The sequence below is a fragment of the Stomoxys calcitrans genome, chromosome 1 (genome assembly GCF_963082655.1).
Source record: "Stomoxys calcitrans chromosome 1, idStoCalc2.1, whole genome shotgun sequence".
Taxonomy (NCBI): Eukaryota; Metazoa; Arthropoda; class Insecta; order Diptera; family Muscidae; genus Stomoxys; species Stomoxys calcitrans.
This window is the reverse complement of record NC_081552.1, coordinates 103837642-103909730: the sequence shown is the minus strand read 5'-3', so window position 1 is coordinate 103909730 and position 72089 is coordinate 103837642.

The window sequence follows — 72089 nt, the reverse complement described above, 5'->3', positions numbered from 1 at the left end:
TTGTACGATGGATCCTCTCATTACCATCAACAAACGTGTTTATTATGGTCTCAATCGGTCTATAGCCAGATATAGATCCCATATAAATCGTTCTCTCTATTTTACTTCGTGAGCCCCAATGGGCCCAATTCTTATACGAATTGGCTGAAATTTTACACAGGTCTCCAACATATAATTTAATTGTGGTCCGAACCGGACCATATCTTGATATCGTTTTAATAGCAGAGCAACTCTTTTCTAATATCCTTTTTTGCCTAAGAAGAGATGCCGGGAAAAGAACTCGACAAATGCGATCCATGGTGGAGGGTATATAAGATTCGGCCCGGCCGAACTTAGCACGCTTTTACTTGTTTTTAATTAACACCGTTTTAGTGTTCGTCTTCCGAAAACTCATGTAGTCACTCGGTAGTTTTGTCATCACTGAAATCTGTCGCTTCCGTCATGAAAGTATACAAAATAGTAACAAGAATAAAAATAAATATTTTACCATTTTGGTACGATATTTCATTAAACAAGTAAAAGCGTGCTAAGTTCAGCCGGGCCGAATTTTATATACCCTCCACCATGGATCGCATATGTCGAGTTCTTTTCCCGGCATCTCTTCTTAGGCAAAAAAAAAGGATATAAGAGAAGATTTGCTCTGCTATTTGAGTGATATTAAGATATGGTCCGGTTTGGACCACAATTAAATTATATTTATGTTGGAGACCGGTGTAAAATGTCAGCCAATTCGAATAAGAATTGCGCTCTTTGTGGGCTCAAGAAGCAAAATAGAGAGATCGATTTATATGGGAGCTGTATCGGGCTATAGACCGAGGAGGCTCAAGAAGTCAAGACCCAAGATCGGTTTATATGACAGCTATATCAGGTTATAAACCGATTTGAACCATACATGGCACAATTGGTGGATATAATAACAAAACATGTCGTGCAAAATCTCATTCCAATCGGATAAGAATTACGCACTCTAGAGGCTCAAGAAGTCAAGACCCCAGATCGGTTTATATGACAGCTATATCAGGTTATGAACCGATTTGAACCATACATGGCACAATTGTTGGACATCATAACAAAACACGTAGTGCAAAATTTCATCCCAATCGGATAAGAATTGCGCACTCTAGAGGCTCCAGATCTCAAGACCCAAGATCGGTTTATATGGCAGCTATATCAAAACATGGACCGATATGGCCCATTTACAATACCAACCGATCTACACTAATAAGATGTATTTGTGCAAAATTTCAAGCGGCTAGCTTTACTAGCGTGCTTTCGACAGACAGACGGACGGACAGACGGACGGACATGGCTATATCGACATAAAATTTCACGACGATCAAGAATATATACTTTATGGGGTCTAAGACGAAGATTTCGAGTAGTTACAATCAGAATGACGAAATTAGTATACCCCCCATCTTATGGTGGAGGGTATAAAAATGTTTTAATGCCCAATGTTCACAGTTTTCGCTCAACCAGTCAAGAAAACACCATATTGTACTTTTAAGAACCTAACTTTACGAATTATGAAACAAAATCATCTACAATAGAACTGTCAAGATTTTATTTTTCATCGAACCCTTCTCCCATTTTTCAGATCTTTAGTTCAACCCGTAAAAAAGTGCCGTTTCGTACTATTTGGTACTTTTTACAATGAATTTTTTATGACCACCAACGTAGGATGGGGCTACACTAATCAAGTCATTCCGTTTGTAACACCTCGAAATATTGATCTAAGATCCCATAAGATATTTATGTTCTTGATCGCCTCGACATTCTGAGTCAATCTAGCCATGTCCGTCCGTCCGTCTGTCGAAATCACAATAGAGGTCGAACGCGTAAAGCTAGCCGCTTGAAATTTATACAGATACTAACCATTGAGGATTGCAAATGGGTTATATCGGCTCAGATTTAGAAATAGCCCCCATATGAACCGATCTCCCGATTTGACTTCTTGAGCCCATGGAAGCCGCAATTTTTTTCCGATTTGGTTAAAATCTTGCAGTTGGTGTTCTTTTATGACTTCTAACTTTTGCAAGTAGTGTTCTGTTGAGACTTCCACCAACTGTGCACATTTTTGGCCGATTTGGATAATATTTTGCATATAATATTCTGTTATGACTTCCATCAACTGTGCCAAGTACAGTTTAAATCGGTCTCTAACCCAACATAGCTCCTATATAAACCGAGCTCTAGATTTGACTTCTTGAGCCCCCAGAAGCAGCAATTTTTGCCCGTGGGTTTGGTGGGTTTCCAAGATTCGGCCCGGCCGCAATTAGCACACTTTTATATGTTTTACTATTATTAGTAAAAATTTGAGAAAAATCTTTCAGCCTTGGAATATGTACTAGTAACTGTATCGCAATTTGTCAAGGTATTGGGGCATGCATGGCAGCCATATGTAAATCTGGACCAACCTGGGCCAAATTGAAGAAAGATGTAGAAGCGCCTAACACAACGCACTGTCTCAAATTTCAGCGAAATAGGATAATAAATGCGCTTTTTATGGGCCCAAGACATTGAATCGAGAGAATTGAAAAATAATTATCAAGATATAGTCCGATGTAGCCCATCATCGAACTTACTGCCTATGGACAAAGAATGAACCTTTGCAAAGGTTCAGCTCAGTATCCCCATTTTAAAGAGTGTGGCGTGATTCCAACAGACAGACGGACGGACGAACATGGTTAGATTGTTTTAAATTTTTACGGCGATCAAAAATATATATACTTCATAGGGCCGGAAATGGATATTTTTATGAGTTGCAAATGGAATGACAAAATATTTATACCCCCATCCTATATATAAAATTATATAAAAACATATAAATATGTATGTCTCGTATGTATTTATTGTAATTTAGATCCTATTCTTTATATGGCAAAGCCAATAGCAGCCAGTCCTAATAATCCCCTTTATTTTTTGTAAATTAATGTTTGATAAATATGTTAATAAGTTAAGTTCGGCCGGGCCGAATCTTGGAAATCCACCACCATGGATACTTCTAGAAATTTATCCAAAATAAATTTGGTTGAAGGGCATAATTTTAAGCTGCATACCAAACTTCAGCCAAACTAGCAAAACTTAAAGCTTCTAGGAACCGAACAAGGATGATAGAGAAACCGGCTTACATGGGAGCTATACCAAGGTATAGAACGATTTGTCCGTCCGTCTGTCTGTTATAATCACGCTACAGTCTCTAAAACAGAGATATTGAGCTGAAACTTTGCACAAGATTCTTTTTATACCCTCCACCATGGGGGTTATACTAATATCGTCATTCTGTTTGTAACTACTTGAAAAATTCGTCTGAGACCCTATATAGTATATATATTCTTGATCGTCGTGACATTTTATGTCGATCTAGCCATGTCCGTCCGACTGTCCGTCCGTCCGTCCGTCTGTCTGTCAAAAGCACGCGAATTTCCAAAGGAGTAAAGCAAGCCGCTTGAAATTTTGCACAAATACTTCTTATTAGAGTAGGTCGGTTGGTATTGTAAATGGGCCGCAATGAGTGCGCAATTCTTATCCGATTGCACGACGTGTTTTGTTATGATATCCAACAACTGTGACAACTATGGTTCGAATCGGTCCATAACCCGATATAGATGCCATAGAAACCGATCTTGGGTCTTGACTTCTTGAGCCTCTAGAGTACGCAATTCTTATCTGATTGGAATGAAATTTTGCACGAAGTTTTTTGTTGTGATATCCAACTGCGCCAAGTATGGTTCAAATCGGTTCATAACCTGATATAGCTGTCATATAAACAGATATGGGGACTTGACTTCTTGAGCTTCTAGAGGGCGCCATTCCTATCCGATTTGGCTGAAATTTTGCATGACGTATTTCATTTTTAGTTTCAACTACTGTGTTTAATAAGGTTCAAACCGGTTCATAACCTGATATAGCTGTCATATAAACCGATCTGGGATCTTGACTTCTTGAGCCTCTAGAGGTTATTATTATTATCCGATTTGACTGAAATTTTGTTTGACGGATTCTTTTATGACCATCAACATAAGTGTTTATTATGGTCTGAATCGGTCTATGGCCCGATACAGCTCCCATATAAATCGATCTCTCTATTTTACTTATTGAGTCCCCAAAAGGCGCAATTCTAATTCGAATTGGCTGACATTTTACACAGGTCTCCAAAATATAATTTAATTGTGGTCCAAACTGGACCATGTCTTGATATCGCTCTAATAGCAGAGCAAATCTTTTCATACAATATATCCTGTTTTGCCTAAGAAGAGATGCCGGGAAAAGAACTCGACAAATGCGATCCATGGTGGAGGGTATATAAGATTCGGCCCGGCCGAACTTAGCACTCTTTTACTTGTTTGTCAATAAGCGGGTGAAGTTCGAAGATGGGCTATATCGGACTATGGCTTGAAATAGCCTTAATATAGACCGATCCGCCGATTTAGGGTCTTAGGCCCATAAAATCCACATTTATTATCCGATCTTGCTGAAATTTGAGGCATTGAGTTGCGTTAGGCCCTTCGACATCATTCATCAATTTCGCCCAAATCGGTTCAGATTTGTATATAGCTGCTATATAGACCGATCCTCCGATTTAGGGCCTTGGGCCCATAAAAGCCACATTTATTATCCGATTTTGCTGATTTAGGGTTTTAGGCTCATAAAATCCACATTTATTATCCGATTTTGCTGAAATTTGGGACATTGAGTTACGTTAGGCCCTCAACATCCTTCGTTAATTTGGCCTAGATTGGTCCAGATTTGATTATAGCTGCCATATAGACCGATCTCTCGGTTTTAGGTTTTGGGCCCTTGAAAAGCTCATTTATTGTCCAAAATCGCTGAAATTTGGGACAGCGAGTTGTGTTAGGCTCTTCGACGTCCTTCCTCAATTTGGCCCAGATCGGTCAAGATTTGAATATAGCTCTTCGACAATTTTCTACAACTTGACCAAAATCGGTCCAGATTTGGATATAGCTGCCATAGACCGATCTCTCGATTTAAAGTCTTGGCCCCATAAAAGGCGCATTTATTATCCGATTTCACTGAAATTTGACACTGACTTATATCAGGCTTTTCGACATCCGTGTCGTATATGGTTCAGATCGGTTTATTTTTAGATATAGCTACTAAAAAGACCAATATTCTGTTATATACAATTGAACAATAACTTGTACTTATTAGTATTTGGTCCAAATCGGAGCATAATTCGATATAACTGCTATGGGACATAACGTATGCAATTTTCACCGGATTTTGATGAAAGGTGGTTTACATATACACCCGAGGTGGTGGGTATCCAAAGGTTGGCCCGGCCGAACTTAACGCCTTTTTAATTGTTTATACCTTACACCACTACTATGGTTCAGGGTACTATAACTTAGTGAATTTGTTTGTAACACCCAGAAGGAATAGGAATAGAGATAGACCCATTGATAAGCATACATACTGATCGACCCAGATTCACGTTCTGAGCCGATTTAGCTATGTCCGTCTGTCCATCCATGTTAGTTTATTTAAATTGGTTCAGATTCCAGATTTTTTTCAGTTCCCATATATATGTTTGTCCGATTTGGACTAATGTTGCAATAATGTGGTCATTTGCTGTACGAGTAGTTTTTCCTTATAAATCCTGACATTGTTGTTGTGTTTTAAATAAATCGGTTCAGATTTAGATATAGCTAAGCAAATTTAAATTTCGAAGACTTAGCCTATATTGCATACCCCATGTTGTGGTGTGTGGTATCAAAAGGTCGTTTTTGCCCGACCTTAGACCATCCATACTCGTTTTTACTACTTTTCAAGAGTTTCCAAAAGTTCCACGGTGATTTTTATACCCTCCACCATAAGATGGGGGGTATACTAATTTCGTCATTCTGTTTGTAACTACTCGAAATATTCGTCTGAGACCCCATAAAGTATATATATTCTTGATCGTCGTGACATTTTATGTCGATCTAGCCATGTCCGTCCGTCTGTCCGTCCGTCCGTCCGTCCGTCTGTCTGTCGAAAGCACGCTAACTTCCGAAGGAGTAAAGCTAGCCGCTTGAAATTTTGCACAAATACTTCTTATTAGTGTAGGTCGGTTGGTATTGTAAATGGGCCATATCGGTCCATGTTTTGATATAGCTGCCATATAAACCGATCTTGGGTCTTGACTTCTTGAGCCTGTAGAGTGCGCAATTCTTATCCGATTGGAACGAAATTTTGCATGACGTGTTTTGCTTTGATATCCAACAACTGTGCCAAGTATGGTTCAAATCGGTCTATAACCTGATATAGCTGCCATATAAACCGATCTTGGGTCTTGACTTCTTGAGCCTCTAGCGTGCGCAATTCTTATCCGATCAGAATGCAATTTTGCACAACGTGTTTTGTTATGATATCCAACAACTGTGCCAAGTATGGTTCAAATCGGTCCATAACCTGATATAGCTGCCATATAAACCGATCTTGGGTCTTGACTTCTTGAGCCTCTAGAGTGCGCAATTCTTATCCGATTGGAATGAAATTTTGCACGACGTGTTTTCTTATTATGTCCAACAACAGTGCCAAGTATGGTTCAAATCGGTCTATAACCTGATATAGCTACCATATAAACCGATCTTGGGTCTTGACTTCTTGAGCCTCTAGAGTGCGCAATTCTTATCCGATTGGAATGGAATTTCGCACGACGTGTTTTGTTATGATACCCAACAACTGTGCCAAGTATGGTTCAAATCGGTCCATAACCTGATATAGCTGTCATATAAACCGATCTTGGGTCTTGACTTCTTGACCCTCTAGAGGGCACAATTCTTATCCGATTTGAATGAATTTTTGCACGAAGTATTTCGTTATGATATCCAACAACTGTGCCAAGTATTGTTCAAATCGGTTCATAAACTGATATAGCTGTCATATAAACAGATCTGGGGATTTGATTTCTTGAGCTTCTAGAGGCCGCAATTCCTATCCGATTTGGCTGAAATTTTGCATGACGTATTTTATTTTTTCTTTCAACAACTGGGTCAAATAAGGTTCAAATCGGTTCATAACCTGATATAGCTGCCATATAAACCGATCTGGGATCTTGACTTCTTGACCCCTAGAGGTCGCAATTATTATCCGATATGCCTGAAATTTTGTACGATGGATCCTCTCATGACCATCAACAAACATGTTTATTATGGTCTGAATCGGTCTATAGCCCGATACAGATCCCATATAAATCGTTCTCTCTATTTTACTTCGTGAGCCCCAATGGGCGCAATTCTTAAACGAATTGGCTGAAATTTTACATAGGCCTCCAACATATAATTTAATTGTGGTCCGAACCGGACCATATCTTGATATCGTTTTAATAGCAGAGTAACTCTTTTCTTATATCCTTTTTTGCCTAAGAAGAGATGCCGGGAAAAGAACTTGACAAATGCGATCCATGGTGGAGGGTATATAAGATTCGGCCCGGCCGAACTTAGCACGCTTTTACTTGTTTTATTTTAACTTGAATGTTAATATGTTTCCAACAATTTAAGAAATGTCTCGTCATAACCCAGCAATAAATGAGGTCGTGGTAGCCAAAATATGTTATAAATAAATTGTCACTGCTACAATAAAAACCAAGTACTATGTCACATTTTATTGCACATAAAGGGTGATTTTTTAAGAGCAAAAAAAAAACAGGTAAAAAAGCGTTAAGTTCGGTTAACTTAGGACAGAGCCTAAATTTCAGCAAAATCGGATAATAAATGCGGCTTTTATTGGCCTAAATCGGCGGATAGGTCTATATGGCAGCTATATCCATATCTGGACCGATCTGGGTCAAATTGAAGAAGGATGTTGAAGTGCCCAACACAACTCACTGTCCCAAATTTCAGCGAAATCGTATAATAAATGGGGCTTTTATTGGCCTTAATCGGCGGATCGGTCTATATGGCAGCTATATCCAAATCGGATCCGATCTGGACCAAATTGACGAAGGATGTCGAAGGGCCTAGCGCAACTCACTGTTCCCAATTTCAGCAAAATCGGATTATAAATGTGGCTTTTATGGGCCAAAGACCCAAAATCGGCGGGTCGGTCTATATGGGGGTTATACCAAGATATAGTCCGATATAGCCCATTTTCGAACTTAAACTTCTTATGGACAAAAAGAGAATCTGTGCAAAGTTTCAGCTCAAGATCTCAATTTTTGAAGACTGTAGCGTGATTTCAACAGACAGACGGACGGACATATCTAGATCGTCTTAGATTTTTACGCTGATCAAGAATATATATACTGTATAGGGTCGGAAATGGATATTTCGATGTGTTGCAAACGGAATGACAAAATAAATATACCCCATCCTTCGGCGGTGGGTATAAAAACATAAAATTCAGAAATATTCTTGAAATCTTTATTTGAATCGATAGTACGATCCATATAATTTAATATTTGAAGATTATTTCATGTAAATGTCGCCCATTACTCCAATTTTGGCCTACTCTTTCCAACACTGCGGCCGGTATCTCACAAATAAATGCTTCCATAATGCCTTCCATTGCGTCAATTGAAGCGGGCTTTTCTGTATAGACATGAGCTCTAACATAGCCCCGCAAAAAATAGTCTAAAAGTGTAAAATAGCACGATATAGGCGGCCAGTTGACCGGTCCTGAATGTGAAATAAAATGTTCACCGAATCGACTCTCAATAAGTCCATTGCTACGCCTGCTGTGTGGCAGGTGGCACCGTCTTGTTGAAACCACACGTCATGCAAGTCAAGCTCTTATATTTTGGGTAAAAAATGTTAGATATCGTCTCACGGTAGCGCTCACTTTTCACATGTACGTTACGATTCGCATTATCTTTCCAGAAGTACGATCCAATGATGCAACCAGCCCATAAACCGCACCAAATTGTGAATTTTTCTGCATGTATCGGTAGCTCTTGCAATGCTTCTGGCTGATCGTCACTCCAAAATCGACAATTCTGCTTATGAACATTTTTAACAGATAACTCTTTTTTGATAATAAAATTAAATAATTTGCAAGCGGATAAAAATTGCGCACTCTAGAGGCTCAAGAAGTCAAGACCCAAGATCGGTTTATATGACAGCTATATTAGGTTATGGACCGATTTGAGCCATACTTGGCACAGTTGTTGGATATCATAACAAAACACGTCTTGCCAAAATTCATTCAAATCGGATAAGAATTGCGCCCTCTAGCAGCTCAAGAAATCAAGACCCAAGATCGGTTTATATGACAGCTATATATAGATTTAAACCATACTTAGCGCAGTTGTGGGAGTGATAACAAAACACGTCGTGCAAAATTTCAGTCAAATCGGACCAGAATTGCGCCTTCTTGAGACTCAAGAAGTCAAGAGATAAGATCGGTTTATATGGCAGCTATATCAAAATATGTACCGATATGACCCATTTACCATCCCAACCGACCTACACTAATACAAAGTATTTGTGCAAAATTTCAAGCGGCTTGCTTTACTACTTCGAAAGTTAGGGTGCTTTCAACAGATAGACGGACGGACGGCATTGGTAGATCGATATAAAATGTCACGGCGATCAAGAATACATATACTTTATGGGGTCTCAGACGAATATTTCGAGTAGTTACAAACAGAATGACAAAATTAGTATACCCCCATCCTACGGTGGAGGGTATAAAAATCAATTTGTGTTTGTTTGTAGGTTTATTTGTATGTTTGTGTGTTCCTTATAGACTCCGAGACGGCTGAACCGATTTTCTTGAAATTTTCACAGATGATGCATAATGATCCCGTGGTGAAAACAGGGTTTTACATTTTTTGATATCTGAAGGGGGGTGGACCTTCCACTTACCCTAATTTTCAGAAACGCCACATCTCGGATGGGTGGTGCGATTTAAGCGAAATTTTGAGGCTCTCATATAGTACCCTAAAAATAAAAGTACCCTGATTGGTCTAAACATTTAGACCAATCACGACAATATGGGACTCAAATGTGAGGTATTTACGATAAAGAAACGTATCTTATGTCCATTTGTCGGACCAAGTGTTAGGGGGACCACCCCAACCCCCAAAACACCCCTTAAATCGGACATATTTACCGACCATGTCAATATGGAACTCAAGTGAAAGATATTTGCGAGTAGAATACGAATCTAATATCCAAATGTTTCCGAGGGGCCCACCCCTTCCCCAAAACACTCACCAAACAGGACTTATTTACTGGCCATGAGAATATGGGGCTTAAATAAAAGGTATTTGAATGTAGAATACGAATCTGATATCCAAATATGGGACCAAGTGTTTGGGGGACGCCTCTCACCAGAAACATCCCCCAAAGGAGAAAAATTTTTGACCACAGGAATATGGGCTCAAATGAAATGTCTTTGGGAGTAGAATACGAATTTGATATCAATATTCGGGAAAAGTGTCTACGGGGCTACGCCACCCAAATAGTAAGTATTTTCTGACTATTGTAATATAAGGCTCAAATAAGAGTGTTTTTAAAGTGGAACACGAATCCGATATATATTTTCAAGACCAACTCACTGAGTTGCCGCCCATCCCCCAAAACACCCCCCAAGCCGGTCATGTTTGCCGACTATGGAAATATGGGGCTCAAATTAAAGGAGTAGACCACGTATCTGATATCAACATTAGGGGCCAACTGTCTAGCGGACGTCCCATCACCATAACTACCCCCAAATAGGACGTATTTGCTCACCCGGACAATTTGGGTTTTAAAGAGAGGGGAACTTAATATTCATAGTTTTTAGGGCCAATACCCCAAACCGGACATATTAGATGGCTTTTGCAATAAGGAATTTAAATGAGATTAGAAAACGAATTTGATATCCAATTTTGAGGGCAATGGCAATATGGCGTTCAAATAAATAATATATAGATAAATGAGAATAGAGAGCGTTGCTGATATATTTTCCAAGCTTAGTGTTTGGGGTACCACCCCAATCCCCAAAACACCCCTAAATCGGGCATTTTTACCGACCATGTCAATGTGGAGCTTAAATGAAAGGTATTGGCGGTTAGTGCAAGAATTGATACCCATTTTCGGGACCAATTTTCTGGGAGTCTACCCCTTTCCCAAAATTCCCCATAAACAAAAATTTTTTACTGACCATAGCAATATGTGATAACCTATTTTGGGGCCATGTGTTTGGCAATATGTGGTTTAAATAAATGGTATTTGAGAAAAGAGCGCGATGCTGATATTTTTTCAGGGCCAAGTATCTGGGGGACCGGAGGGAGCAAAAGGCTATGTAGTTTGTTGATGTTTGAAGGGGGCGGACCCTGCCCCGTTACCACAAAAACGCCACCCAAAATCAAAAGTGGACCGATAGGGACAATATTGATATCAAATGAAAGGCATAGAAGAGTAGAATACGAATGTGGTATTAAAACTTGGGTTCAAGTATCCAAGGGGTCGCCCAACCCCAAAAACTGCTCTAAATAGACAAATTGGACGTATATATCAATATAGGACTCAAGATATTCGGGAGTAGACTACGAATATGACATAAGAAACGAGGTCCACGTAATTGATAGTCGCCCCATCCCCGATAAGCTCCCCAAATGGGAATATTAGTCCTTCATAGCTTGATGAAACTCAAATGAAAGGCATTTGAGAGCAGATTACGGATATGACATTAAACTTTGTGTCCAAGAATGCAGGTGGTGATTTACCTCCTAAAATCGCCTCCAATAGGTTATTTGACCTATTAAAATAATGGAGAATCATGTGATAGATTTTGTTGAGTAGAGTGCGTCATTCAAATTTGTGCTCAAGTGGCAGATGGGATGTGGCGCACAACCGTCATATAGACGCCCTCCACCAAACGGCTGTATACACCAACCATGACATCATGGGCTTAAAGTAAAGGTATTAAAGGTTGTGAATTGCGAATCTGATATCATTTTCTTATACCCCCCACCATAGGATGGGGGGTATACTAATTTCGTCATTCTGTTTGTAACTACTCAAAGTATTTGTCTGAGACCACATAAAGTATATATATTCTTGATCGTCGCGACATTTTCTGTCCGTCCGTCTGTCTGTCGACCCTCCACCATGGATCGCATTTGCCGAGTTCTATGCTCGGTATCTCTTTTTAGGCAAACAATAAATATTAAATAAGAACTGTTATGCTATTGAAGATATATCAAGTTATAGTCCGATTCGAACCATAAATGAATGCTGAACATTGTAGAAGTCACTGTGCAATATTTCAGTTCATTTGAATAAGAATTGCGCCTTGCGGGGCTCAAGAAGCAAAATCGAGAGATGGGTTTATACGTGAGCTGTATCAAGCTATTAATCGATTCAGACCATATTAGACACGTATGTTGAAGGTCATAAGAGAAGCCGTTGTACAAAATTTCTGCCAAATCGGATGAGAATTGTGCCCTCTAGAGGTTCAAGAAGTCAAGATCGCAAGTCGGTTTATATGACAGCTATATCAGGTTATGTTCCGAGTTAAATCATACCTAACATAATTGTTGGAAGTGATACCAAAACACTGCGTATCACTTATCCAGCATGTATCTTTATCCTTTGAATAAACAACAAGTAAAAGCGTGCTAAGTTCGGCCGGGCCGAATCTTATATACCCTCCACCATGGATCGCATTTGTCGAGTTCTTTTCCCGGCATCTCTTCTTAGGCAAAAAAGGATATAAGAAAAGAGTTGCTCTGCTATTAAAACGATTTCAAGATATGGTCCGGTTCGGACCACAATTAAATTATATGTTGGAGACCTGTGTAAAATTTCAGCCAATTCGTATAAGAATTGCGCCCATTGGGGCTCACGAAGTAAAATAGAGCGAACGATTTATATGGGATCTGTATCGGGCTATAGACCGATTCAGAACATAATAACACGTTGGTTGATGGTCATGAGAAGATCCGTCGTACAAAATTTCAGCCAAATCGGATAGGAATTGCGCCCTCTAGAAGCTCAAGAAGTCAAATCCCCAGATCTGTTTATATGACAGCTATATCAGGTTATAAACCGATTTCAACCATACTTGGCACAGTTGTTGGGTATCATAACAAAACACGTCGTGCGAAATTCCATTCCAATCGGATAAGAATTGCGCCCTCCAGAGGGTCAAGAAGTCAAGACCCAAGATCGGTTTATATGGCAGCTATATCAGGTTATAGACCGATTTGAACTATACTTGGCACTGTTGTTGGATATAATAACAAAACACGTCGTGTAAAATTTCATTTCAATCGGATAAGAATTGAGCACTCTAGAGGCTCAAGAATTCAAGACCCAAGATCGGTTTATATGGCAACTATATCAGGTTATGAACCGATTTGAACCATACTTGGCACTGTTGTTGGATATAATAACAAAACACGTCGTGTAAAATTTCATTTCAATCGGATAAGAATTGAGCACTCTAGAGGCTCAAGAATTCAAGACCCAAGATCGGTTTATATGGCAACTATATCAGGTTATGAACCGATTTGAACCATACTTGGCACAGTTGTTGGATATCGTAACAAAACACGTCATGCAAAATTTCATTCTGATCGGATAAGAATTGCGCACGCTAGAGGCTCAAGAAGTCAAGACCCACGATCGGTTTATATGGCAGCTATATCAGGTTATGGACCGATTTGAACTATACTTGGCACAGTTGTTGGATATCATAGCAGAACACGTCATGCAAAATTTCATCCCAATAGGATAAGAATTGTGCCCTCTAGAGGCTCAAGAAGTCAAGACCCCCGATCGGTTTATATGGCAGCTATATCAAAACATGGACCGATATGGCCCATTTACAATACCAACCGACCTACACTAATAAGAAGTATTTGTGCAAAATTTCAAGCGGCTAGCTTTACTCCTTCGGAAGTTAGCGTGCTTTCGACAGACAGACGGACGGACGGACGGACGGACGGACAGACGGACGGACATGGCTAGATCGACATAAAATGTCACGACGATCAAGTATATATATACTTTATGGGGTCTCAGACGAATATTTCGAGTAGTTACAAACAGAATGACGAAATTAGTATACCCCCCATCTTATGGTGGAGGGTATAAAAATAAAATATAGGAATTTCGTTGCGGTTATTTGCGGTATTATTTTTTAACTTTTCCACCCAAGACGGTGTTTAAGGTAGTTTAATTGCCAATCTTTGCAATAGAGAACAAGTAAAAGCGTGCTAAGTTCGGCCGGGCCGAATCTTATATACCCTCCACCATGGTCGCATTTGTCGAGTTCTTTTTCCGGATTTGATCTGCTATTAGAGCGCTATCAAGATATGGTCCGGTTTGGACCACAATTAAATTATATGTTGGAGACCTGTGTAAAATGTCAGCCAATTCGAATAAGAATTGCGCCCTTGGGGGCTCAAGAAGTAAAATAGAGAGATCGATTTATATGGGAGCTGTATCGGGCTATAGACCGATTCAGACCATAACAAACACGTATGTTAATGGTCATAAGAGAATCCGTCGTACAAAATTTCAGGCAAATCGGATAAGAATTGCGCACTCTAGAGGCTCAAGAAGTCAAGACCCAAGATCGGTTTATATGGCAGCTATATCAGGTTATGAGCCGATTTGAACCATACTTGGCACAGTTGTTGGATATCATAACAAAACACGTCGTGCAAAATTTCATTCCAATCGGATAAGAATTGCGCACTCTAGAGGCTCAAGAAGTCAAGACCCAAGATCGGTTTATATGGCAGCTATATCAAAACATGGACCGATATGGCCCATTTACAATACCAACCGACCTACACTAATAAGAAGTATTTGTGCAAAATTTCAAGCGGCTAGCTTTACTCCTTCGGAAGTTAGCGTGCTTTCGACAGACAGACGGACGGACGGACGGACGGACGGACGGACGGACGGACGGACAGACGGACGGACATGGCTAGATCGACATAAAATTTCACGACGATCAAGAATATATATACTTTATGGGGTCTCAGACGAATATTTCGAGTAGTTACAAACAGAATGACGAAATTAGTACACCCCCCATCTTATGGTGGAGGGTATAAAAATAGATATAAAGAAAAAAAAATTCTTTAGAAAAAAAAAATTTTGCAGAAAAGTCTTATTAGTTAAAATGTTCTCAAAATTTTAGAGTAAGATGCGGGTCGGGCTCAGCTATCTATCTATTGTATATATATAATGAATTTGTGTTTGTTAGTTGATTTCTTTCTTTCAAAAAACGACTGAACTGATTTTCTTGAAATTTTCACATATGGTGCATTATGGACCCGTGGTGAAAATAGGGAACGTAATTTTTTGTTATGTGACGATGGGGGACCCTCCCTCTTACCCTAATTTTCAAAGTCGCCAGATCTCGGAGATGGGTTGTAATTGTTTGTAAATTTTGTTTGCACACTTACAGCGACCCAAAAACAAAAAAATTTGTATCAAAATCTGGGGTGGGATACCTACGAGGGCCGCCAACCCAGCAAATTTAGAGAACTCCTCTCCAACATAGCATAATCGGGCGCAGCAGAGCGGGCCGGGCTCAGCTAGTCTCTTATATATAAAAATCAATTTGTGTTTGTTTGTTTGCATGTTTTTTGTGTGTTCCTTATAGACTCAAAAGCGGCTGAATCGTTTTTCTTGAAATTTTCACAGATGGTGCATAATGATCTCGTAGTGAAAATAGGGTACTACATTTTTTGATATTTGAAGGGGGGCCGGACCCTCCCCCTTACACTAATTTTTAGAAACGCCTGATCTCGCTAATGGGAGATACGATTTAAGCCTAATTTTGTGTGCTTTCTTATAGTAACCTAAAAATAACAAGTTCGGCCGGGCCGAATCATACATACCCTTCACCATGGATCGCATTTGTCGAGTTCTTTTCCCGGCATCTCTTCTCCGGCAAAAAAGGATATAAGAAAAGATTTGCTTCGCTTTTAGAGCGATATCAATATATGGTCCGGTTTGGACCACAATTAAATTATATGTTGGAGACCTGAAATAGTGGCTGAAGAAGTCAAGATCCCAAATCGGTTTATATGGCAGCTATACCAGGTTATCAATCGATTTGAACCATACTTGGCACAGTTGTTGCATATTATTACAAAACACGTCGTGAAAAATTTCATTCCTATCGGATAAGAATTGCGCCCTCTAGAGGCTCAAAAAGTCAAGACCCAAGATCGGTTTATATGGCAGCTATATCAGGTTATGGACCGATTTAAACCATACTTGGCACAGTAGTTGGATATCATAACAAAACACGTCGCGCAAAATTTCATTCCAATCAGATAAGAATTGCGCACTCTAGAGGCTCAAGAAGTCAAGACCCAAGATCGGTTTATATGGCAGCTATATCAATACATGGACCGATATGGCCCATTTACAATACCAACCGACCTACACTAATAAGAAATATTTCTGCAAAATTTCAACCGGCTAGCTTTACTCCTTCGGAAGTTAGCGTGCTTTCGACAGACAGACGGACGGACAGACGGACGGACATGGCTAGATCGACATAAAATGTCGCGACGATCAAGAATATATATACTTTATGGGGTCTCAGACGAATATTTCGAGTAGTTACAAACAGAATGACGCAATTAGTATACCCCCCATCCTATGGTGGAGGGTATACAAATTTGGTATCCAAATTTCGGATTGGGTACCTAGGGGGCAGCTCCACCCCCCAAAACCTACCAAATATATATACAGACCAACTATGACAATATGGGACTCAAATGAGTGGTATTTAAGATTAGAAAACGTATATGATATCCAATTGCCGGACGAAGTGTTGGGGAACCACTTCAACTCCCAAAACACCCCTTAATCGGTCATATTTACCGACCTTTGCAATATGGGACTCAAGGGCCAAGTATCTGAGGGTGCACCCCTTCCGCAACCACCTCCCAAGCAGGACTTATTTACTGATCATTGTAATATGGGGCTCAAATATATATGTAGAATATGAACCTGATATCGATGTGGCACCAAGTGGGACCTTCCAAAAACAACACCAACAACAAAGAGGAAAAATTTACTACAATATCAATATGGGGCTCAAATGAGAGGTCTTTGGGAGTAAAGTACGATTCTGATATCAATGGGGCCACCCCACCCCCATAACACCACCCCTATAGGATGTACTTGCTGACCATTCTATAATATGGGGCTGTAATAAGAAGTATTTTAGAGTAGAACACGAATCTGATATATATTTCCAGGACGAATTCACCAAAACACCCCCCAAAACGATCATTTTGCCGGCTATGAAAAAATGGGTCTCAAATGAAAGGTATTTGGGTGTAGACCATGAATTTGATGTCAATATTCGAGACAAACTGTCTAGGTGACGTCACACCACCATAAAAACTCCCAAATAGGACAGTGGACAGTCAAGTCAGTGGAGATCGATATTCGAAATTTTTAGGCCCCATACCCCAAACCGGACATATTTGCTGGCTTTGCAATAAGGGGTTTAAATGAAAAGTATTTGAGATTAGAAAACGAATTTGATATCCAATTTTGAGGCTAATGGCAATATAGTGTTCAAGTAAATAATATTTCGGTATATGAGAATAGAGCAGTTGCTGATATACTTTCCGGGCTTAGTGTTTGGGGACCACCCCACCCAAACCACCCCTAAAACGGTCATAATATATACTGGTCATGACAATGGGGGGCTTTAGTGAAAGGTATTGGAGGGTAGAGCAAGAATTGATACCGACTTTCGGGACCAATTTTCTTTGGGAAAAGGGGTAGACCACTTTGCCCAAAATACCCCACAGTCAGCAATTTTTTACTGACAATCGCAATATGGGGCTCAAATAAAAAGTATTGGGTATTCCCCAAAACACCACCCATAGGGTAAAAATTTTTCGACCGTGTCAGTATGTGCCTTAAATGAAAGGTATTTGAGATTAGAAAACGAATTTGATAACCAATTTTATGTGTTTGGGGATGCCTCATCCTGTAAACTCCCCTTAAACCAATGACAATATGGGGTTTAAATAAATGGTATCTGCAAGAAGAGCACGACGCTGATATATTTTCAGGGCCACGTGTCTGGGGGACCACCTCAACCCCGAAAACACCCCAAAATAAGACATCAGGAGAATATCGGGCAGAAAAAAGTCCTTTAAGAATGGAGTACACCCTACATCCAAACTTAAATTCATAGACCAATAAGATCATATGGGATTCAGATATAGCCACTTATATTGTTAAACTGTTAGTCAAGCGATATACCATTTTCGTAGCATGGTATTCCACTAAAAGCTCTTTAATTGTCGAAAATAAATATTCCAAGGAAAATTTTGTTCCATATAAAGTAAAAAAGGCGCAGCGGAGCGGGCCCGGATCAGCTAGTCTTATATATAAAATTCAATTTGTGTTTGTTTGTACGTTTGTTTGTTTGTTCCGTATAGACTTAAAAACGGCTGAACCGATTACCTTGAAATTTTCACAGATTGTGTAGGTTGGTCTGGAAAGAAACATAGGCTATATAATTTTTTGATATCAGGAGGAGGCGGACCCTCCCCCTTACCCCAAAAGTACAAAACAAAAATAAAAGTTGACCCATCGGGCAATATGGGATAAAAATGAAAGGTATTCAAGAGTAGATTACGAATTTTATAATAAAAGTTTGGTCTAAGTACCTGGGGGGCCACCCCAGCCCCAAAACCCCTTAAAATAGGTTTATTTGACAATCGTGACAATATGTGTCACAAATGAAATGTATTCGGGAGTAGATTACGAATATGGTTAGGATGTAGGAATAGGCTTAAGAATTTTTTGTAACGCAAGGGGGTGGACCCTTCCGTTACCCCAAAAATACCACCCAAATCAAAAGTGGATGGATAAGGACGATATGGGTATCAAATGAAAAGTATGGGGGAGTATATAACGTATATATGTCGAAGTATAGAGGGTCACTTCACCTCTACAAGAACGCCCGAAATGGGCACATTAGCCAACCACGGATATATGGGACTCGGTTTGTTTGTTCCGTATAGACTGAAAAACGGCAGAACCGAATTTCTCGAACTTTTTGCATATTATGTAAGTTGGTCTGGACGGAAACATAGGCTATATAATTTTTCGATATCGGACGGGGGACGGACCCTCCCTCTTATGCCAAAAACGCAACCCAAAATCCAAAGTGGACCGATCGAAACAATATAGGTATCAAATGAAAGGTATTGGAGAGTAGAATACGAATGTAATATTAAAATTTGAGTCTAAGTACCCAACGGGCCGCCCCAACCCCAAAACTCCCCCAAACAGACATATTGGACGTTCATTTCAATATGGGGCTCAAATGAAAGGTATTCGGGAGTAGATTTCGAATCCGGCATACAAAATCAGATCGAAGTATTAGGGGTCACGCCCCCCCCCCCTCAAAAATGCCATTAGACCCATTATGAATAAATGATTCTTGGCTGAACCGATTTAAAAAAATTTTCATAATTTTTCGATTTAAAATTTTCATAGATTGTGTTTTTCCGGAAGAAAACATAGGCTATATAATATTCAGATATCGGGTGGAAGCGGACCCCTTACTCTAAAAACGCCATCCATATCCGAAAGTGGTCCGATGGGCACAACATGGGTATCAAATGAAAGGTATTGGAGACCAGAAAACGAATATGGTATTAAAATTTGGGTCCAAGTACCCAGCTCATCAACCCCAAAACTCCTTTAAACAGATATATTCAAAGTTTATGTCAATATGGGACTCCAATGAAAAGTATTAGGCTGTATATTAGAAACATGGCATAAAACATTAAGTCCAAGTAATGGGTGGTCGCCCACGCCCAAATGCCCCCAAGTGGGCATATTAGTCGACCATGGCTATTTGGGACTGAAATGAAAGGTATTTGGGAGTAGATTATGAATATGACATTGCAATTTGGGTTCAAGTCGAGGTGGCGCTTTTCCTCTCAAAGATACGTCAAATGGGTTATTTGACCCGTTATGACAATATGGGACTCACATTAAAGGTATTTGAGAGTAGAAAACGAATTTAATATCCAATTTTGGAGCCAAGTGTTTTGGGGTACTCCCTAAAGCACCCCCTTAACTGAACTTCATTTCCGTTGGGAATAAAGAACGAATATGATATCTATTGTCAGTGCAAAGTGCCGGTGGCCGCCCCAGCCCCAAAACAACCTCCAAACGGTTCATATTTAGCGGTCATGGCAATATGGGGCTCAAATTAAAGGGATTTGGAAGTGTAACACGAATTTGATATCCATATTTGAGTCGAAATGTCTGAGTGTCATTCCTCCCCTAAAAAGTACTTCTCATTACCACAATTTTTAAAAACACCAGGAACCGAGCATGGGCAAACTTTTCACTCATCAATGAGTGCTTTCAGATTCAAGTTTAAACTCAATGAGAAGGACGTTTTTTGTATACGAGTCCAAACGGCCTCCCGCAGTGTGACACCTCTTTGGGGACAATTTTTTAAATAACCATGCATGGCATTGTACCTCGCAAATGTCGCCAAGCACTGCTTTGTCCGATGTTCTCGCCAGGATTCGAACGCGTTCAGCGTCATAGGCTACAATGGCAAGAATTCGATATCCGCATTCAGGGCGAAGTGTACTCACCCTAAAAAGATATTAGAGAGTTAAAGAAGGTGCAGCGGAGCGGGACCGGTTCGGCTAGTAAAATATAATAACTAAAATAGTGGACATTTATTAATAGGCTTTGTCATAAACATCCGTTATACTTAGCAAAGTCTACTAATCTAATCTATACAATCTACTACAAATATTGCTGATGCTGTTCCGACAATTGCTTGATGAAATCATAAAACTGTTTTGTTAATTTTTGCTAATAATAATATAATAAAAATATTGGTTAACTTTGTTTCATTTCCAAAACTGTTTACAAATCGTTTATCGAATCCTCCTGAATGTGTACATATGAATGTACGTATGTTTTTAATTAATTGAGCTGATTAAGCAAATATGCTTATTACTGCAGCCTTATTTGTACAGGATTGAGTACATACGAGCACAGAGCGTTTAGAGCAATAACAATATGGGAACTAATAACAATAATTGATGCCACGTCCACCCAGCTATGAGAATCCAACAATTTATGACTTAACTACAATATATCTAGATCATTATGTGTAACGTTGTGGCTGTATGGTTGTTTGATACATGTGTGTTGAAAATACTTTTTCGAATATATAAGAATTTTTAAAATATTTGGAGTTTTCCATGTTGAGAATTTTTATACCTTCCACCATAAGATGGGGGGTATACTAATTTCGTCATTCTGTTTGTAACTACTCGAAATATTCGTCTGAGACCCCATAAAGTATATATATTCTTGATCGTCGTGACATTTTATGTCGATCTAGCCATGTCCGTCCGTCCGTCCGTCCGTCTGTCTGTCGAAAGCACGCTAACTTCCGAAGGAGTAAAGCTAGCCGCTTGAAATTTTGCACAAATACTTCTTATTAGTGTAGGTCGGTTGGTATTGTAAATGGGCCATATCGGTCCATGTTTTGATATAGCTGCCATATAAACCGATCTTGGGTCTTGACTTCTTGAGCCTCTAGAGTGCGCAATTCTTATCCGATTGAAATGAAATTTTGCACGACGTGTTTTGTTATGATATCCAACAACTGCGCCAAGTATAGTTCAAATCGGTTCATAACCTGATATAGCTGCCATATAAACCGATCTTGGGTCTTGACTTCTTGAGCCTCTAGCGTGCGCAATTCTTATCCGATCAGAATGAAATTTTGCACGACGTGTTTTGTTATTATATCCACCAATTGTGCCAAGTATGGTTCAAATCGGTTTATAACCTGATATAGCTGCCATATAAACCGATCTTGGGTCTTGACTTCTTGAGCCTCTAGAGTGCGCAATCCTTATCCGATTGGAATGAAATTTTGCACGACGTATTTTGTTATGATATCCAACAACTGCGCCAAGTATAGTTCAAATCGGTCCATAACCTGATATAGCTGCCATATAAACCGATCTTGGGTCTTGACTTCTTGAGCCTCTAGCGTGCGCAATTCTTATCCGATCAGAATGAAATTTTGCACGACGTGTTTTGTTCTGATACCCAATAACTGTGCCAAGTATGGTTCAAATCGGTTCATAACCTGATATAGCTGCCATATAAACCGATCTTGGGTCTTGACTTCTTGAGCCTCTAGAGGGCACAATTCTTATCCGATTTGAATGAATTTTTGCACGAAGTATTTTGTTATGATATCCAACAACTGTGCCAAGTATGGTTGAAATCGGTCCATAACCTGATATAGCTGTCATATAAACAGATCTGGGGATTTGACTTCTTGAGCTTTTAGAGGGCGCAATTCCTATCCGATTTGGCTGAAATTTTGCATGACGTATTTTATTTTTACTTTCAACAACTGTGTCAAATAAAGTACAAGTCGGTTCATAACCTGATATGGCTGCCATATAAACCGATCTGGGATCTTGACTTCTTGACCCTTAGAGGTCGCAATTATTATCCGATATGCCTGAAATTTTGTACGACGGATCCTCTCATGACCATCAACAAACGTGTTTATTATGGTCTGAATCGGTCTATAGCCCGATACAGATCCCATATAAATTGTTCTCTCTATTTTACTTCGTGAGCCCCAATGGGCGCAATTCTTATACGAATTGGCTGAAATTTTACACAGGTCTCCATCATATAATTTAATTGTGGTCCGAACCGGACCATATCTTGATATCGTTTTAATAGTAGAGCAACTCTTTTCTTATATCCTTTTTTGCCTAAGAAGAGATGCCGGGAAAAGAACTCGACAAATGCGATCCACGGTGGAGGGTATATAAGATTCGGCCCGGCCGAACTTAGCACGCTTTTACTTTTTCAATATAATTTCTTTTTTAAAAGAGATTATGTGCAATTCAGCGCGCAATTTCTCTTTTTAGGCAAACAAAGAATAATGAATAAGAACTTGATGCTATTGTAACTATAGCAAGTTGAATGCTGAACATTGTAGAAGTCATTGAGCAATATTTAACTCCATTCGGATAAGAATTGCGCCTTGTAGGGGCTCAAGAAGCAAAATCGAGAGATCGGTTTATATGGGAGCTGAATCAAGCTATAGATCGATTCAAACCATATTGAACACGTATGTTGAAGGTCATAGGAGAACCCGTTGTACAAAATTTCTTCCAAATCGGATGAGAAGTGCCCCCTTTGAAGGCTCAAGAAGTCAAGACCCCAGGTCGGTTTATAAGGCAGCTTTATCAGGTTATGTACTGAATTGTACTATACGTGACACAACTATTGGAAGTCATAACAAAACATTTCATGCAAAATTAGAACCAAATCGAATAAGAATTGCGCCCTATAGCGGTCCAAGAAGTCAATATTCAATATCCGTTTATATGGCGGCTCTACCAAGTTATGAACCGATTTTAACTATACTTGACGCTGTTATTGGAAGTGATACCAAAGCACCATGTGCAAAATTACAGCCAAATCGGACGATATTTGTGCCCTCTAGAGGCTTAATAAGTATGACCGAAGATCAGTTAATATGGCAGATTTATCAAAACATAGTCTGATTTGGCCCATTTACAATCCCAACCGACCTACACTACTAAAAAGTAATGAAACTAGTAAACCCCCATCCTACGGTGAAGGGTATACAAATTATGAGAATGTATTCTTTAAATTCTTTCATTATTCTCTTCACTCTAGTCGAGCTTCCAAAAGCAGCAATGCAAATGTAATTAAATTTGTTATTCAAAATACCACAAAAGTCTGCTAAATCTGCTTAGCATATTTATTTTATTTTATTTTATTTTATTTTATTTTATTTTATTTTATTTTATTTTATTTTATTTTATTTTATTTTATTTTATTTTATTTTATTTTATTTTATTTTATTTTATTTTATTTTATTTCATTTTATTTTATTTTATTTTATTTTATTTTATTTTATTTTATTTTATTTTATATTATATTATTTTATTTTATTTTATTTTATTTTATTTTATTTTATTTTATTTTATTTTATTTTATTTTATTTTATTTTATTTTATTTTATTTTATTTTATTTTATTTTATTTTATTTTATATTATTTCATTTTATTTTATTATATTTTATTTTATTATACCCTCCACCGTAGGATGGGGGTTTACTAATTCCGTCATTATGTTAGTAACTACTCGAGATATTCGTCTGAGACCCGATAAAGTATATATATTCTTCATCGTCGTGACATTTTATGTCGATCTAGCCATGTCCGTCCGTCTGTCTGTCTGATCGTCTGTCTGTCCGTCCGACTGTCTGTCCGTCCGTCTGTCTATCCGTCCGTTTGTCTGTCGAAAGCACGCTAACTTTCAAAGGAGTAAAGCTAGCCGCACACAAATTTTGCACAAATGCTTCTTATTAGTGTAGGCTGGTTGGGATTGTAAATCGGCCATATCGTCCATGTTTTGATATATCTGCCATAGTTCACAGTTCTTGAGCCTCTAGAGTGCGCATTTCTTATCTGATTGAAATGAAATTTTGCACGACGTGTTTTGTTATGATATACAACAACTGTACCAAGTATGGTTCAAATCGGTCCATAACCTGATATAGCTGTCATATTAACCGATCTTGGGTCTTGACTTCTTGAGCCAATATAGCGCGCAATTATTATCCGATTTGGCTGAAATTTCACATTACGACTTCCAACAACTGTGCTAAGTATGGTGCGAATCGGTTCATAACCTGATATAGCTGCTAAGTAAACCGATCTGGTATCTTGACTTCTTGAGCCTATAGAGGGCGCAATTCTTATCCGATTTGACTGAAATTTTTCATGAACTTCTACATACGTGTCTAATATGGTCTGAATCGATCAATAGATTGATCCTGGTTAGAATTCTACAGCTCAATGGAAAACACATCTGAGGCCTCTAGGTTAAAGAAGATCCTATCCTCGAGACTGCAAGCTGTGTCGGACATACTGGCTTCTTGGCTTCGGGAGATAAACTCTGCTTATATCAACATGTCGTACATACATGTGGGATGGGGGGACACAATGATCATTTTCATTCCGAAGGCAGGAAAACCTTACCATACGAAGGCGAACGATTTTCGACTTATTAGTCTGTCATCCTTCATGCTGAAGATTCTTGAGAGGTTGATAGAAACATATCTTAGGGCAAAGATTTCTGGAGATCGCCTGTCGCGGCAATAGCATGCATACAGTAAAGGGAAATCCACTGAAACAGCGCTTCAAGACCTAGACGGCTACATAGAGGGTTCTCTCGCTGTCAAGGAATATACAATGGTAGCATTTCTTGACCGGCCGACACGGAATAACTATGAGCACCACACAGGCTGCAACTTTGAGCTCCGACTTGTGTGGTGTCCATCGTTACCACGGGGAGCTTAGCTGAAAGCTACCGGGCGCGTCCACAGGTTGCGGATAGGGGAAAGCTCTGTTTTTATGCGGAGTAGCTGCAAATGCGGCCGCGGGCAGTCAGAGATTTTCGAGAGAAGAGTTTCAGTGAGGAGTGAGGTGGCACTGGCTCTTAATTAAATACTGAGTGCCAATGATACTCGAGATGACAAGGCGAGTAATTGGCGCTTTCAGATAACCAATGGTCAACATCAGCGCCTGTTCCCAGGTTAGGGGCGGATAGAGGCGAGCGTCGGATCTTGGGGCAAGCGGCTCGCCACAACGAGGGATACATGTGCAATCCCACAAAACCCATGCGATTGGGACGCTGGGCCAGTAACCCGCCCCCGGAAAACTATCAGAACTACTATGAGAAACAAAGGAATAGTAAAAACGGACCCCCCTAATGTTGATGACCCACGCAAACGAAACAAGTAAAAAGGCGTTAAGTTCAGCCGGGCCGAACTTTGGATACCCACCACCTCGGGTATATATGTAAACCACCTTTCATAAAAATTCGGTGAAAATTTAATACCTTAAACTCATATACCTCATACCGATCTGAACTATATTCGACACAGATGTCGAAAAGCCGAACATTAGTCACTGTGTCAAATTTCAGTGAAATGGGACTATAAATGCGCCTTTTATGGGGCCAAGACTTTAAATCGAGATATCGGTCTACATGGCAGCTATAACCAAATCTGGACCGATTTGGGCCAAGTTGCATAAACATGTCGAAGAGCCTAACACAAAGCTCTGTCCCAAATTTCGGCGAAATCGGACAATAAACGCCTCTTTTATGGGCCCTAAATCTTAAATCGTGAGATCGGTCTATATGGCAGCTATATTCAAATCTGGACCGATCTGGGCAAAATTGAAGAAGGACGTCGAAGAGCTTAACCAAACTCCCTGTCTCAAATTTCAGCGACATCGGACAATAAATGCGTGTTTTATGGCCCCAAAACCTAAAACCTAGATATCGGTCTATATGCCAGCTATATCCAAATCTGGACCGATCTGTGCGATATTGCAGAAGTATGTCAAGGGGCTTAACTTAACTCACTGTCCCAAATTTCGGCGACATCGGACAATGACTGAGCATTTTATGGGCCCAAAACCATAAATCAAGAAATCGGTCTATATGGCAGCTATATCCAAATCTGAACCGATCTGGACCAAATTGAAGAAATATGTCACAACTCACTGTCCAAAATTTCAGCAAAATCGGATAATGAATGTGGCTTTTATGGGCCTTACACCATAAATCGGAGGATCGATCTATATTGTAGCTATACCCAAATCTGGATCGATCTGAGCCAAAGTGACGAAGAGTGTCGATGGGCCTTACACAATTCACTGTCCCAAATTTCATCAAAATCGGATAATAAATGTGGCTTTTGTGGGCCTAAGACCCTAAATCGGAGGATCGGTCTATATGGCAGCTATATCCAAATCTGAACCGATCTGGGCCAATTTAACGAAGGATGTCGATGGGCCTTACACAATTCACTGTTCCGAATTTCAGCGACATCGGATAATAAATGTGGCTTTTATGGGCCTTAGACCCTAAATCGGAGGATCGGTCTATATGGCAGCTATATCCAAATCTGAACCGATCTGAGCCAAATTGACAAAGGATGTCGAAGGGCCTAACACAACTCACTGTCTTAAATTTCAACAAAATCGGATAATAAATGTGGCTTTTATGGGCCTAAGACCCTAAATCTGCGGATCGGTCTATATGGGGGCTATATCGGACTCTATCTTGATATAGCCCCCATATAGATTGATCCGCCGATTTAGGGTCTTAGGCCCATAAAAGCCACATTTATTATCCGATTTTGTTGAAATTTAAGACAGTCTTCGTACTTAACCTGCTTATGGACAAAAAAAAGAATCAGTGCAAAATTTCAGATCAATATCTCTATTTTTAAAGACTGTAGCGTGGTTTCAACAGACAGACGGACAGACGGACGGACATATCTAGATCGTCTTAGATTTTTGCGCTGATCAAGAATATATATACTTTATAGGGTCGGAAATGGATATTTCGATGTGTTGCAAACGGAATGACAAAATGAATATACCCCCATCCTTCGGTGGTGGGTATAAAAAGGACCATGATTTGTGGAATGTCCGAACTCTTTATAGAGAAGTTGCAGTATCCGCGCTGGCGGATGTATTAGAGAAGTACAAGGCAGATATAACCGCCTTACAGGAAGTGCGATGGACTGGGAATGGCGTCACTACAACACTAAACGGTGACGAACTATACTATAGCTGCCATAACACGAGGCATTAATTTGGCTGTGGATTTGTGGTTAGTCGGAGACTGAAACACCTTGTCTCCAGCTTTACTCCGGTGGATGAGAGGCTAGCCACAATCCGCATAAAAGCCAAATTCTTCAACATCAGCCTTATTTGTGCCCATGCCCCGACGGAAGACAAAGACGAGCGCCTAGAGAGAGAATATGACCGCTGCCCCGCCTATGATATTAAAATCGTTCTGGGAGATTTTAATGCGAAAATAGGGAAAGACGACGTTTTTGGTCCAACAGTGGGAAAGTTTAGTCTCCACGAGATAACGTTCAGTAATGGGTTGAGGCTGATAGATTTCGCCGCTGCAAAAAACATGGTAGTTAGTAGCACCAGATTTCAACATAAAAATATTCACAAAGCCACATGGCTGTCACCCGATCAAAACACGAGGAACCAAATTGATCATTTTGTGATAGATGGGAGGCTTTCATCGAGCGTGTTAGATGTACGATCGATCCGTGGAGCGAATATAGATTCGGATCATTACCTTGGATATAGCTCCCACTTTGTGCCTATAGTGTAGGTCTAGGGTGTTATAAAGTCAGCACCGCCCGACTTTTGCCTTTCCTTACTGGTTTTGGGTTATTTTATGCATTTGCATATATTTCCGATGTCTAGTAATGGGTTAAAAATTGACAACAATTATGCTGAGTCTCTATATACGAATACCTTGTACAGAAAATTTACATTTTACAAGTTTATATCTTGTTTACACTTGGAGCAAACCTACATTTTTAAGTGTCAGCAAATCTATTTATTTGAGGAGATTTGCAGAAAATGTCCTTCGAAATTTAAATGCAACAATACGGTTGTATTAAATACCGATATTTATCGAAAGTTTTGTCTTTTTAGCATGCAATTTAATAGTTCTGAATCCATAATATACAAAATTGTTATACCCTCCACCATAGGATGGGGGTATACTAATTTCGTCATTCTGTTTGTCAAAATATGCGTCTAAGACCCCATAAAGTATATATATTCTTGGTCATCGTGGCATTTTAAGTCGAACTAGCCATGTCCGTCGGTCCGTCTGTCTGTCGAAAGCACGCTAATTTTTGAAGGAGTAGAGCTAGCCGCTTGAAATTTTGCACAAATATTCTTATTAGTGTAGGTCGGTTAAGATCTAAATGGGCCATCTCTTTCCATGTTTTGATATAGCTGCCAAATAAACCGATCTTGGTTCTTAACTTCTTGAGCCTCTAGAGGGCTCAATTCTTATCCGATTTGACTGAAATTTCGCACGTAATATTTTGATACCACTTCCAACTACTGTGCGAAGTATGGTAACCGGTCCATAACCTGATATAGCTGCCATATAAACTGATCTTGGGTCTTGACTTCTTGAGCCTCTAAAGAGCGCAATTCTCATCCAATTTGGCACAAATTTTTTACAACGGCTCCTCCCATGGCCTTCAACATACGTATGCAATATGGTCAGAATCGATCTATAGCTTGATACAGCTCCCATATGAACCGATCTCCTGATTTCGCTTCTTGAGCCCCGAATCAGACTATAACTTGATATAGCTGGTCCTCCGTCCTTATTCATTATACTTTGTTTGCCTTAAAAGAGATACTGTGCAAAAAACTCGACAGATTCGATAATGGTGTACGGTATATAAGATTCGATCGGGCCGAACTTAGCACGCTCTTACTAGTTATACCCTCCACCATAGGATGGGGGGTATACAAATATCGTCATCCTGTTTGTAACTACTCGAAATATTCGTCTGAGACCCCATAAAGTATATATATTCTTGATCCTCGCGAAATTTTAAGTCGATCTAGCACGCTAACTTCCGAAGGAGTAAAGCTAGCCACTTGAAATTTTGCACAAATACTTCTTATTAGTGTAGGTCAGTTGGTATTGTAAATGGGCCATATCGGTCCATGTTTTGATATAGCTGCCATATAAACCGATCTTGAGTCTTGACTTCTTGAGCCTTTAGAGGGCGTAATTCTTATCCGATTTGAATGAAATTTTGCACGACATGTTCTGTTATGATATTCAACAACTGTGCCAAGTATGGTTCAAATCGGTCCATAACCCGATATAGCTGTCATATAAACCGTTCTTGGGTCTTGACTTATTGAGCTTCTTGAGGGCGCAATTCCTATCCGATTTGGCTGAAATTTTGCGTGACGTATTTTAATCTTACTCTCAACAACTGTGTCTAATAAGGTTAAAATAGGTTCATAACCTGATATAGCTGCCATATAAACCGATCTGGGATATTGACTTCTTGAGCCTGTAGAGGTCGCCTGAAATTTTGTACGACAGATCCTTTCATGACCATCAACATACGTGTTTATTATGGTCTGAATCGGTCTATAGCCCGATACAGCTTCCATATAAATCGATCTCTCTATTTTACTTCTTGAGCCCCCAAAGGGCGCAATTCTTATTCGAATTGACTGATATTTTACACAGTTTTCCAACATATAATATAATTGTGGTCCAAACCGGACTATATCTTGTTATCGCTCTAATAGCAGAGCAAATCTTTTCTTATATCCTTTTTTGCCTAAGAAGAGATGCCGGGAAAAGAACTCGACAAATGCGATCCATGGTGGAGGGTATATAAGATTCGTCGCGGCCGAACTTTTCACGCTTTTACTTGTTTTAATTTAAATTTGATATTTAGAAACAAGTAAAAAGGCCTTAAGTTCGTCCGGTTCGAACTGTGTATACCCACCACCTCGGGTATATATATGTAAAACCCTTTCGTCGCAATCCGGTGAATATTGGATAACTTATGCACCCAAATTCTGCACGGACATTGAGTGGTCTACTAAATATAAGTCACTGATGAAATTTACAAATTTCAACAAAATCTTCAGACCTTTAATCGGCAAATCGGTCTATATGTCAGCTATATCTAAATACAGTTCAATCAGAACCGTATTTAGGTCGGATGTTTTGAGGCCTCAACCTACTAACTGCTTCAAATTTCAGCGAAATCGGGTAATAAATAAAGTATTTTTTTGCTTCCGACCCCCCTTATCGGCATATCGGTCTATATGGCAGCTATATCTACATGTAGTCCGATCTGAGTCATATTTGGGGCGGTTGTCAGGTGGCTAAAAATAACTCATGTTTAAAATTTTAGCGAAATCGGTGAAAAAATAAAGCTATATCTAAATATATTCCGATCTATACCATATTTGGGTCGGATGGAGTGAGGCTTAAAACTGTGCACTATTCCAAATTGCAACGAAATCGGGTAAAACATAAAGCTTTTATGGCCTTCGGACCCTTTTTAGGGAGATAGGTCTATATCGCAGCTATATCTAAATACAGTCCGATCTGAACCATATTTATGTCAGATATCGGGGCTTAAAATAACCCACTGTTGCAAATTTCAGCGAAATCGCTTAAAAATAAAGCTTTTGTGGGCTTCAAACCCCTTATCGGCAGATCGGTCTATATGGCAGCTATATATAAATATAGTCCGAGCTGAAACATATATGGGTCAAATGTCGGGAAGCTTTAAACTACTCATGCTTGAAATTGCAGCAAAATCGGATGAAAAATAAAGTTTTTGTGGGCATTAGACCCTTTATCAGGAGATCGGTCAATATGACGGCTATATCTAAATATAGTCCGATCTGATCCATATTTACGTCAGATGTCGGAAGGCTTAAACAACCCACTGTTTTAAATTTCAGCGTAATCGGGTAATAAATAAAGCTTTTATGGGCTTCAGACCCTTAATTGGCAGATCGGTCTATATGGCAACTATATATAAATATAGTCCGATCTGAACCATATTTGGGTCAGATGTCGGGAAGCTTAAAATAACCCATTGTTGCAAATTTCAGCGAAATCGGTTAAAAAATAAAGCTTTATGGGCTTCAGACCCTTAATCGGAAGATCAGTCTATATGGCAACTATATATAAATAAAGTCCGATCTGAACCATATTTGGGTCAGATGTCGGGAAGCTTTAAACTCACTGTTTCAAATTTCAGCAAAATCGGAATAAAAATAAAGTTTTTATAGGCATTAGACCCTTTACCGGGAGATCGGTTTATATGGCAGCCATATCTAAATATAGTCCGATCTGAACCATATTTAGGTCAAATGTCGGGAGGCCTAAAAATACGCACAGTTTCAAATTTCAGCGAAATCGGGTAATAAATATAGCTTCTATTGGTTTCAGGCCCTTTATCAGCAGATCGGTCTGTATGGCAGCTATACTTATATATAGTCCGATCTGAACCATATTTGGGTTAGATGTCGGGAGTCCTAAAGCTGCTCACTGTTTCAAATTTCAGCGAAATCGAAAAAAAGCATTTATGGGCTTCAGACCCTTTGTCGACAGATCGGTCTATATAGCAGCTATATCCAAATATGGTCCGCTTTGGCCCGTTCAAGGACTTAACCAGCGTGTATGAAAAAGACGTATCTGTGCCAAATTTCAGCTCAATATCTCAATTTTTGAAGGCTGTATAGTGATTACAACAGAGGGACGGACAGACACACAGACATCTTTAATTCGTCTTAGAATTTTACGACGATCCGCAAGCGGAATGACAAAATGAATATTCCCCTATCCTACGGTGGTGGGTATAAAAATATTATTTAAAAAATGTCTTTTAACGAAATATTTTGCTTGTTAGTCTGAATGAAAAGCTTTTGCAAAGAATAATTAGTAATATTTAATTATAAATTATTTGTATTACATCAGCAATGAAATGAAAAATTTTACGGGCTTGGAAGCACAATTTTAAAACCCCGACATAAACCCCCAGATTAATTTACATTTTTAAATAATTATTTTAAGTATAACCGTTCTGTTTTTTCTTGGAATTCTATAATTCACAACACAGTACTTAAGGAAATTGATACAGAGCCCATAGTGATTAAGGGACGAAAATTCTAGTAGGAATTTTATAGTTCTTTTGGCTTTGATCGTAGATTTGAGCACAATGAAACATTAAATAAAACATTTTAAAAATTACTTTTTGGTTTTTTGGATTTTCTTCCAAGAAAATCTTTTTACAATGAAAAGATTTTGCGAATAATGATTTCCTTATAAAGGGTGATTTTTTTGAGGTTAGGATTTTCATGCATTAGTATTTGACAGATCACGTGGGATTTCAGACATGGGGTCAAAGAGAAAGATGCTCAGTATGCTTTGACATTTCATCATGAATAGACTTACTAACGAGCAACGCTTGCAAATCATTGAACGCAACGTTACGGTGAATGAACACATTTCGAACCGAACACTGATTTTGGTAATAAAATTCAATGATTTGCAAGCGTTGCTCGTTAGTAAGTCTATTCATGATGAAATGTCAAAGCATACTGAGCATCTTTCTCTTTGACACCATGTCTGAAATCCCACGTGATCTGTCAAATACTAATGCATGAAAATCCTAACCTCAAAAAAATCACCCTTTATGTCGTGTATGAAAATATTCAATGAAATTCGTGTCAAATTGCATGTTTACAAAAAGATGGGTATTTGGTTCGTGTTTCACACTGAATGCCCATGTTTTTATACCCTCCACCATAAGATGGGGGGTATACTAATTTCGTCACTCTGATTGTAACTACTCGAAATATTCGTCTGAGACCCCATAAAGTATATATATTCTTGATCGTCGTGAAATTTTATGTCGATCTAGCCATGTCCGTCCGTCTGTCCGTCCGTCCATCCGTCCGTCTGTCTGTCGAAAGCACGCTAACTTCCGAAGGAGTAAAGCTAGCCTCTTGAAATTTTGCACAAATACTTCTTATTAGTGTAGGTCAGTTGGTATTGTAAATGGGCCATATCGGCTCATGTTTTGACATAGCTGCCATATAATCCGATCTTGGGTCTTGATTTCTTGAGCCTCTAGAGTGCGCAATTCTTAACCGATTGGGATGAAATTTTGCACGACGTGTTTTGTTATGATACCCAACAACTTTGCCAAGTATAGTTCATATCGGTCCATGTTTTGATATAGCTGTCATATAAACCGATCTTGGGTCTTGATTTCTTGAGCCTCTAGAGTGCGCAATTCTTATCCGATTGAGATAAAATTTTGCACGACGTGTTTTGTTACGATATCCAACAACTGTGCCACGTATGGTTCAAATCGGTCCATAACGTGATATAGCTGTCATATAAACCGATCTTGGGTCTTGACTTCTTGAGCTTCTACAGTGCGCAATTCTTATCCGATTTGGCTGAAATTTTGCACGACGTGTTTTGTTACGATATCCAACAACTGTGCCAAATATGGTTTAAATCGGTTCATAACCTGATATAGCTGTCATATAAACAGATCTGGGGACTTGACTTCTTGGTCTTCCAGAGGGCGGAATTCCTATCTGATTTGGCTGAAATTTTGCATGACGTATTTTATTTTTACTTTCAACAACTGTGTCAAATAAGGTTCAAATCGGTTCATAACCTGATATAGCTGCCATATAAACCTATCTGGGATCTTGACTTCTTGACCCCTAGAGGTCGCAATTATTATCCGATTGGAATGAGATTTTGCACGACATGTTTTGTTATTATATCCACCAATTGTGCCATGTATGGTTCAAATCGGTTCATAACCTGATATAGCTGTCATATAAACCGATCTTGGGTCTTGACTTCTTGAGCCTCTAGAGTGCGCAAATCTTATCCGATTGGAATGAAATTTTGCACGACGTGTTTTGTTGTGATATCCAACAACTGTGCCAAATATGGTTTAAATCGGTTCATAACCTGATATAGCTGTCATATAAACAGATCTGGGGACTTCTTGAGCTTCTAGAGGGCGAAATTTCTATCCGATTTGGCTGAAATTTCGCAAGACGTTTTTTATTATTGTTACTTTCAACAACTATGTCCAAAAAAGTACAAGTCGGTTCATAACCTGATGTAGCTGCCATATAAACCGATCTGGTGTCTTGACTTCTTGAGCCTCTAGAGGTCGCAATTATTATCCGATTTGCCTGAAATTTTGTACGACGGATTCTCTCATGACCATTAACATACCTGTTTATTATGGTCTGAATTGGTCTATAGCCCGATACAGCTCCCATATAAATCGATCTCTCTATTTTACTTCTTGAGCCCACAAAGGGCGCAATTCTTATTCGAATTGGCTGACATTTTACACAGGTCTCCAACATATAATTTAATTGTGGTCCAAACCGGACCAAATCTTGATATCGCTCTAATAGCAGAGCAAATCTTTTCTTATATCCTTTTTTGCCTAAGAAGAGATGCCGGGAAAAGAACTCGAAATTTTGTACGACGTGTTCTCTTATGAAATCCAACAACTGTGCCAAGTATAGTTCAAATCGGTCCATAACATGATATAGCTGCCATATCAACCGATATTGGGTCTTGACTTCTTGAGCCTCTAGAGTGCGCAATTCTTATCGAATTTGAATGAATTTTGGCACGACGTGTTTTCTTATGATATCCAACAACTTTGCCAAGTATGGTTCAAATCGGTCCATAACCTGATACAGCTGCCATATAAACCGATCGTGGGTCTTGACTTCTTGAGCCTGTAGAGAGCGCAATTCTTACCCGATTGGAATGAAATTTTGCACGACGTGTTTTGTTATGATATCCAACAACTGTGCTAAGTATGATTCAATTCGGTTCATAACCTGATATAGCTGCCATATAAACCGATCTGGAATCTTGACCTCTTGAGCCTCTGGAGGTCGCAATTATTATCCGATTTGCCTGAAATTTTGTACGACGGATCCTCTCATGACCATCAACATACGTGTTTATTATGGTCTGAATCGGTCGATAGCCCGATACAGCTCCCATATAAATCGATCTCTCTATTTTACTTCTTGAGCCCCCAAAGGGCGCAATTCTTATTCGAATTGGCTGACATTTTACACAGGTCTCCAACATATAATTAAATTGTGGTCCAAACCGGACCATATCTTGATATCGCTCTAATAGCAGATTTCAATCTTAGCGTTAAGGTTCGCAAATTCCTCCTATCACGCTGAACGTCATAATTTATAGGGTATGGCGGCCTACGTTTGTTTGTGATTGATCGACTGTTTTGGGGTGAGGTGGTCCGCTAGATATATGAGTAGAATGAAGATATTAGATTCGCATTCCACAACCGTATACCTCATATTGTCGCGATTGGTATATATACCCGTTTGGTGAAGGGTGTCTATATGAGGGTTGTGCACCAACGACCATCTGCCACTTGAGCACATATTTGTATGACGCACAATACTCAAAAATTCTATCATTTGATCCCCCATTGACTTAATTGGTCAAATAATATATTGCGCCACTTAGATTCTTGGTCACGAAGTTGAATGTCATATTCGTAATCAACTCTCAAATACCTTTCAGTTGAGTCTTATATAGCTATGATCGAGTAATATTCACATTACATATACCCGCAAATACTTCGACTTCATTTTCTATGTCATATTCGTAATCTTCTCCCGAATACCTTTCATTTGAGTCCAATATGTTTGTTTAGGGAACTTTTGGGGTTGGAGTGGACCCTGGATTCCTTGGATCCTACTTGTAATACCATATTCGTATTCTACTCTCTAATACCTTTCATTTGATACCCATATCATCCCGATTGGTCAACCTTGATTTTGGGTTGTGTTTTTGGGGTAACGGGGCAGAGTCCGCCCACTTCCAATATCAAAAAATTATATGGAATATTCTCCTCCCTGACAATTTTCCTTATCTTCTCCCGAATACCTTTCATTTGAGTCCCATATTGTCAATATCATCCAGTATGCCTATTTGAAGGGGTTTTGAGGACGGGGCAGCCCCCTTGGTACTTGGACCCAAATTTGAACCTTTTATTTGAGTCCAAACCGATGGGTCCACTTTTGTTTTTCGGCGGTACTTTTGGGGTAAGGGGAGTGTCCCTTTCATATATTAACAATTATAAAGCCTATCGCTCCTTCCGGACCACCCCCACAATCTGTGAAAATTTGAAAGAAATCGGTTCAGCTGTTTTTATACCTTCCACAGTAGGATGGGGGTATACTAATTTCGTCATTCTGTTTGTAACTACTCGAAATATTAGTCTGAGACCCCTAAAGTAAATATAATCATGATCGTCGTGACATTTTATGTCGATCTAGCCATAACCGTCCGTCTGTCCGTTCGTCCGTCTGTCGAAAACACGCTAACTTTCGAAGGAGCAAAGCTAACCGCATGCAATTTTGCACAAATACTTCTTATTAGTGTAGGTCGGTTGGAATTGTAAATGGGCCATATCGGTTCATGTTTTCATATAGCTGTCATATAAACCGATCTTGGGTCTTGACTTCTTGAGCCTCTAGAGGGCGCAATTCTTATCCGATTTGAATGAAATTCAGCACGAAGTATTTTGTTAAGATATCAAACAACTGTGCATATATATCAGCATTGTTCTCTACTCTCAAATATTAATTATTTGAACCCCATGGCATTGACCTCAAATTTGGATATCAAATTCGTTTTCTAATGTCAAATGCCTTCATTTAACCCCTTTATGTCTGGTTTGGGCTATGGGCCCTAAACACTATCAATTTCGAGTTCCACTCCCTTTAATACCCAAATTGTCATTTTGAGCAAATCCGTCCCATTTGATATCAGATTCATGTTCTACTCCCAAATTACTTTCCTTTGAGCCTCATATTTCCATAGTCGCAAACATGACCGGTTTGGGGTGGTCCGACAATTGTAAAGGGTGATTTTTTTGAGGTTAGGATTTTCATGCATTAGTATTTGACAGATCACGTGGGATTTCAGACATGGTGTCAAAGAGAAAGATGCTCAGTATGCTTTGACATTTCATCATGAATAGACTTACTAACGAGCAACGCTTGCAAATCATTGAATTTTATTACCAAAATCAGTGTTCGGTTCGAAATGTGTTCAAATTTTGACAAATTTTGTTCAGCGATGAGGCTCATTTCTGGTTGAATGGCTACGTAAATAAGCAAAATTGCCGCATTTGGAGTGAAGAGCAACCAGAAGCCGTTCAAGAACTGCCCATGCATCCCGAAAAATGCACTGTTTGGTGTGGTTTGTACGCTGGTGGAATCATTGGACCGTATTTTTTCAAAGATGCTGTTGGACGCAACGTTACGGTGAATGAACACATTTCGAACCGAACACTGATTTTGGTAATAAAATTCAATGATTTGCAAGCGTTGCTCGTTAGTAAGTCTATTCATGATGAAATGTCAAAGCATACTGAGCATCTTTCTCTTTGACACCATGTCTGAAATCCCACGTGATCTGTCAAATACTAATGCATGAAAATCCTAACCTCAAAAATATCACCCTTTATATCAGGCACGTTTTCTTATCCTTAATACCATTCAGAGTCCCATCTTAAAATATATTTGGTTTTAGGGTCATAACGAAGATAAATTCTGTATGATCAGTTTTGACCACTCTGCCCTCTTTCTGTTCACGTTTGGTTCTCCAAATTAGCGCTATTTACTGGCTGTTTTTATTTGGATCAACTAAATCTATTTAAAAACAGCCAGTAGATTGTGCTAACTTAAATGTTTGTGTTACTACATGCTTGAAGGGGCTTAACGTCTATAACATTGATCATCATGCGGTAGTTGTCTATAAATGACTATATGACTACCAATTAAATAGTCATCATTTAATCTTTTTATACCCTCCACCATAGGATGGGGGGTATACTTATTTCGTCATTCTGTTTGTAACTACTTGAAATATTCGTCTGAGACCCCATAAAGTATACATATTCTTGATCGTCGTGACATTTTATGTCGATCTAGCCATGTCCGCCCGTCTGTCCGTCGAAAGCACGCTAACTTCCGAAGGAGTAAAGCTAACCGCTAGAGCCTCTGGAGTGCGTAATTCTTATCCGATTGGAATGAAATTTTGCACAACGTGTTCTGTTATCATATCCAACAACTGTGCCTAGTATGGTTCAAATCGGTCCATAACCTGATATAGCTGCCATATAAACCGATCTTGGATCTTGACTTCTTGAGCTTCTAAAGGGCGCAATTCCCATCCGATTTTACTGAAATTTTGCAAGATGTATTTTATTCTTATATTAAATAACTATGTCAAATAAAGTTCAAATCGGACCATAACCTGTTATAGCTGCCAAATAAACCGATCTTGGGTCTTGACTTCTTTGAGCCTCTAGAGTGCGCAAAATTTCATTCCAATCGGATAGATTGGAATTAAATTTTGCACGACGTGTTTTGTTATGATATCCAAGAACTGTGCCAAGTATGGTTCAAATCGGTGCATAACCTGATATAGCTGCCATATAAACCGATCTTGGATCTTGACTTCTTGAGCCTCTAGAAGGCGCAATTCTTATCCGATTTTATTGAAATTTTGAACGTTGTTTTTTGGTATCACATTCAACAACTACGCTAAGTATGGTTTAAATCGGTCCATATTTTGATATAGCTGCTATATAAACCGATCTGGGGTCTTGCCTCCTGAAGCCTCTAGAAGGCGCAATTCTCGTCCGAATTAACTGAAATTTTGCACGTAGTGTTTTGGTATTATTTTCAATAACTGTGCTAAGTATGATTCAAATCGGTTCATAATCTGGTATAGCTGTCATATAAACCGATCTTGGATCTTGACCTCTTGAGTCAATTAAGCGCGCAATTCTCATCCGATTTGGCTTAAATTTAGCATGAGGTGTTTTGTTATGACTTCCAATAACTGTGCTAAGTATGGCGTAAATCGATATTGAACATAGCTGCCATATAAACCGATCTGCGATCTTGACTTCTTGAACCTCTAGAGGGCGCAATTATCGTCAAATTTAACTGAAATTTTGCACGTAGTGTTTTGGTACTACTTTCAACAACTGTGCTAAGTATGATTGAAATCGGTTCATAATCTTGGATCTTGACTTCTTGAGCCAATTGAGGGCGCTAAGTATGACTGTGCTAAGTATGATTGAAATCGGTTCATAATCTTGGATCTTGACTTCTTGAGCCAATTGAGGGCGCAATTCTCATCCGATTTGGCTGAAATTTTGCATGAGGTGTTTTGTTATGACTTCCAATAACTGTGCTAAGTATGGCGTAAATCGATATTGAACCTGATATAGCTGCCATATAAACCGATCTGGGATCTTGACTCTTGAACCTCTAGAGGACGCAATTCTCATCCGATTTGGCTTTTGTACAACGGCTTCTCTCATGACCTTCAACATACGTGTCTAGTATGGTCTGAATCGATCAATAGCTTGATACAGCTCCCATATAAACCTATCTCCCGATTTTGTTTCTTGAGCCCCTACAAGGCGCAATTCTTACCCGAATGAACTGAAATATTACACATTGACTTCTGCAATGTTCAGCATTCATTTATGGTCCGAATCGGACTATAACTTGATATAGCTCGAAAAGCATAACAGTTCCTATTCAATATTCTATGTTTGTCGAAAAAGAGATACCGCGCATAGAACTCGACAAATGCGATCAATGGTGGAGGGTATATAAGAATCGGCCCGGCCGAACTTAGCACGCTCTTACTTGTTTGCTACTCGCTTGGAGCGGCTTAGCGCTCTTGATCATCATGTGGTAGTTGTCTATAACTGACTATGTGTCTACCTGTTGAATAGTCATAATTTAGCCTTTTTAAATCAAATCAAATTGCTATATTAAACGATTCTCAGTGGTAAAGAACTAATTTGCCGGTCTTTATATTAGGTGCTGTGGCGGCAGTTCTTAGTAATTATACCGTGTAAAACTTTAAATCATGAAAGTATCGCCAAGCAGCACGTTGTTTGAAGTTGTCTGGGGAAAGAAGGCTCATTGTCGATGAGCTAAAAATGGCGGCCACCATGACGTTAAGGTTTGCAACTGCTCCTATCACAGTGATCGTCATAACTTTGGAGGTATGGCGGCAGTGTCCTATTAGGTCATTATAACTGATCAACTGGTTTGAGGTGAGGTTGTCCGCAAGATATATGAGCAGAATAAAGATTTCATATTCGCAGTCCACAAACTTATACTTTGAATTGAACCCCATATTGTCATTATTGGTGTATACAGCCGTTTGGAGGGTGCGTAGGACAACTGTGCGCCTCACTCCATCTGCCACTTGAGCACAAATTTGAATAACGCACTCCACTTAAAAATATCTGTCACTTGATCCCCTAATGTTTTAATAGGTCAAATAAACTATTGGAGGCGACTTTAGGACACAGAGTTTAATGTCATATTCATAATCTGCTATCAACTACATTTCATTTGAGGCTCATCTAGCTATGATCGAATTATATTCTCATTTTGGGGGTGGGGCGATCCTCAATTACATCGACCTCATTTTTATATCCATCACCAAAGGATGACATAAATTTAGAGCAATCACGACAATATGGGACTCAAATGAAAGGTATTTAGGATAAGAAAACGAATCTGATATCCAATTGTCGGACCAAGCGCTAGGGGTACCACCCTAAGCCTCAAAACACCCTTAAATCGGACATATTTACCGACCATGGCAATATGGGACTCAAATGAAAGGTATTTGCGAGTAAAATACGAATCTTATATCCAAATATGGGACCACGTTTCTGGAGGTCCACCCCTTTTCCAAAACACCCCCCAAACAGGACTTATTTACTGACCATGGGAATACGGGGCTTAAATAAAAGGCATTTTAATGCAGAATATGAATCTGATATCCAAATATGGGACCAAGTGTTTGAGGGGCCGACTATCACCAAAAACATCCCCCAAAGGGGACAAATTTACGACCATATCAATATGGGGCTCAAATGAAAGGTCTTTGGGAGTAAAGCACGAATTTTATATCAACATTCGGGAAAAGTGTCTATGGGGCCACCCCACTGACTATTACAATATGAGGCTCAAATAAGAGGAATTTTAAAGTGGAACAGGATTCCGATACATATTTTCAAGGCCAACTCACTGAATGGCCGCCCATCCCCCAAAACACCCCCAAGCCGGTCATGTTTGGCGACTGTGGAAATATTGGGCTCAAATTAAAGGTATGTGAGAGTAGACCACGTATCTGATATTAACATTAGGGGTCAACTGTCTCGGGGACGTCCCACCACCATAACTAGCCCCAAATAGGACGTATTTGCTCACCAAGACAATTTGGGTCTTAATGAGAGTGGAACTAAATATTCATAGTTTTAAGGGCCAATACCCCAAACCGGACATATATACTGACTGTTGCAATAAGGAGTTTAAATGAGATTAGAAAACGAATTTGATATCCAATATTGAGGGCAATGGCAATATTGGGTTCAAATACATGATATATAGATATATGAGAATAGAGCACTTTTCTGATATATTTTCAGGGCTTAGAATTTGGGGGACCACCCCACTCCCCAAAACACCCCTAAATCGGGCATATTAACCATAACAATGTGGGGCTCAAATGTAAGATATTGGGGGGTAGAGCAAGAAATGATACCTATTTTCGGGGCCAATTTTCTGGGGGTCTACCCCTTTCCCAAAATACCCCACAAACAGCAATTTTTTAGTGACCATCGCAATATGGGGCTCAAATAAAGGTATTTGAGAGTAGAATACGAATTTGATATCCAAATGTAGAACCATGTATTTTGGGCATCATCCCTTTCCCAATACACCCCCAAAGGGAAAAAGCTTTTCAACAATGCCAATATGTGGCTCAAATGAAAGGTTTTTAGATTGGAAAACGAATTTGATAACCTATTTTGGGGCCATGTGTTTGGGGGACGCCTTATCCTGTAAACTCCTCTTAAGCCAATGGCAATATGGGGTTTAAATAATGGTATTTGGGAGAAGAGCACGATGCTGATATTTTTTCAAGGCCAAGTATCTGGGGGACCACCTCTCCACCAAAAACACCACTAAATCAGACATCATGAGAATATCGGGCTGAAATGAAGTATTTTAAGAATGGAGTACTCCTTACATCCAAACTTAAATTCGTATATCAATAAATATCATATGGCATTCAGATAAAGGCACTTATATTGTTAAACTGTTAATCAAGTTAGCATGGTATTTAACTAAAAGATCTTTAATTGTCGAAAAAAAAAATATTCCAAGGAAACTTTTGTTCCATATAAAGTAAAAGAAGTTGCTGCGGAGCGGGCCCGGGGCAACTAGTAAAGTATATATATTCTTGATCAGCGTAAAAATCTAAGACCATCTAGACATGTCCGTCCGTCTGTCTGTTGAAATCACGCTACAGTCGTTAAAAATAGAGATATTGAGCTGAACTTTTGCACAGATTCTTTTTATGTCCATAAGCAGGTTAAGTTCGAAGATGGGCTATATCAGACTATATCTTGATATAGCCCCCATATAGACCGATCTGCCGATTTAGGGTCTTTGGCCCATAAAAGCCATATTTATTATCCGATTTTGCTGAAATTTGGGACAGTGAGTTGTGTTAGGCCATTCGACTTCCTCCGTTTATTTTGCCTAGATCGGTTTAGTTTTAGATATAGCTGTCATATAGACCGATCCTCCGATTAAGGGTCTTAGGCCCACAAAAGCCACATTTATTATCCGATTTTGATAAAATTTGGGACAGTGAGTTATGTTGAACCTTTCGACACCCTTCGTCAATTTGGCTCAGATCGGTCCAGATTTGGATACTGCTGTGATATTGACCGATCCTCCGATTTAGGGTCTTAGGCCTATAAAAGCCACATTTATTATCCAATTTTGCTGAAGTTTGGGACAGTGAGTTGTCTTAGGCCCTTCGACATCTTTCTTCAATTTGGCCCACATCGGTTCAGATTTGAATATAGCGGCCATATAGACCGATTTCTTGATTTAAGATTTTGGGCCCATAAAATGCTCATTTATTGTCCGATGTCGCCGAAATTCGGGACAAAGAGTTAAGTTAAGCCCCTTGACATGCTTCTGCTTTTCGTGTCGTATATGGTTCAGATCGGTTTATTTTAAGATATAGCTACTGTACTTTGTACTTATTAGCATTTAATCCAAATCGGAACATATTTTGATATAACTGCTAAGGGACATAAGGTATGAAATATTCACCGAATTTCGGTGAAAGGTGGTTTACAAATATTCACGAGGTGGTGGGTATCCAAAATTCGGCCCGGCCGAACTTAACGCCTTTTTACTTGTTTGTGTTACAGTCGTAGTCTAGTTCCGAATACATTTCATTTGAGTCCCATATTGATATTTACGTCCAATATATTCGTTTGGGGGAGGTTTTGGGGATGGACGACCCCTCGCCCAATTGATCCCAATTTTTAATACCATATTCGCATTGAACTCCCCAATACATTACATTTGATACCCATATTGACCCTATCGGCCCACTTTTAATTTTAATAGGCGTTTTTGGGGTAATGAGGGAGGGTCCGCCCCCTTCCAATATCAGCAAACTAAAAACCCTTTTTCTTCTTCCTGGCCATTTTCGTAATCTATTCCCGAATACTTTTCATTCGAGTCCCATATTGTCATTATCATCTAATAAACCTATTTAATTGGGTTTTGGGGTCGTATATATATATTGGGTTGCCCAAAAAGTAATTGCGGATTTTTTAAATGAAAGTAAATGCAATTTTAATAAAACTTAGAATGAACTGTAATCAAATATACTTTTTTTACACTTTTTTTCTAAAGCAAGTTAAAAGTAATAGCTGATAACTGACAGAAGAAAGAATGCAATTACAGAGTCACAAGCTGTGAAAAATTTGTCAACGCCGACTATATGAAAAATCCCCATTTACTTTTTGGGCAACCCAATAGTATATATAGATATACTTGGCTGCCACAAACCGTTTGATACTGTTGCCAAACTCCGAGGACTAAGCTCGAGATATCTTTCTCCTTTGTATCTTTCCAATGATATCTTGGTCTTTTTCTAAGCCAATCTCGGCCAAATTAAATGAATGGAAATAGGACCACAAATGAAGATTTGACAGCCCGAACAATTTTTCGTAATGACGAGGTGACCAACTTCAGGGATCTGTCAAGAGGTGCCCGGACGACCTAGGTCCTTGAAATTTTGCACGAACTGATGCACACTCCTCATTCTTATGAGGAGTGTGCGGTTCAACTGATAATAAATGGTTCAACTGGTAATCTATCGGCTCCTGTTGCCTTGTTTTTCTTCAACCTGGTTACGGTTATGTAGACTTATTTAGGACTAGGCGATATATATTCTATACCGTCATCAGATATAATTTCTGTGGTATTCTCTTCGTCACCAATATTGTATGCCAACAGCAAATTCTTAGCACACTATTTGTTACCAGAACTCCTTCCCAGTCTGTGCAAGAGGACTTGCCTGTTCCAAAGCTATTGGTTTGATTTTTAATTATTGATAGAATTTCCGTACTTCATTCTGACTCCTGAATATCTCAATTCGCTTACACTGCTTTTTATACCCACCACCAACGGATGGGGGCATATTCATTTTATCATTCCGTTTGCAACACATCGAAATATCCATTTCCGACCCTATAAAGTATATATATACTTGATCAGCGTAAAAATCTAAGACCATCTAGACATGTCCGTCCGTCTGTCTGTTGAAATCACGCTACAGTCTTCAAAAATGAAGATATTGAGCTGAAACTTTGCACAGATTCTTTTTTTTGTCCATAAGCAGTTTAAGTTCGAAGATGGGCTATATCGGACTATATATTGATATAGCCCCCATATAGACCGATCCGCCGATTTAGGGTCTTAGGCCAATAAAAGCCACATTTATTATATGATTTTGCTGAAATTTGGGACGGTGAGTTGTGTTCGGTCCTTCAACATCCTCCGTCAATTTGGCCCAGATCGGTTCAGATTTGTATATAGCTGTCATATAGACCGATCCTCCGATTTAAGGTCTTAGGCCCATAAAAGCCACATTTACTATCCAATTTTGCTGAAATTTGGGGCAGTGAGTTGTCTTAGGTCCTTCGAAATACTCCGTCAATATGGCTTAGATCGGTTCAGATTTGGATATGGCTGCCATATAGACCGATCCTCAAATTTAGGGTCTTAGGCCCATAAAAGCTGCATTTATTATCCGATTTTTCTATAATTTGGGACAATGAGTTGTGTTAGGTCCTTCAAAGTCCTTCGTCAATTTGGCTCAGATCGGTGCACATTTGGATATAGCTGTCATATAGACCGATCCTCCGATTTAGGGTCTTAGGCCCATAAAAGCTGCATTTATTATCCGATTTTGCTGAAATTTGCGACAGTACGCTGTCTTAGGCCCTCCGACGTCCTCCGTTAATTTGGCTCAGATCGGTCTAGATTTGGATGTAGCTGCCATATAGACCGATCCTCCGATTTAGGGTCTTAGGCCATAAAAGCCTCATTTATTATCCAATTTTGCTGAAATTTGGGACAGTGAAATGTCTTAGGTCCTTCGACATCCTCCGTCAATATGGCTTAGATCGGTCCAGATTTGGATATAGCTGCTATATAGACAGATCCTCCGATTTGGGGTCTTAGGCCCATAAAAGGCGCATTTATTGTCCGATGTCGCTGAAATTTAGGACAGTGAGTTAAGTTAAGCCCCTTGACATACTTCTGTATTATCGCACAGATCGGTCCAGATTTGGATATAGCTGCCATATAGACCGATCTCTCGGTTTTAGGTTTTGGGGCCATAAAAAGCGCATTTATTTTCAGATGTTGCCGAAATTGTGGACAAAGAGTTAAGTTAAGCCCCTCCACATATTTTTGCTATGGGACATAAGGTATGAGTTTTGCACCGGATTTTGACGAAAGGTGGTTTACATATATACCCGAGGTGGTGGGTATCCAAAGTTCGGCCCGGCCGAACTTAACGCCTTTTTTCTTGTTTCCATTTATATGTGCCTTCTTCTCCTTTTCTTTAATGAATTTGAGACGACAATGGATTGCCATTGCGATGCTATATCATGGGGATGAGAATGGCTATCCCAATTGCGTCAGTTAAATGGAATATGCCGTTGCATGTGAAGCTTTCCGAAGGCCAGATTCTGTGCTGTATCAGATCGTACATTTCGTGCGATGCTCAGACGGGTACGATCATACAACATAATACGTGATGGATTGTCTAACAAGGCTTTAAAACACCTGTTTTTCGATTATGCATATTAATATATCAGGTTTTAATGCTTCCTGGAGTATTTTAATACGCTGTAGAGTGATTTAATTAACTTAAGAGTTGTGAAAGTCTACCAAATATGTTCAAGTTTCGGAATATGTTTTCTGTACTGGATCCACTACATGTTCGGTCATGATGTTTACGAAAAACGTACTGCCTTTTATGTTTTCTAGTATCTCATCTTCTGAAGGAAATAGTTAAACATTCCATAAAAATGTAATACTCACTGCTCCCATATACATTAAAATGTTTAAAAACTGCAAATACAAGTTTGGTAAGAGAAATTTACAATTTGCACTTCTTGTAGCCTTGTGCTTTTTTCCTTCCAGTGTTCCTTTTCTAACATACTAATGGCAGTCAATAAATATTTTTAAATGTATCTGGTACAATTGGAAAAGGAATCATGTGGAACCAAAAAACGCATTAGATTCATAGTTTTAACAAATAAAAATATTGGATAACAGAAAACGAGCCGTTTGTATGATAAAATGAAAAATCATAACATCTGCAATTAATCCTAAGTGTAACGGCAGATATGGAAGACACGCATGCTTTATATGAAGAGGACATTCATTCATGTGTGTGAATGTGTGGGACAATGAACGACAATAAAATTATTGCAGTTCGCTGTAATAATGGATGGTTAAAAATATCTGGGTGTTACGTTTATCATCCCAAAAAGATAAAAAAAATCAATTGAAGCGGAGAACATAAACAACCAAAATATACCCCAAAAAATACTTTAAGTCCTTAAATCATGGAAAAAACCCATAGCCAAGCGAATAATATTGTAATATTGAGATGGCAAAGACTGTGAATATAAACCACCCCTAAAGATATCAAAAATATGGAACACATAAAGTCACCACATTAGGCAGTTCCACTTAGTAATGATTCTAGTGCAGCTTAAAAATTTTGTAGTTGCGTCACTTAAAGTTAAGTGGAGTGAGTTATTTATTTTTCGTAGTTTATATTGTATTGCCTAATTTAATTTTTTTAGAGCCATTAGATTAAATTTTTATACTCACTGACAAATACATACTCCCTTAGGCCACCCAGTACTTAGGTTAGGTTGAATAGAGGGTGCGGATACTAATCCGCCCTATGCCACTATGGACATACCCCCAAGCCAGTAATCGTATATATCCCTAAGCCAGTAATCGGCCCCTTGAAAGAGAAAATCTAAGTGAGGAATTGCAGAAAGTTTCCAGCACTTACCCAGTGAACTAAATTTCGGATGTCAGACATTTCTGTACAAACTCTGAACTCTTCCATATTCTGTTTGGTTTTCTGAGAGATTTTTTTCCGACAGTTCGGAAAGAGTTCTGAACGTCTTGTCGTAGGAGCATCTTTTGAATTTATCGTCCGGCAGTTCGAAAAGAATTCTGAACGATTTTTGAAGTGCTTGTCAGTAGGTTTTTTTCCGACAGTCCTTAAAGAACTCGGAACGATGGTCGCCTTGTCGTACATTTTTTTTCTAAATTTTTTCTTCCGACGCATCGAAAAGATTTCTAAACGATTTCTGGACTGTTTGTCTGTAGGAATTTTTGTTCCAAGAGTCCTCAAAGAATTCTGCACGATGTCTGAACTCTGTGTCGGATGTTTTTATATCCTCCACTATAGGATGGGGGTATACAAATTTCGTCATTCTGTTTGTAACCACTCGAAATATTCGTCTGAGACCCCATAAAGTATATATACTCTTGATCGTCGTTACATTTTATGCCATGTCCATTCGTCTGTCCGTCCGTCTGTCTGTCGAAAGCACGCTAACTTTCAAAGGAGTAAAGCTGGCCGCTTGAAATTTTGCACAAGTACTTCCTATTAGTGTAGGTCGGTTGGGATTGTAAATGGACGCCTCCAGTAGGCGCAATTCTTATCAGATTTGAAGGAAATTTTGCACTACATGTTTTGTTATGATATCCAACAACTGTGCTAAGTATAGTTCAAATCGGTCCATAACCTGATATAGCTGCCATATAAACCGCTCTTGGGTCTTGACTTCTTGAGCCTCTAGAGGGCCCAATTCCTATCCGATTGGAATGAAATTTTGCACGACGTGTTTCGCTATGATATAGTGCAACTGTGTCAAGTATGGTTCAAATCAGTCCATAACCAGATATAGCTGCTATATAAACCGATCTTGGGTCTTGACTTCTTGAGCCTCTAGAGGGCGCAATTCTTATGAGATTGGAATGAAATTTTGCACGAAGTATTTTGTTATGATATCTAACGACTGTGCGAAGTATGGTTCAAATCGGTCTATAACCTGATATAGTTGTCATATAAACCGATCTGGCGACTTAACATCTTGAGCTTCTAGAGGGCGCAATTCCTATCCGATTTGGCTGAAATTTTGCATGACGTATTTTATTATGACTTTCAACAACTGTGCCAAATAAAGCTCAAATCGGTTCATAACCTAATGTAGCTGCCATTAAACCGATCTGGGAGCTTGACATCTTGAGTCTCTGGTGTTCGCAATTAATATCCGATTTGGCTGAAATTTTGTACGACGGATGACCATCAACATACGTGTTTATTGTGGTGTGAATCAGTCCATAGCCTAATGCATCTGCCATATAAATCGATCTCTCTATTTTACTTCTTATTCGAATTGGCAATACTTATTCGAATTGTCATACATTTTACACAGGTCCCAAAATATAATTTAATTGTGGTCCGAACCGGACCATATCTTGATCTCGCTCTAATAGTAGATCAAATCTTTTCTTTTATCCTTTTTTGCCTAAGAAGAGATGCCAGGAAAAGAACTCGACAAATGCGATTCATGGTGGAGGGTATATAAGATTCGGCCTAGCCGAACTTAGCACGATCTTACATGTTATGCTTCCTTATTTGTTTGAACCACAAGGAATTTTTGGAATTTTAAACTTTATGTCGGAATTTTTATGTGCTTGGTTTTTGTGGCACATTTTTCTTACCAGTAGAAATTTTTACCCACAGTCCTGGAGGAATTCTGAACGATTTCTGATCTCGTTGTCGAATGTTTTTGTCATTTTTGTGCTTGCTTGTTTGCATATTTTTGTTTGTGAACCTTTGGATGCCCCCTTAGCACAGAGGTTGGTATGCTCGCCTATGACGCTGAGTGTCAGTCGTGGTTATTCTATGCTGGTGACATTTGTGGGAACTATGTCATGTAAAAACTTTTCCTGTTCGGACTCGAGATTCTTAACGAAATGTTCAAGAGCAAATTTGCAATTTGAACTGTCGGAAAACATATTCGTATACTGTTAGAATTCCTTGAGAATTCGGATAGAATTCGATAAGACAAGTCGGAAGTACATCCAAATTCGAAAAATATTTTTCCAAAATTCGGTCAGTAATTGATAACGAGTCAGAAAAAATATTCAAACTCTTAAGGAATTCTAATATACTTTCGGTTAGAAATCGATAATACAAGTCGGAAAACACATCCGTATTCATTAAGACTCGACATCAAAATTCGCTCAGAAGTCTTAACGACAACTTGAATTTTCCATAATTTTGGTTTAGATTTCTGTAAGAATTGTGTCAGAAATATCGGCAGAAACCTCAGATTAGCCTCCGACATATATTTTCTCCATATATTATTACTCCATATATTTTCGTTAAGATTTCAGGCAAACCTCTGATAAATTTTGATACTTTCGTTGAGACTTCTGACCATATTTTGAACACGTGTTTCATTGGATGTATATTGATGTCTGAATGTCGAAATCTCACTATCTTCTGAACAAGAATACAATTGAAGGGATACACTTTTTTCTCAAAGAAAAAATAACGATAGAAAAGGTGGGATTGTGCAATAAATTGACGTAATTCGTCCATGTTGTAGCTATTTCTCTTAAATGCTTTAACACCTACGACCAACAACCGATTGGGACAAATTTTGTCCAAGATACTGCCGGTACCTAGAAGAAGATATATAGAGAAATTCAAGCAAATCGGTCTAAATTAGTATATAGTTCCTATACATAGAGTTTTTGAGATTTTTCTTCAAAGGGATAAACATCATTATTTAATAACCGATTGGACCGAAATTTACCAAAAAAAAAATTGTCAATGCGTAGCGGAAAATGTGTGGGGAATTTGAAAAATCGGCTTGGACTTGGATATAGTTCCGATAAAATTACCTCCTAATAACTTTATGATCCACTTTTAACAACCGATAGGCCAAAATTTACCACAGATTTTGGCAAATGGGAAAATATGGGGTGAATTTCATGTAAATCGATACATACATACCAAACTACAATAATTGGTACAAACTAAAGAACGACTGTATGTAAGGACAACGTCGCACTACATGGCATACATTTTATGGATGTCGTCAGTATACATTGAAGCGACCCAAAAACAAATGCATGCCCATCAGTTTTATTTTAATTTTTTTTATTTGACTTGCATGACTGTGATCGCACGTTCATAGTACTGGTTGCTCCAGGCAATGCTGATCGGAGATTCATATTTTTTTGCAATGTGTTTTCAAGCATTTGAGAGCTACAGATAGTTCTCAAAAATCTTCAGCGCGAAACAAATGACTACTGAATCTATGATCAGGCCTGGAGTAAGAAATGAATGAACAGATTTTTTCGCAACTTATTCCAGGCATCAGGCACCAGAATTAACGCAAGAGAGCTATAATGGCATCCAGCGCGCGTTGCACATGTTTGGGACGTGGTTAAACTTTATAAAAGGGAATTCACTCATATCAGTGAGGTAACGGAAGCCACGAGTGAGGTGGAAGAGAAACTTCATGTTGTTTCTCCAGCCGCCTGTTTCCCTAATCTGAGTTTTGCCAATTCTGAAGACTGTTTTCAATTCATGGTAATTGCTCATTAATTCCTGCACAAGGAAGTACTCGATGTTGGGTGAACTAGCCAATCCATATCCATGACATTGCGAAGAACGCGACCCAATACATAAAGTTGGTGGCAGACCGATGCTGCTTCGTGGGGCATCAGCTTTGAGCTTATAACAAGGCGTTTTGCAATGCCTGTTCGCTTATGCTTTTTTTTCCTCGGAAAAGGATAATGGAAACTATACCAAGTTATGAACCGATTGGGACCATACTTACACAACATAGTGGATTGCTTTGTGCACAATTTTAGCCAAGTCGGATAAGAATTGCGCCCTATTGTGGCGCAAGAAATAAAATCTTTATTTAAATTGATAGTACGGTCCGTATAATTTATTTTTTGAAGATTATTTCATGCAAATGTTGAACATGTTGCGCTTTAAATGGACCAACCGCTTAGTCCAATTTAGGCATACTCTTTCCAACACTTGGGCCGGTATCTAACGAATAAATGCTTCATTATTGTCTTCCAATGCGTCAATTTAAGCAGGCTTGTCTGTATAGACATAAGCTTTAACATAGCCCCACCAAAAATAGTCTAAGGGCGTTAAATCGCACGATTTCATGTTCGGAACCGGACAATTGGCCATCTACAATTGGTCCCGAACGTGAAATAAAATTTTCACCGAACTCGCCTCTCAATAAGTATATTGTTACTCGTGATGTGTGGCATGTGGCACCGTCTTCTTGAAACCATGTGTTATGCAAGTCAAGCTCTTGCATTTCGGGCAAAAGAATTTGGATATCATCTCACGGTAGCGCTCACCATTCAGAGTTACATTACGATTCGCATCGTCTTTGAATTCGTATGGTCCAATGATGCCACCAGCCCATAAACCAAACTGTGAATTTTTCAGGATGAATTGTAAGCTCCTGCAATGTTTCTGGCTGATCTTCATTTAAAAATCGACGATTCAGCTTATTAACGTGTTGAGCCAAAAATGAGCTTCGTCGCAGAACATAACATAAGATGAACTTTCTTAACAGAGCACGCATTTTGATAATAAAATTCAATAATTTGCAAGCGTTGTTCGCTTGCAAGACGATTCATGGTTGAATGATGGACCAAACTGAAGATGTTTGACTGTAAAACAAAACACGAAACGTGCGTGAGCTGTTTAAGCCAGAGTTGGCAAAAAAATAAAAGCTAAAAAATCACCCTATATAATTGGGAACTCGGTTTATATTGGAGCTTTATGTGGTTGTGAACCGACTTAGGCCATACTTGTAGTTGATGGTAAAACCAAAACACTTCATGCTGAATTTTAGTCAAATTGGATAATAATTGCGCCCTCTAGAGGCTCAGGAAATCAAGATCCGATATCGGTTTATATGGGGGCTATATGAAGTTATGAACCGATTTGGACCTTACATAGCACATTTGGGCAATTGTTGGAAATCAAAAAAAAAAAAAAAACATGGTGCAAAATCAGTCAAATCAGATAACAATTGTGCCCTCTAGAGGCTCAAGAAGTCAAGATCCGATATCGGTTTATATGGAATTTTTTCAATGCCGAAACATGCCAAAATTTTCAAAATTCTGTTACTGTAAAATTGATAAAGATAGCTCAATTTGTATACCCACCACCGAAGGATGGGGGTATATTCATTTTGTCATTCCTTTTGCAACACATCGAAATATCCATTTCCGACCCTATAAAGTACATATATTCTTGATCAGCGTAAAAATCAAAGACGATCTAGACATGCCCGTCCGTCTGTCTGTTGAAATCACACTACAGTCTTCAAACATAGATATATTGAGCTGAAAGTTTGCAAAGATTCCTATTTTGGCCATAAACAGGTTAAGTTCGAAGATGGGCTATATCGCACTATATCATGATATAACCCCCATATAGACCGATACGCCGATTTAGGGTCTTAGGCCAATAAAAGCCACATTTATTATTCGATTTTGCTGAAATTTAGGACAGTGAGTTGCATTAGGCCCTTCGATATCCTTCGTCAATTTGGCCCAGATTGGTCCGGATTTGGATATAGCTGTCGTATAGACCGATCCACCGATTTAGGGTCGTAGGCCCACAAAAGCCACATTTATTAACCAATTTGCTGAAATTTGGGACAGTGAGTTGTCTTAGGTCCCTAGACATCCTTCATCAATTTGGCCCAGATCGGTCCACATTTGGATATAGCTGTGATATAAACCGATCCTCCGATTTAGGATCTTAGGACCATAAACGCTGAAATTTTGGACAGTGAGTTGTCAGAGGCCCTTCCACATCTCTCTTCAATTTGGCCCTTATCGGTCCAAATTTGGATATAGCTGTCATATAGACCGATCTCTCGATTTAATGTTTTGGGCCCATAAAATACGCATTTATTACCCGATGTTGCCGAAATTTGGGACAGAGAGTTTAGTTAAGCCCCTCCACATATATAGCTACAATTTGGTCTAGAGCGAACAAGATTTGCATATAGCTGCCATATAGACCGATATCTCGATTTAAAGTCTTAGTCCCAAAAAGAGGGGCATTTATAAACCGATTTAACTGAAATTTGGCACATTACTATGTTAGACTTTTCGACATCCATGTTGTAAAGGGTGATTTTTTTGAGGTTAAGATTTTCATGCATTAGTATTTGACAGAACACGTGGGATTTCAGACATGGTGTCAAAGAGAAAGATGCTCAGTATGCTTTGACATTTCATCATGAATAGACTTACTAACGAGCAACGCTTGCAAATCATTGAATTTTATTACCAAAATCAGTGTTCGGTTCGAAATGTGTTCAAATTTTGACAAATTTTGTTCAGCGATGAGGCTCATTTCTGGTTGAATGGCTACGTAAATAAGCAAAATTGCCGCATTTGGAGTGAAGAGCAACCAGAAGCCGTTCAAGAACTGCCCATGCATCCCGAAAAATGCACTGTTTGGTGTGGTTTGTACGCCGGTGGAATCATTGGACCGTATTTTTTCAAAGATGCTGTTGGACGCAACGTTACGGTGAATGAACACATTTCGAACCGAACACTGATTTTGGTAATAAAATTCAATGATTTGCAAGCGTTGCTCGTTAGTAAGTCTATTCATGATGAAATGTCAAAGCATACTGAGCATCTTTCTCTTTGACACCATGTCTGAAATCCCACGTGATCTGTCAAATACTAATGCATGAAAATCCTAACCTCAAAAAAATCACCCTTTATATGGTTAAGATCGGTTTATTTTTAGATATATCTACTAAAATGACCATTATTTTGTTATACACAATTAAACAATTACTTGCACTTATTAGCATTTGGTTCAAATCGGATCATATTTCGATATAAATGCTACGGTACATAAGGTATGCAATTTTCACCGGATTTTGATGAAATGTGGTTTACATATATACCAGAAGTGGTGGGTACCCCCTTTTACTCGTTTTTATACTAATTTCGTCATTCTGTTTGTAACTACTAGAAATATTCGTCTGAGACCCCATAAAGTATACATATTCTTGATCGTCGCGACATTTTATGTCGATCGTGCCATGTCCGTCCGTCCGTCTGTCCCTCCGTCTGTCTGTCGAGACAAATGCGATCTATGGTGGAGGGTAATAAGATACGTCCCGGCCGAATTTAGCACGCTTTTATTTGTTATACCCTCCACCATAAGATGGGGTATACTAGTTTCGTTATTCTGTTTGTAACTACTCGAAATATTCGTCTGAGACCCCATAAAGTATATATATTCTTGATCGTCGCGACATTTTTAATCAAACTAGCCATGTCCGTCCGTCTGTCCGTCCGTCCGTCCGTCTGTCTGTCGAAAGCACGCTAACTTCCGAAGGAGTAAAGCTAGCCGCTTAAAATTTTGCGCAAATACTTCTTATTAAAGCAGGTCGGTTGGTATTGTAAACGGGCCATATCGGTCCATGTTTTGATATAGCTGCCATATAAACCTATCTTGGGTCTTGATTTCTTGAGCCTCTAGAGTGCGCAATTCTTATCCGATTGGGATGCAATTTTGCACGACGTGTTTTGTTATGATATCCAATAAATGTCTTAAGTGTAGTTCAAATCGGTCCATAACCTGATGTAGCTGCCATATAAACCGGTCTGAGATCTTGACGTCTAAAGTCTCAAGAGGTCGCAATTATCATCAGATTTGCCGATTTTGTACGGCGGATCCTCTCATGGCCATCAACATACCTGATACAGCTTCCATATAAATCGATCTCTCTATTTTACTTCTTGAGCCCCCAAAGGGCGCAATTCTTATCCGAATTGGCTGACATTTTACACAGGTCTCCAACATATAATTTAATTGTGATCCAAACCGGCCCTTTCTTGATATCGCTCTCATAGCAGAGCAAATCATTTCTTATATCCTTTTTTGCCTAAGAAGAGATGCCGGGAAAAGAACTCGACAAATGCGATCCATGGTGGAGGGTATATAAGATTCGGCCCGGCCGAACTTAGCACGCTTTTATTTGTTTTTTTTTTTATGTAATGTGTCAAGTCTTGTGATTTTCACAAAAAAACACATTACCCTATGAACAAAATGAGATGTCGTAAAATAAAGTTTACATTCTTCCTTTATGTTAACAACTAGCTGTCCGGGCCCGCTCCGCTGCGCCTTCTTTTACTTTATACGGAACAAAATTTTCCTCGGAATATTTATTATCGACAATTAAAGAGCTTTTAGTGAAATACCATGCTACGAAAATAGTATATCGCTTGACTAACAGTTTAACAATATAAGTGCCTTTATCTGAATCCCATATGATATTTATTGGTCTACGAATTTAAGTTTGGATGTAAGGTGTACTCCATTGTCAAAATACTTTATTTCAAAATAAGTTATCAAATTAGTTTTCTAATCTAAAATAACTTTCATTTGAGCCACATATTGGCATTGCCAAAAATTTTTACCCTTTGGGGGTGTTTTGGGGAAGGGTGATGCCCTAAAAACATGGTCCTACATTTGGATATCAAATTCGTATTCTACTCCCAAATACCTTTATTTTGGGAAAGGGTAGCCCCAGAAAATTGGTCCCGAAAGAAGGTATCAATTCTTCCTCTACCCCCCAATACCTTTCATTGAAGCTCCACATTGCCATTGCCCTCAAAATTGGATATCAAATTCGTTTTCCAATCTCATTTAAACTCCTTATTGCAAAAGTCAGCAAATATGTCTGGTATGGGGCATTGGCCCTAAAAACTATAAATATTTAGCTCCACTCTCTTTAAGACCCAAATTGTCTTGGTGAGCAAATACGTCCTAGTTGGGGGTTGTTATGGTGGTGGGACGTTCGATAGACAGTTGGTCCCTAATTTTGATATCCGATACTAGGTCTACTCCCAAATACCTTTAATTTGAGCCCCTTATCTCCGTAGTCAAAAAAACGTGACCGTCTTGGGGGTGTTTTGGGCGATGGGCAGCCACTCACTGAGTTGGCCTTGAAAATATATATCGGATTAGTGTTCTACTTTAAAAACCCTCTTATTTGAGCCTTATATTGCAATAGACAGCAAATACTTCCTATTTGGGTGGTGTTGTGGGGGTGGAGTGTCCCCATAGACACTTTCCCGAATATTGATATCAGATTCGCGCTTTACTCCCAAAGACCTTTCATTTGAGCCCCATATTGCTATGGTCGTAAATTTGTCCCCATGGGGGGATGTTTTTGGTGAGAGGCGGGCCCCCTAAACAGTTGGTCCCATATTTGTATATAAGATTCAAATTCTATACTTAAATACCTTTTATTTAAGCCCCATATTCATGTGGTCAGTAAATAAGTCCTGTTTGGGGGTTTTGGGGGAAGGGGTGGACCCCCAGAAACGTGGTTCCACACCACGTCAATATGGGACTCAAATGAAAAGTATTGGCTACTAGAATACGAATCTAATATCCAAATGTGGTACCACGTTTCTGGGGGTCCAACCCTTCCCCGGAACATCCCCCAAATAAGACTTATTTGCTAACCATGGGACTATGGGGCTTTAAAAAAAGGTATTTAAGTGTACAATTTGGATCTGATATCCAGATATGGGACCAAGTGTTTTGGGGGCCGCTTCTCCCCAAAAACATCCCCCAAAGGGGATAAATTTACGACCATAGCCATATGGGGCTCAATTGAAAGGTCTTTGGGAGTAAAGCACGAATCTGATATCAATATTTGAGAAAAGTGTCTATGGGGCCACCCCACCCCCACAACACCACCCAAATAGTAAGTATTTGCTGACTTTTGCAATATGAGGCTCAAATAAGAGGGTTTTTAGAGTGGAACACGAATCCGATATATATTTTCAAGACCAACTCACTAAATGGCTGCCCATCCCCCAAAACACCCCCAAGCCGGTCACGTTTTTTTTTGACAACGGAAATATGGGGCTCAAATTAAAGGTATTTGGGAGTAGACCACGTATCTGATATCAACATTAGGGACCAACTGTCTAGGGGACGTCCGACCACCATAACAACCCCCAAATAGGACTTATTTGCTCACCAAGACAATTTGGGTCGTAAAGAGAGTGGAACAAAATATTTATAGTTTTTAGGGCCAATACCCCAAACCGGACATATTCGCAGACTTTTGCAATAAGGAGTTTAAATAAGATAAGATAACGAATTTGATATCCAATTTTGAGGCCAATGGCAGTATGGGGTTCAAATAAATGATATATATAAAATGATCTTGGGTCTGAACTTATTGCGCCCCTAGAGTGCGCAATTCTTATCCGATTGGAATGAAATTTCTCACGACGTGTTTTGTTATTATATCCAACAACTGTGCCAAGTATGGTTCAAATCGGTTCATAACCTGATATAGCTGTCATATAAACCGATCTTGGGTTTTGACTTCTTCAGCCTATAGAGGGCGCAATTCTTATCCGATTGCAATGAAATTTTGCACAACGTGTTTCGCTATAATATGTAACAACTGTGTCAAGTATGGTTCAAATCTGACCATAACCTGATAAAGCTGCTTTATAAGCCGATCTTGGGTCTTGACTTCTTGGGACAGTAGAGGGCGCAATTCTTATCCGATTGGAATGAAATTTTGCACGACTTGTTTTGTTATGATATCCAACAACTGTGCCAAGTATGGTTCAAATCGGTTCATAACCTGAGCCTCTAGAGATCGCAATTGTTATCCGATTTGCCTGAAATTTTATACAACGGATCCTCTTATGACCATCAACATACGTGTTTGTTATGGTCTGAATCGGTCTATAGCCCGATACAGTTCCCATATAAACCGATCTCTCTATTTTACTTCTTGAGCCCCCAAAGGGCGCAATTCTTATTCGAAATGGCTAACATTTTACACAGGTCTGCAACATATAATTTAATTGTGATCCAAACCGGACCATATCTTGATATCGCTCTAATAGCAGAGCAAATCTTTTCTTATATCCTTTTTTGCCTAAGAATAGATGCCGGGAAAAGAACTCGACAAATGCGATCCATGGTGCCATTGGTACCATTGCGGTTCTGGTATATAAGTGAGCACGTAGTCCTATGTTTCCCGTTATGGTACCGAAAGCTATGCTGACGTCCTTCTTACTTCCATTCAGTAATAGCCTCGTCTCTTTACGATCAGGACCTCCCCATAGAATTTTCGCCGTCCTACCGACTGTTTCACTGTTCCACAGCATGTGTGCGTTCGTCGCCCACTCCCTCAACTCTGACTGCGACGACCCGCAAGGCTTCGGATTAACCAAGTTTATTGACGGCAGTTCTCTGGCCTTCTCTGCCAAATCTCTGTCTTACATTCCGAGATTGTTCGTAATCTTACCGTTCTGGTTGTTATTACCCTGATAGTTGTTATTGCCCTGGTTGTTATTGCCCTGTCCATAAATATGTTCATACTCGACGTCCTTGCATTAGCACCACACCACCTCACGCATTCCGTGATCAGGCAGTCAAAAAAAAAAAAAAGATCTCAGTCCCTATGTTCTCAATGTAGACCCCAGACGTACCCTGTTCTCTAGCTTTGATCCATCTGTGTAACATGATCTTCCGGATGGCAATACTAGGGTTCCGCCAATCCAAGACTGTGCCGCTGGCAGCAGTGCCTCGCCCTCGACCTCAAGTGTGGTCTCAGGTATCCGATCGGAAACCTCTTCCCTTCCTTTCAGTTTTACTATCGTTGCCTCGATTTTACCGCGATGGTATGACCTGCTCCTCGCCTTAAGTCTCATAGCCGCAGTAGCTGCCTCACGCTTAATCTGTATGTCAATGGGTCCGATATCTAGAATAGTTTCCAGTGCCCCAGTGGGCAAGGTCCTCATCGCTCCGCCTATGCTAAGACAACATGTCATCTGAGCCTGTTGTACGGTCCTTATGTTGCACTTTTTCTCCATAGCAGTTCACCAAGCTACTGAGGCGTAAGTAAGTATTGCTCTAATCTCGCTCCTATAGAGCCAGAGAAATATCCTCGGATTCAGGCCCCATTTCGAGCTTACAGCCCGTCTGCGTAGTGCCCAACTTCTGTGAGCCTTCTCAGTACGCTCCTGAATGTGGCACTTCCAATTTAGTTTCCTGTCCAAGATCACACCTAAGTATTTGATTGATATCGAAATCGTCTTATTGAGGAAACTTGGTACGATAAATTAGCCCACCTTCGTCTTCCTCTTGAACAGGCATATTTTAGTCTTCTCTGGGTTAACATTGAGACCTCTGGGTCTAGCCCTGTCATATGCAATATGCATGACCCTTTCGGCCCTTCTGCATAGCTCGTTCGGATCCTTACCCCTTAGAAGTATTATAACATCGTCTGCGTAGCAGACGGGTTCAAATCCCTCCTCAGTCAGCAACCATTTATGGTCATTTATGGTGGTCACCCATAGGAGTAGCGATTAAATGCTCCCTGTGGCGTGCCCTTTGCCATATCTCCCTAATATTTATGTCATGGTATCAGCAATTTATTCGCCTGTTCCTTAGCATATGTTTCATCCAGCCTCTAAGGACCCAGTCCACCGGTACTGCTCTAAGGATTGGATCAGTGTGTCGGTCCGTACATTGTTAAAAGCCCCCTCGATGACAATGTAAACCGCCAAGGTGTACGTATTGGCATCGAAAGATTCTTCTACTTTATGCACAACCTCGTACAGCGTAGTCTCCACCGACCTTCCCTTGACATAGGCCTATAGGTCTGTAGGCCTTTGGTGTTGCATAACTTGCCTTGCCCGGCTTGAGTATAAATACCACCCTTATCTCCTGTCAGGCATTCAGAGTATATGCAAGTGAAAAAGAATTTTCATTGATTAGTCTTTTCTGAAAAAAGTTGATGAAATACCTAAACTTTTTCATTTTATTTTGTGAAGAATACATATTGTAGATGCATTTTAAGTGAAGCTTCAACCAGATATGTCAACTCAAACGGGTGCAATATGCTTTCCAGGCCACCGTAGCGCAGAGGTTAGCATGTCCGCCTATGACGCTGAATGACAATATTCGAATCTTGGCAAGACTGTCAGAAAAATTTTTCAACGGTGGTTTTCCCCTCCTAATGCTGGTAACATTTGAGGGGTACTATGCCATGTAAAAACTTCTCTCCAAAGAGGTGTCGCACTGCGCCACGCCGTCTGTACTCGGTTATTAAAAGGAGGTCCCTTGAGCTTAAACTTGAATCGTACTGCACTCATTGATTTAAGAGAAATTTGCCCCTCATTGATTTGTGAGAAGTTTGCTCTTCAAAATAGGCAAATTTTTATTAAAAAATTAGAAAACACCTTGAGTTTTTAAAACACAAAGCCCAGATTCCCCATTTCGACATATGCTTTTTTATACCCACCAACATAGGATGGGGGTATACTAATCTAGCCACTTCGTTTGTAACACCTCGAAATATTGATCTGAGACCCCATATATATATTCTGGATCGTCTCGACATTCTGATTCGATCTAGTCATATTGAAGTAGCTTGTGGGGATTACTGCGCCAAGTACGGTCCAATTCGATCTATAACTGGATATATCTCCCAAATGTTAGCAGAATCCATGGTGGTGGGCTCCCAAGATTCGGCCCGGCCGAACTTAGCACGATTTTACTTGTTTAATATATGAATGGAATAAACGTTATTTTAGCCATTTATAAACAAAAGTTCATTCATTCGTGCAACAGGAAATAATTTTTATGAGAAAAAGTCAAAAATTCATCACCCTAATATATATTCTTGATATTTGTAAAATCTATGAAGATTTAGCCTGTCCCTCCGTCTATCCGTAAGTCTGTCGTCCTTCTGTCCATCCGTACGTCTGTCTGTTGATATCACGCTACAGTCTTTAAAAATTTACATAATTAGCTGCATACTATTTCTCTGAAACTTGCACTGTAACCTATGTTAGGCTTTTCGTGTCCTAAGTGACTCAGATAGGTCTATATTTTTTTACTCGTATAGCTGCCATGCATACCGATCTACGATCCAACCAAAAAAAAACTTAAATTGTTTTTTGCTTGCTTATATGTAAGACCAAATTCGTATACTAATATTCTAAAAATTAATTCAATGGTGAAGGTTTTATTAAATTTAAGTCCCGTTTCTCTTGTCCTTTAATTGTGGGCTTTATGCTTTAGGAAACAACATACTTCTTTATGACTCCTTCGAGAAGTCCATCGTTTTTATACCCTCCACCATAAGATGGGGGGTATACTAATTTCGTCATTCTGTTTGTAACTACTCGAAATATTCGTCTGAGACCCCATAAAGTATATATATTCTTGATCGTCGTGACATTTTATGTCGATCTAGCCATGTCCGTCCGTCTGTCCGTCCGTCCGTCCGTCCGTCCGTCCGTCTGTCTGTCGAAAGCACGCTAACTTCCGAAGGAGTAAAGCTAGCCGCTTGAAATTTTGCACAAATACTTCTTATTAGTGTAGGTCGGTTGGTATTGTAAATGGGCCATATCGGTCCATGTTTTGATATAGCTGCCATATAAACCGATCTTGGGTCTTGACTTCTTGATCCTCTAGAGTGCGCAATTCTTATCCGATCAGAATGAAATTTTGCACGACGTGTTTTGTTATGATATCCAACAACTGCGCCAAGTATAGTTCAAATCGGTTCATAACCTGATATAGCTGCCATATAAACCGATCTTGGGTCTTGACTTCTTGAGCCTCTAGCGTGCGCAATTCTTATCCGATCAGAATGAAATTTTGCACGACGTGTTTTGTTATTATATCCACCAATTGTGCCAAGTATGGTTCAAATCGGTTTATAACCTGATATAGCTGCCATATAAACCGATCTTGGGTCTTGACTTCTTGAGCCTCTAGAGTGCGCAATTCTTATCCGATTGGAATGAAATTTTCCAAGACGTATTTTGTTATGATATCCAACAACTGCGTCAAGTATAGTTCAAATCGGTTCATAACCTGATATAGCTGCCATATAAACCGATCTTGGGTCTTGACTTCTTGAGCCTCTAGCGTGCGCAATTCTTATCCGATCAGAATGAAATTTTGCACGACGTGTTTTGTTATGATACCCAACAACTGTGCCAAGTATGGTTCAAATCGGTTCATAACCTGATATAGCTGCCATATAAACCGATCTTGGGTCTTGACTTCTTGAGCCTCTAGAGGGCACAATTCTTATCCGATTTGAATGAATTTTTGCACGAAGTATTTTGTTATGATATCCAACAACTGTGCCCAGTATGGTTGAAATCGGTCCATAACCTGATATAGCTGTCATATAAACAGATCTGGGGATTTGACTTCTTGAGCTTTTAGAGGGCGCAATTCCTATCCGATTTGGCTGAAATTTTGCATGACGTATTTTATTTTTACTTTCAACAACTGTGTCAAATAAAGTACAAGTCGGTTCATAACCTGATATGGCTGCCATATAAACCGATCTGGGATCTTGACTTCTTGACCCTTAGAGGTCGCAATTATTATCCGATATGCCTGAAATTTTGTACGACGGATCCTCTCATGACCATCAACAAATGTGTTTATTATGGTCTGAATCGGTCTATAGCCCGATACAGATCCCACATATATCGTTCTCTCTATTTTACTTCGTGAGCCCCAATGGGCGCAATTCTTATACGAATTGGCAGAAATTTTACACAGGTCTCCATCATATAATTTAATTGTGGTCCGAACCGGACCATATCTTGATATCGTTTTAATAGTAGAGCAACTCTTTTCTTATATCTTTTTTGCCTAAGAAGAGATGCCGGGAAAAGAACTCGACAAATGCGATCCACGGTGGAGGGTATATAAGATTCGGCCCGGCCGAACTTAGCACGCTTTTACTTGTTAGTAACTTTTTGTTTAAGAAAACAATTTACAAGTTTTGTTATTAACGCAAGTACTACACCTCTGAGTTCAAACTTCCATTCCTAATAGTTGAATACATTAAATCGCCAAGTACAAATCAGATATTTTGTCCGAATTTTCAAGAAAAGTGTCCCAAATTCAAACTTACAATAAAAAGTAATTCCCAAAATCTTGAAATTTTGCTTGCTTTTGGTGAGTAAAATTAATTAATTTATTTATTGTTATTGGCGAAAAATCTGGGGGACTACAGATCCTCTGGCTGAGACCCCCTATCATCAGAAAAAAAAACTTTTAGAAAAAATCAACTACCAAATTTGTATATGAAACTAAATTCTCAACGAATTTTAGCATTGAAGTGAAGACATTATTAGTTGAAATACGTAAGTAAGTCTCTACAAGAGACTTGTCAGATAAAATTATTGAAATGTTGTTGACTTTCAATAGGCGTACTACCATGTAGAGCACAAAACCCACATTCCATTTATGACTTTCAAACCCAGGTTCGAGTCCCCGGTCGGCCAAAACAAATTTTATTGTTTTTTCATTAAACTTATTTTAGAAATTTCGGCATAAAAAATATGAATTTCGTATTCGCATAAAAAATATAAATTTCGTATTAAGAAAAAAGAGGGTGTTAAAATTTTTAGAGTGGGGTTTACCTTTTTTCAATTTAATTAATTGAGACATTTTTTACTGTGCAGCAGTACTTATTGATTTATTTCATCATAAAAATGATGTCGGTAGGCTAGAGGATTCGTGCAAGACTGCCAAACATGAGATCATGAGTTCAATACTCTGCGGCACCAAAATTATTAAAAATTGTTTTTATTGTAATAGTAAAGAGTGACAGAGGGAAACCCGAGAGCAGCTGTACAGCGAACGAGGCAAAGCAGCGTGAGCCGAACAAAGAAAACAAAAACACCACCACCCGAAGCAAAGCACGTGCGTTGGCTGGTTAGATGGTTCTTTGCTTGCTTATGGATATATTGTTGTTGTTATTATATGTTGACTTGTAAATAGTGCCTTTCAACAACAAACTTGTACTTTAGTTCGTTGAGATTCAAAATAAATTGTTCCAGGAAAACTAACAACTTCGTAGTTATTTTTTCGACCAAAATTGTTGATTTTCAAAATTATTTTTATCTGTGTATAGACCAATATTCTATTTTATCAGAACATATTTCGATATAGCTACTGTGGGTTCATAAATAATGATTTTTTACCGGTTTTCTACGAAAGGTGGTTAACATATATACCCGAGAAGATGGAGATCCGAAAATTCGGTCCGACCGAACAAAATGACTTTTCCTTTTGATACCAGTAAACAAAAAACCATTAAATGCGTGCAAAGTTCGGCTAGGTCGAATCAAGTTCTGTGAATGGCTTTTTTAAATATACATGAGCTATATCAAATTATTGGCCGATATGAACCATACTTGTCATGGCTGTTAGAAGTTATAGAAAAACAAGTAAAAGCATGCTAAGTTCAGCAGGGCCGAATCTTGGGAACCCATCACCATCGATTCTGTTAAAATTTTATATCAAATAAATTTTGTTGTAGGGCACAGTTTTATTCTACATACAACTTCTAGAAACCGAACCAGGATGATCGAGAGACCGGTTTACATGGGAGCTAGATTAGTTAATAGACCGATTGGCATAGTTGTTGAATGTCTTAACAGAACATCGGATACAAAATTTCAGCCTAATCGGACAAAAATTGCGGCTTGTAAGGACTCAACAAGTCAAATCGGGAGATCGGTTTATAGACCGATTTGAATCGTACTTGATACAGTTGTTGGAATAAACACTACATGTAAAATTTCAGCTAAATAGGACAACAATTGCGCCTTCCAGGGGCTCAAGAAGTGAAATCGGAAGATCGGTTTATATGGGAGCTATATCAGGTTATAGACCGATTCGAATCATACTTTGCACAGTTGTTGGAAGTCATAACAGAACACTAACTGCAAAATTTCAGCCAAATCGGATGAAATTGCGGAGTCCAGGGGCTCAAGAAGTCAAAACTGAAGATCTAAATCTGATCTGATATCGGCTATTTCCAATCTCCAACGACCTACATCGTAATTAATTATCTGTGCAAAATTTCAAGCGGCTATCTTAACGCGTTTGACCGCTATCGTGACTTCGACAGACGGAAGGGCATGGCTAGATTGACTCCGAATGTCGGGACGATCAAGAATATATATACTTAATGGGATCTTAGACGAATACTACGATGTGTTACAAACGGAATGACATGATTAGTATAACCCCACCCTATGGTGGTGGAAGTGATACCAAAACACTACGTGCCAAATTTCAATAAAATAGGATAAGAATTGCGGCCTCTAGAGGCTTAAGAAGTCAAGACCCAAGATCGGTTTATATGGCAGCTATATCAAAACATGGACCGATTTGGCCCATTTTCAATACCAACCGATCTTCACTAATAAAAAGTATCTGTGCAAAAATTTTTGTTTGTTTCTCTTTCGAGACGAGCTGAATGATCGTTGCATCTTGGAAAAGGAAAGCCAACACACACCAACCACTATGGGACGCGTTTCGTCTTTGGTTAGCAGACTTTTTTCAACCATATTAGGTGTGATGGCTTCAAGGGCCGTGCGTTGGGATGTTGCATTTAAATCGTATTAATTGCGAAAACGCATCTATGATATATATATATATATATTAGGTGTGGTGGCTCAAATGAAAGGTGTTTGGGAGTAAAGCACGAATCTGATATCAATATTCTGCAAAAGTGTCTAAGGGGCCACCCCACCCCCACACAACCACTCAAATAGGAGGCATTTGGACGTATTTGCTCACCAAGACATTTTTGGTCTTAAAGAGAGTGGAACTTAATATTTATTGTTTTTAGGGCCAATTCCCCAAACCGGACATATTTGCTGACTTTTAAAATAAGGAGTTTAAATGAGATTAGAAAAGGAAATTGATATCCAATTTTGAGGCCAATAGCAATATGGGGTTCAAATCTTATATATAAAAATCAATTTGTGTTTGTTTGTAGGTTTGTTTGTTTGTATGTATGTTTGAATGACTCAGAAACGGCTGAACCGATTTTCTTGAAATTTTCACCCGTGGTGAAAATAGGGTACTACATTTTTTGAAATCTGAAGTGGGCGGACCCTCCTCCTTACCCTAATTTTCAGAAACGCCACATTTCGGAGATGGGTGGTGCGATTTAAGCGAAATTTTGTGTGTCCTCATATAGTACCCAAAAAATAAAAATTTGGTATCCAAATTTTGGGTGGGGTACCTAGGGGTGCTGCCCCACCCTAAAACCTACCAAACATATATTTACACCAATCACGACAAAATAGGACTCAAATAAAAGGTATTTAGGATAAGAAACCGTATCTAATATACATTTGTTGAACCAAGTGCTTGGGCGCCGTCTCTCACCAAAAACATCCCCCAAAGGGGACAAATTTACGACCATAGTAATATGGGGCGCAAATGAAAGGTCTTCGGGAGTAAAGCACGAGTTTGATATCAATGTTTGGGAAAAGTGTCTATGGGACCACCCCACCCCCAGAACATCACCCAAATAGTAAATATTTGCTGACTATTGCAATATGATTCTCAAATAAGAGGGTTTTTAAAGTGGAACACGAATCCGATATTTTCAAGGCCAACTCACTGAGTGGCTGCTACATCCCACAAAACAACCATCCAAGCCGGTTGTTTGCCGACTATGGAAATATGGGGTGCAAATTAAAGGACAAATAGGACATATTTGCTCGCCAAGACAATTTGGGTCTTAAAGAGTGTGGGACTAAATATTCATAGTTTTTAGGGCCAATACTCCAAACCGGACATATTTGCTTACTTTTGCAATTAGGAGTTTAAATGAGATTAGAAAACGAATTTGTTATTAAATTTTGGGGGCAATATGGTGTTCAAATAAATGATATATAGTTATAAGAGAATAGGGCACGTTGCTGATATACTTTTCCGGGCTTATACCTAAATCGGGCATTTTTACCGACCATGTCAATGTGGAGCTTAAATGAAAGGTATTGGCGGTTAGAGCAAGAATTGACACCCACTTTCAGGACCAATTATCTGGGCGTCTACCCCTTTCCCAAAATACCCCAAAAACAGCAATTTTTTACTGACCATCGCAATATGGGGCTCAAATAAAGGTATTTTGGAGTAGAATACGAATTGATATCAAAATGTAGGACCATGTATTGAGGGCATCACCCCTTCCCCAAAACACCCCCCAAAGGTTAAACATTTTTCGACCATGCCAATATGTGGCTCAAATGAAAGGTATTTGAGATTAGAAATGAATTTGATAACCTATTTTGGGGCCGTGTGTTTGAGGGACGCCTCATCGTGTAAACTCCCCTAAAACAATGGCAATATAGGGTTTAATTAAATAGTATTTGAAAGAAGAGCACGATGCTGATATTTTTCAGGGCCAAGTATCGGGGGACCACCTCACCCCCGAAAACACCCCTAAATCATATATCATGAGAATATCGGCCTGAAATAAAGTATTTTAAGAATGGAGTACACCTTGCATCCAAACTTAAATTCGGAGACCAATAAAGATCATATGGGATTCAGATAAAGGCACTTATATTGTTTAACTGTTAGTCAAGCGATATACTATTTTCGTAGCAAGGTATTTAACTAAATGCTCTTTAATTGTCGAAAATAAATATTCCAATGAAATTTTTGTTCCATATAAAGTAAAAGAAGGCGCTGCGGAGCGGGCCCGGGTCAGCTCTTAGGCTATATAATTTTTTTATATCGCATTGAGGGCGGACCCTCCCCCTTACCCCAACAGTACCAGCCAAAAATAAAAGTGGACAGATTGGTACAATATGGGACTTAAATGAAAGGTATTCAGGAGTAGAGTACAAATTCCGTATTAAAAATTGTGTCCAAGTAATTGGGGGCCACCCCGACACCGAAATCTCCCCAAAATTATTGGACGATAATGACAAAATGGGAATCGAATGAAAGGTATTCGGGAGCAGATTAGGAATATGGTCCGGAAGGAGCAATAGGCTATATGAGTTTTTGATATCGCAAGGGGAACGGACCCTTCTACTTATTCCAAAAGTATCACCCAAAACTAAAAGTGGACCGATTGGGACAATATGGGACTAAAATGAAAGGTATTCAAGAGTAGAGTACGATTTCCATATCAAAAATTGAGTCCAACTAATTGGGAGGCCGCCCTGACCCCAAAACCCACCAAATTGGTTTATTGGACGATAATGACAATATGGGGCTCGAATGAAAGGTATTCGCGAGTAGATTACGAATATGGTCAAGAAGGAGGTAAAGGCTATGTTATTTGTTGGAAGGAGGCGAATCCTTCCCTGTTACTACAAAAACGCCACCCAAAATCAAAAGTTGACCGGTAGGGACAATATGGGTATCAAATGAAAGATATTGGAAAGTAGAAAACGAATGTGGTATAAAAACTTGGGTTCAAGTATCCAAGGGGTAGCCCAAGCCCAAAACTTGTCCAAATAGACATACTGGACATATACACCACTACAGGACTTAAATGAAAGGTATTCGGGAGTAGACTACGAATATGACATAAAATATGGGGTGCAATTAATTGATAGTTGCCCCATCCCCAATAAGCTCCCCAAATGGGAATACTTCTCAATCAAAGCTTGATGAAACTCAAATGATAGTCATTTGAGAGCAGATTACGAATGTGACATTAAACTTTGTGGCCAAGAACCTAGGTGGTGTTTACCTCCTAAAATCGCCTCCAATAGGTTATTTGACCTATCAAAACAATGGCGAATCAAGTGATAAATTTTTTTGAGTTGAGTGCGTCATTTAAATTTGTGCTCAAGTGGTAGTGTGGCGCACAACCCTCATATAGACGCCCTCCATCAAACGGCTATATACACCAATCATGACAATATGAGGTTAAATTAAAGGTATTAAAGGTTGTGTACTGCAAATCTGATATCATTATCCTGCTCATATATCTAGCGGACCACCTCACCCCATACAGTCGATCAATTATAATGACCTAACGGCACACTGTGTGATTTAATTAATGTGTAGGCCGCCATAGCCTCGAAATTATAACATTCAGCGTGAAAGCAGGAGTTGCAAACCTTAACGATAAGCTTGCAATCATTTTTAGCTCACCGATAGATGAGACCAAACGACGTGTTGCTGGGCAACACTTTTTTGTTAAGGAGTTTTACACGGTAAGAACTATCGCCACCGCACTAAATATATACGACACGGATGTCGAAAAACCTAATATAAGTCACTGTGTCAAATTTCATTGAAATCGGATTTTGAAGGGCCTAACACAACTTACTGTCCCAAATTTCAGCAAAATCGGATAATAAATGTGGCTTTCATGGGCCTAAGACCCTAAATCGGCCGATCGGTTTGAATGGGGGCTATATCAAAATATAGTCCGATATAGCCCATCTGCGAACTTACCCTGATTATGGACAATAAAACAATCTGTGCAAAATTTCAGCTCAATATCTCTATTTTTAAAGACTGTAGCGTGATTTCAACAGACAGACGGACATGTCTAAATCGTCTTAGATTTTAAGGATCGGAAATGGATATTTCGATATGTTGCAAACGGAATGACAAAATGAATATACCCCCATCCTTCGGTGGTGCGTATAAAAAAAAACTAACTGATGACTATTTAATAGGTAGTCATATGGTATGGCGGTTGTCTAGCATTAACATTTAAATTAGCGTCATCTGGCAGTCTTCAACTGAAATTGTTTGATCCAATTAAAAACATGCGAACATGAACCGAGAGAGGGCAGAGTGGTAAAAATTAATCATCAGCTCTATTCCCAAAGAACTTTCATTTAAGATCCATATTCCCATGGTCAGTAAATAAGTTCTGTTTGGGGGGTGTTTTGGGGTAGGGGTGGACCCCCAAAAACGTGGTCCCACATTTGGATATCAGATTCGTATTCTATTTGCAAATACCTTTCATTTTGAGTCCCATATTACCATGGTCGGTAAATATGTCCGATTTAGGGGTGTTTTGGGGTTTGGGGTATCTGATAATGGATATCAGATACGTTTTCCTATCCTAAATACCTTTCATTTGAGTCCCATGTTTTCGTGATTGGTCTAAATATATGTTCGGTAGGTTTTAGGATGGGACAGCTCCGCTAGGTACCCCAACCGAAATTTGGATGCCAATTTTTTATTTTTAGGGTACAATATGAAAGCACACAAAATTTGGCTTAAGTCGCACCACCCATCTCCGAGATCTGGCGTTTCTGAAAATTAGGGTAAGGGGGAGGGTCCGCCCCCCTTCAAATATCAAAAAATGTAGTACCCTATTTTCACCACGGGGTCATTATGCACCATCTATGAAAATTTCAAGAAAATCGGTTCAGCCGTTTCTGAGTCTATAAGGAACACACAAACAAACAAACACAAATTGATTTTTATACCCTCCACCATAAGATGGGGGTATACTAATTTCGTCATTCTGTTTGTAACTACTCGAAATATTCGTCTGAGACCCCATAAAGTATATATATTCTTGATCGTCGTGACATTTTATGTCGATCTAGCCATGTCCGTCCGTCTGTCTGTCCGTCCATCTGTCCGTCCATCCGTCCGTCTGTCTGTCGAAAGAACGCTAACTTCCGAAGGAGTAAAGCTAGCCGCTTTAAATTTTGCACAAATACTTCTTATTAGTGTAGGTCGGTTGATATTGTAAATGGGCCATATCGGTCCATGTTTTGATATAGCTGCCACATAAACCGATCTTGGGTCTTGACTTCTTGAGCCTCTAGAGTGTGGAATTCTTATCCGATTGGAATGAAATTTTGCACGACGTGTTTTGTCATGATATCCAACAACTATGCCAAGTATGGTTCAAATCGGTTCATAACCTGATATAGCTACCATATAAACCGATCTTGGGTCTTGACTTCTTGAGTTTCTAGAGTGCGCAATTCTTGTCCGATTGGAATGAAATTTTGCACGACGTGTTTTGTCATGATATCCAACAACTATGCCAAGAATGGTTCAAATCGGTTCATAACCTGATATTGCTGTCATATAAACCGATCTGGGATCTTGACTTCTTGAGCCTCTAGAGGTCGCAATTATTATCCGATTTGCCTGAAATTTTGTACAACGGATTCTCTCATGACCATCAACATACGTGTTTATTATGGTCTGAATCGGTCTATAGCCCGATACAGCTCC